This window comes from Emydura macquarii, unplaced genomic scaffold (assembly GCF_026122565.2).
Source record: "Emydura macquarii macquarii isolate MOO-44397 ecotype Brisbane River unplaced genomic scaffold, CSIRO-AGI_Emac_v2 contig_587, whole genome shotgun sequence".
NCBI classification, from domain to species: domain Eukaryota; kingdom Metazoa; phylum Chordata; order Testudines; family Chelidae; genus Emydura; species Emydura macquarii.
Window position 1 is genome coordinate 6156139 of NW_027130724.1, and position 71861 is coordinate 6227999.

The 71861-nt window shown below is 46.9% G+C and overlaps 1 protein-coding gene across 1 annotated transcript; it reads right to left on the reverse strand.

Annotated features, from left to right (window-relative positions):
* Window positions 1-1533: 1533 nt before the first annotated feature.
* CTSD (cathepsin D) lies at window positions 1534-37922 on the reverse strand. The gene is made up of 9 exons (XM_067540579.1): window positions 37729-37922; window positions 33962-34118; window positions 22160-22283; window positions 19165-19283; window positions 12988-13187; window positions 10804-10926; window positions 9027-9171; window positions 6670-6768; window positions 1534-5866 (listed from the first exon to the last, which is right to left on the reverse strand). Exons 1-9 carry the CDS (start codon window positions 37788-37790, stop codon window positions 5705-5707), a joined length of 1191 nt encoding a protein of 396 aa, XP_067396680.1. The 5' UTR covers window positions 37791-37922; the 3' UTR covers window positions 1534-5704.
* Between the last annotated feature and the right edge of the window lie 33939 nt (window positions 37923-71861).

Consider the following 71861-nt stretch of genomic DNA (forward strand, 5'->3'; position numbering starts at 1 on the left):
GTTGCAGTGCAGGACACAGGTTGTGAATGGGGTTAGGCAGTGAGCCATCTCGGCAGCAGGGGGAGAGAGCCTTGCCACAGGTGTAAATGAGGGCCCCCGGTGCAGCGGATTAGAGAATCAGGCCGTGTATGAATTGTGGTGAATTTCAGGGTGTTTTGATTTGAGTATGGGAACAATCAGGGCCTCACAGTAAGGGTCTGCAGCTGTTGTTAATGGTTGACTCCTCTACATGACCAAACCTGTACTAAATTCCACCCCCCCCCCCACACACAACTTGGTGCTGTGGCGCACTGTAATATGCCTTGGTGTTTAGTCACAATGCTAGTTGCACAAGTTTTAAAGCATGAGCTCAGCATGCCACTAGCGCAACATCAGGCCGCCAGGGAGCATCCCAAAGAGGTGTGGAAGCATCCAAAAGCTTTGCTGGGCAGGAGAGGGCGGGAGCACCAGGCTGCACAATCATCTCTTATCCTCCCCCAGTGGGCTCCATCTCCTTCTTACCTCTTGTCTCCTGGTTAGGCTGGTATGCAAGTGTAGGACTGGCAGCAGGCCTGCTTGCCTCTTCCAAGGTGATCCAAGGCCAGGTCTGTTCTCCTCTCCCACAGCTTTGTGAACCCTCCCCTCTGCTCTCCCCTTCCTGTCACTTTAGTGGCCTGATTTTCAGAGGGGCTGAAAATGGGATTTCAGTGGGAGCTCAGCCCCCTTTGAAAATCAGACCAATGTTGTGACTCTCCTTCAGGCAGCTATGTCCCGCTTTTCCTTTCCTGGCTTGGGTCTCTCTTCCCCTTCCTTCTCTGCCCTTTCCTAGCTCCGTGATGGGATGGAAGCCACTCTGGCTGCTGGGGTGGAGACTGTAACTGTGAAGCAGAGAGAGCAATACAGACAGAAAGGGAGCAGTAATTACTGCCCGCCTCTGGTGGCCACAGCAGTGGAAACAGCATCTCCTAGGGGCAAGATAAACTAACTGCGAGTGGGGAAAATCTGTGTTTTAAGCCCTAGCTGACTGGAATAAACAGCGTGATCTGGGGACAGATGGAAAAACCCAGTGGCCACCAAATGGAGACTGTTAGCCTGTATGCACTAGGGGATCTAGGGGCAAAGATGAGCTGGTAGGAAAAGGGAGAAGTTGTGCTGCTTGGCCAGCTTGTTTTTTACTGGCTCATCCTTTTTATCAGTTGTTATTTGTGTTGTGGGAGGGCCTTAGAGCCCCAGTCCTAGATCAGGACTGCATTTGGCTAGGAACGGTACAAACAGACAGTCTCGATCTCAAAGAGTTCACAATCTCTTTTCTTTCAAAGGGCTCTGCCAGTTTGACAATCCCATTTCAAAAGTCAAATATCACTCCCCTTTGTCACTAATTACACCAGAGATTATAAAAACCAGCTACCCAGCCAATCAAAACAAAAAAACATAAAATAAATCTAATTTACTATTTCCTTTCCTTGTGTTTTATTTATTTCTTTATTTTTCTGCATTTCTCTCCTCTTGGACACTAAAATGAATTTAGACCCAGATCCACACAGGCAGGCTCAGGTGCCTGTACTAATCCCTAATGGATTAGGGCTTTAGGCAGTCCAACCCTTGCTTATAACCAGCTTTGTAATTTAGTTCTCATGCACTAGCCCAGTACAGCAGAGTTTGGGTTGCAAACACCATGGCGAATATCTGAATCCAAACAAGAAATTGGGTTCATCACAGGTTAAAAAGATCAAAAAACCATTTCTATTAGCGTTAGGTTTTGTTTACAATTTTTTTTCCAATCTCAATTTTGGGCCTAAGGAACCTGCCAGACAGTCCCCTTTTAGGACAGGTATTTTCTTGAGCAAGGCCTAGAAATCCTAGCTCTCTCCTTAATGTTAACTAAACAGAGGGTGACCAACAGGAGAAAGATCAAACCGAAAAAATGGAACCAATAAGGCATGTTAAGGTCACTTCTCTGTAACTTGCTTCCATCTTTCCTCCAAAATGCTTTGGCCCCAATTCTGCAATGAGTTCTGCATGGGTGCATGTGAGGAGCTGACTGCAGGGTCACGGACATAGGTTAGACGTTCTTTGAGGCAGGCACCTTGCCCTCAGATTTATATGAATAAACATTTGGCAATTGATATCTTTTTTCTTGGGCTCAGCATTGGATAGTTGCGTTATTTATGGGGTGTCCTTTCATATTACAGATGTTAATTTAGGGAAAAAGTTGATTTTGTGGTTAAGGCACACAGCCTTGATGAGCAAAGCTCAGGCAGGTCTTGGAGTGCCATTAACCGGGAGCCATTTTTGGAGAGCCCAGTGGGACATTCAAACCCCACTGAGAGGGGGAGCCTAGCCTGAGCAGCCCACGTGAGCGTATTTTGAACATATGCACAATCTACTGGGAGCTTGTCTTGTGGGTGGAGCTTAGGTGAATACCTATTTTCCCCCAACTTCAGCCCTAAGTGATTTTAAATTCTCCAGCTCCTCCACCCTTCCTGCTCTAGATGCTCTTCCCCAGCCTCTTAGCATAATTCCTGACCTAGATGATGTAATCATTTCCTTGGCAATTCCAAACCACTCAAAAGAAAACGGCCACAAGGTAAGGGGGGGGGAAATATATTTTCATTCCAATTTTCTATAATAAAATATGAGACAGTAATTTTGACAGCAAATCAGAGTTCCCAAAAAAGAAAGTCAAGCAGCATTTCAAGCACTGTTTGAAAAATGCAAATAAAACAACAAGAGGAAGAGACTGATTCAGAAGCTCCATGATCTTTGCATTGCAAAACGTTACGGCAAATAAACCACTTCCCCAGCCTATCTTAAGATATGTCTTTTAGGGAATCACTACGGACCAATTTCTTCCCTCAGATAGATACCTCTTGCATGTCTGATGGCAGAAATTGGCCCACTGTTAACAGTTACCACTGAGATGCTATAGCATGTACAAAACAGTGTATTACATGTTCAACAGCAACTACTATATGATGGGTCCTTCATTTAATGCCCTGCCTGTTTTGCAAGGGGTTAAAACTAGATCCTTTAACAAAATCTAAATTGCAGTCAATTCCATGCTAAGGGTTTTTACCTTCCACCAAATCTGATTAATGGGCATCTGAGAAAAGTTCTTTGTTTAAGTCACCCAATGGAATAAATTCTTCTGCTGAGAAAGGATTTAGCAAAAAACTTTAAAGAGCTCTGGGCACTTGATCAATTTGAAACTGGAACTCTCTGGAGGGCAGCTGAATATTTGTGCTTGATGGTTTGGGAACACACTATTGTTCCCTAGTTAGGTCTTTAGGCTGTAACAGATGCCTTCAGGTTCTAATCTCAGGCTGCAGCTGACGAGTGGCCACAGACAGTAGGAGATGGTGGGAACAGCCTATTTAATCACTCCTGGGAGTGTGCAGACCGAAACACATATTAGAGCTACTACATTCACACCAGTCACCGCTTCCTCAGGCAGCCCCTTCCAGGTGTATGAGTAAGTGTTATGATTGTAAGCATTCAGTACACAAATAAAACCCATCCTAGTCTGAGTAGCAGAGGTTGTTATTAAAGCCTGAGTCACCCTTAGCAAACTCATAACAGCTGCAAGGGACTAGGCTGATGTGATGCAATTCATTTTAGATCATTTCCATGCCATCTCCCCTCAAAATCCCCTGATGAACCAGCAGCCCTTTTCTCTCCCCAAACAACAGGCTCCATGTTGCATCGGTCCTGGGGAGAAGAGTGTATGCACCCTAGTGCGACTAGCCTCCTACATGCCCCCATGCACATTACTGCTCTCACTGCCTGCTGCTCCCTGGGTGAAATCCTGGCTCCTTTAAAGTTAATGGCAAATTTTCCACTGACTTCAGTGGGGTTCAGGATTTCACTTCTGACGTTATTCCCAAGCCTCTCACCTTACTGCTACCATTGGTGTTACACTGGTTCACACCAGGGGAGGATCTGGGTCTTTCACTCTTCTTTTTCACCCTCAGCCTTGTGCTATTTCTCCTGCTGCGTTCTACGCTTGGGGCCAGATCGAAAGCCCACTGAAGTCAATGGGAGTCTCTCCATTCATTTCAGTGGGCTTTGGATATAAGCCTTAATAACTCTACCAAACTCACTCTCCCCCCACTTCCAACCCACTTTATCCTCCTTCCATCCACCACTCTCTACTTGCTCTCCTTCCCTGGACTGATGCCCCATGTTGGTCTTGTCTAAGGGCCTAACTGTGTGAACAGCTTTGTACACGTAGATGCTATTGCCTTGGCGGGTGCGGGTCTGTGTGCCTGAGTGGGCCCTTTGCCTGTAAGCTCTCCAGAGTAGGGAATGTGCCTCACTCTGTATTTATATAGCACGGGGCACTTTTATAGTGGTCTCTACATGGTTTTTAATAAGAAAAGTAAGCTCCAGTTCTGAATGGGGAGTGTAGAGTAGAGATGAGTTGGCTTCAAAAGATTCAGCGGTTTGGCAAAGAGAAGCACCTGGCACTTCAGATGCTTCCCCAAACCTCTTTGATCTGGTAGTCTTGCAAGTCTCTCCTATGACTGCTAATAGTCTCTGGTTTTGATCAGAGCAAAACATTTTCAAAAGCATCTAAGTGACTTAAAAAGCACCTAATTCCCATTGACTGTCAATGGGACCTAAGGCTTCTAGGTAACTAAAATGCTTTTGAAAATGTTACCTCCCAAAGCAATAGCTCTGGACGAAAGCCAGTGAGCCCTGAGGTTTGGGAAAAATTTAAGGCAGGGGGGGAGGGGAGAGAAGAGAAATATCTCCCCAACGTATTTCAAAGCTCAAGAAAAGTTTGGGTCATCTTTGATTTTATCTGAATGGCTTTGCTCAGCCCTAAGCATACAGATGGGCTGTTATGGACATGAACTCAAAGACTGCTATCAAGTCCTACCATGGTCCCCTTCTAATTTCTACTTTCTGAGGGTTCTTCTGGCTGGATTCCCTATTGTCATCCCTGCCCAGTGAGACACTTCAACTGGAATGGTTACACCATGCCACATGCTCTCATTGTGCTGCCATAACACGAGAAACACGGCTAATGTGTTTTGATTCTAAACCTTCCTTTGTGCATTTTAAGGGATGGCTCATGTGGGCATCTCTCTACCACCCTCCTCAGCTCAGAAGAGAAATCAGTCTCACAAGGAAACTTGTCAAAGCAGCACACACTTATTGAGAGCCATCAGTCTATTTATTTTCTTCCTCAGGTGACTCGCATCACCCATAAGATAAATCCAGCTCCCCCTCCCTGTTGTTGGTTAGAGAAGAATAATAATTTTTTTGGATGTTTATATATATATAAATCTTAAGCCCATCCCACTGCATCCAATAGAACAGTGAATCAGAAGACCATTACCAATGTGGTTTCTCTGCAAGAGGAGTGGAATCAGTGCATGGATCTCATGAACTGGCTCTCCTATTTGTGAGACTGGTGCCTGACGACAGGCGTAGGCACTGTGCAGTTTCAACGGTTAGTATTTAAAATGGAACTGGAAGATCTAACAAGGCAGGGGCTACTCTAGATTGACTGATCAGCTAGAGCTCTCTGATTATCCCTTGTTCAAGAGATGGCAAAGGGTCATTGAGAGGACACTATTTTTTTCATTTTTAATTTTAAATCTATTTCCATTTCTTTTACTTCCTCATTTACTTCCTAATCCTGGCACTCACTCTCTATCGTGTGTGTGTGCGCGCGCGTGTGTGTATGTACGTGTGGCAAGGGTTGGAGGGCGGGCGCTCAGACACACTTGGCAAAGCCAACAGAGTCATTATCACGGTCGAACACGGTGTAGTAGGGGCCAATGAACACGTCTCCCAGGATCCACAGTGGGCCCCCGGGAGGTGGGACGTCCAGGGCTGAAAATCCACTCAGGCAGATGGTCTCTCCTTGTACAGAAATCTACAGGGAAGAGTGAGGAGGTTAATAGAAGTCATTCATCCCTTTCCCCACGCTCCCACAAGCGCCGCGCTAGGGCACCAATGGGTGGAACAGACTCTAGGTGGCTGGTGTGAGGTATTAAAAGTGATAATCCTCGTTACCTATCATGACAAGGACTGGCCCTGAGCTCTCCAAACCCAATGGCAGATGGACTACAACAGTAGATGATGTATTTAAGGAGTCACATGATGCCCTGTCCATTACTGCTCACCCTTCCTCCCTCGTTTCCTCCATTTCAGGAGTTGATGGTTTTGCTCCACAGTCTCCTACTACTGGAACAAAACCAGCAGCTGACATTTGCATGATACCATCCCGATTCTTCAGGCTCATGCTTCTCCCTGAGTCTGGCACATAGGGGTCTCAACAGGAACCATAGTGCCTGGAACCAATTCTGACCATACACACACTGCTCTAATTCTCTGTGGAGTTACTCCTGATTTAGCCCAGAGAGAGAGAGGTGAGTCAGACCCTGTGACGGAAGCTCTGCCGATCCCACTCTGCAGCTCCTGCTTTGGAGTCTCGTCTGCTCTCTTGAGGAGCAGAGGTTGCGAAGTGGACACAGAGATAGGACTGGCAAGCAGCTAACCTTGCAGCAGTGAACAGGCCCCATCACGGCAGGCCTCACGTGGGCCTTGAAGTCAGCGGCAAGACTATCCCTAACTTTGGTGGAGCCAGGATTTTGCCACTGCAACCCTGCCTCCTACGTCAAGGAGGGAATGGCTCGTGTAAAAAAGGGGGGTGGGTAGCCGCCGCTCTGGACTCACCTTGAAGATGTACTGCTCTCCGGTGAGCTCATAGGGCTTTCCTCCTAGCATGAGAGTGACGACGGGAAGGGACGTCACCTTATCACAGGGGATCACGTACTGAAAAGGAAACAACAGCAGCACACTGAAGAGTGAGAGCGCATGGGCACAGAAAAGCTTCTGGCTGGCAGGCTTAAGGGAAAGGGGATCCCTATGGGAGATGGCCGTGTCTCTCCTTCTGTGCTCAGACAACAGCCTTCTGCAGGGCAAGAAAAGAAAAAAGGAAAGGAGGCCGCCTATGGTAAATAGCACCCGCTATCCTTAAATCGAGCCCTAACAAGTGCCGTGCTGAGGCATGCGCCCCTTAAGATCAGAAGGGCTCAGCGCAGGTCAGTGCACACTGTTTCAGACAGCCAGTGTGAGGAGTAGATCAAGCAGCGGTGTAGTCCTAGCGATAGCGCACTGGGGAGAGTCAGGAGACCTCAGTTCCACGTCCAGCTCTGCCACTGATTTGCTGAGACTTCTGGCAAGTCACTTCAGCCCCGCCTGTCATGTCTATGTAATTCAGATTCAATGGGAAATGGGAATTCAATGCCCTTGGGCTCCCTGAAAAGCCCTCGACTCAGAGCTCTTTGGGGCACAGACTGTTTTACTAGGTGCACATGCAGCGCCTCGCTCAAGGGGGCCCCTAGCAGCTGCTGAACTATAGTGAATAACAAAGCATGAAACACTGGATGAGCAAAGCAGGAGCAGGGGCACAAATACAGGGGTTCAAGTCCCTCACTTCCTGGGCCGGCATGCCTCAAATTGCTCTCCACAGACCCAGTTTTATCAATAGGGCTTGTTAGGGGCTGTACTGGAGCACGTATGGGGCAAGTGTTTGTTTCACTGTATATCTGGGGAGATATCTGAAGGGTGTGCGCTAGTTGTATTGTAACAGTGTTCTTACATCCTGCCTGGAACAGCTGGGCTCATGGGGGGGTTGACTCTGTTCTAGCGCTGGGGGACCCCTCAGATGGAGCCTTTCAATTGCTTTTTGGTATGTCATATTGCTTAGACTGTAAATGCTTTGGGGACAGAGGGTGTCTCTTCATTAGGCATTTGTACAGCATCTAGCAGGGTTGATGCCTTCTAGCTGCTACTGCAATACAAATAGATGGGGTTAAACAAAAAGCCCTAGTGGTTATGGATAGGTGCAATCGATCTACTTATAAATACATTTTCTGAGTGGTGTTGATGGTTCCTGGAGGGAGCCAGGTCCAGAAAGAATGTTACTACATTGCAGGCACCCTCATCCCATGGAAAAGCTCTGCAGAGGTTAATTAGGCTGAACCCAATAGTGCTCTATATAAATTATTCTAAAACCCTATAAAATTTAGTAGAGAACAAGATCCTTCCTAGACATTTTTAACCATCCTACAGAATTCTAGACTAGGAATGTGATTCTCTATTAAGTTCTATTGGATGGTGAAATAACCCCATGGAAAGATTCTCATTGTCTATTAAATCTTGTAGGACTTTTGTGTAAGTGCTCTCAAATGTGAATCTGCTCCTGCCCCTTCCCCCACTGCTACAGGGAGAGGATACAAGGTCTGAGCCAAAGCCTATTGAAGTCAATAGGATAGGGCCTTAATTCTTGTCCCAGCTGGCCAAGAAACAGTGTTGGAGACTGTTAAACTTCAGGTCATTTCATCAATGGCTGCTTTGGTCTTCATTTACCCAGAAGAGGGTGATCATGGTTCAAGGGACTGTGATTTCCCCATAGCAACTTGCTCTTCCCACACCCAGAAGCAGGTCAGTTTCCAAAGCAGGACAGGGAATCTGAGCTCATAAGCTGCTGTTCAAGAGAGGCAGGACCAGCCTGTGTCCCTCCCTTTCCCATGCTCTTGCCCTTAATTCTGTGTACAGTGCTGTGAAGCATCCAGCACCTAGCTCACCATGCCAAAGAAACAGCAGGCCTCTGCCCCAAGCAGCTCACAGTCTAGAGGCTCAAGCAGATGGGATGCAAGACAGATAAGGACTGAAGTGCTGATGGAACACTACAATGGGTATCAGGGGCTTCGGGCAAGGAGAGGGAGGGGACTTGGGTCATATTAATCAGGAGGCTTGTCATGAGTGGGGAAGAGGATAAAAGGAATCAGTCAGGAGAGGCCTGGGCAGAGCACAGAGTGGGAAGGGGGTGTAGGAGTAAAAACAGGCAGAGATGCAGGGAGGGACAGAAACAGGAGATCTGCAAAGTAAGGAGAAGCTTGATGTTAACCTGTCTGAAGAGGGGAAGCCAGTGTTGAGATTCCACAGGGTGGGGACACCAGCTTTTTGGAATATTCTCCCCTCCTCAAGTTTCCAATTCACCATCCCGTTTCTCTGCTGTGGTTTACCTGTCCTTTGATGAGCGGTTTAGCCCCAATGGCAGCCTGCAGTGCCTTCACCTCTTTCGTTGGCCCTGTAATGAGCGAGGTTCCTGTGTCCACAATGGCTTCACAGCCCCCTTTGCACAGGGTCAGGCTGTTGGCAACATCCAGTCTATGTGAAGAAGAAGATTTTCAGATCATAAAAGTCCTTTGTATGCTGGAGTTCAGGTTGCAAATACACATCAGTTACTTCACAGGGAAAATACCTTAACAGAACAATGTAAAAATACCAGCAAACGTGTGAAGGGGAATTAAGAGTTAAAACTCCCAGAACATGGTGAAGTATGGAAACATCTAGGACCTGATCCAGCAAAGCACTTGGGCAAATACCTAACCTGAAGTGAGTAGTCCCATGGACTTCAATGACAGCACTTGTGCTTGAAGCTAAACATGCTCTGCTGGGGCAGAGCCAGAGTTGCATTTGCTCAAACACCTTTAACTTCTGCCTGGTATCCCACAGCTAGTTGACATGCTGAACCTGTTCCCATGGTGGCTTCACCAGGAGCCCTGGTGGCTGACACATAAAAATCGGTGTTCTTCGGCATTTCTCCGGCAGGTGTCTGAATCCGTTTCCACAGTGGTTTATGTAGCAGTATGTACCGCCATGGATGGCAAAGGGTTAAAAGGGCTGTGTAACATTTCCCACTTCAAAGTGGAAGGAAGTATGTGTATTAGGCAGGCAAGATGGGGGGTCCGGTTTGGCTTTTGCAGATGTTAAGTATCACAAAACTTTCCAGCCAAAAGCCTTCCAGCCATAAAACCTTCCAGGCAAAGGTCTCAATGCACTTTGCAAACTTGAAATAACCTGGGGACAATGATACTTAACACGTGTGCCATGGAGGGAGACACTTGGAGATCCTTAGAAAAAGGATGCTTTGCCAGTGTAGCTATACCAGCAGACTCCCCTCCTGTAGACATAGCATATGTCAGCTGGAGTTTTTCTGTTGGCATAGCAACAGCACTACCCCTAAGGACATTAACTATGCTGAAAGATGCCCTCTTCTGCTACCATCACTGTGTCTATACTGGGGTTTTTGCAGGCATAGCTAAGTGAGCTGTGGGGTGGATCTTTCCACACCCCTGACTGATGAAGCTATGCCAACAAAACTTCGTAGTGTAGACTTGGCCTATCTGTGCCTATTAAGTCCTCAACACATGGCAGAGCTTGGAATAGAAGTCAGAGCTTCCTGGCTAACAACCCTTTGCTCAGACCACGCAATCAGGCTCATTCCCTCTCTCTTTTACCTGAGCAATGCAGAGTGATTACTACTGTGTGCCTACAATAAGAGCCCTTCTATCAAATGCTGAATTCTTTGAGCCTCATTCAGCCCTTATGTACAAACAACCCCCACTGAAAAAGACAGCAATCAGTGTAGCAAGGCCCTGAGGGAGACAGGCAAAGCTACCAGAAGGTGTGATTTGGTGGGTTTACTTCTGCTTGAAGCTAGAGTAAGCTGCAGCTTATAGCAGTTTTGCTTGTGCATACCAGGCATTTGCACTAGTGGTTTGTGCCCAGCACAGACCAAGCCTTAATGAAGACAGCAAGACTTACACCCATGTATCTGAGGGTAGAAGTTATCCCATTGTCTTCTGCCTCTCGCTGCTTCCCAGGGACTAATTGGCTAGGTGCACTATGGAATTTTGAAGGGTCCAGTCCAGATGTGTGTGTGGGCACATGCGTGTGTGTTTGTGAGAGAGAGAGAGAGAGAGAGACAAAGCATGCACAAAGGGAGGTGGAACTCACTGATCCATGTGGACCTGCCAGTATGCCTTGCGTGAGACATTCACCCAGTTGAAGTCTCCGCTGTAATACTTGGGATCGGTCCCGCCCAGCAGCAGCTCCCCTCCAGGCTGAGCGTGTGGGTCCCTGAAAGAGAAGAGACAGAAAATCAATTCAACTGAAGTGAGAGGGAGGAAAACACTGCTTCCTCAAGCATGCTCATTCCATGAGGGATCCCCATGCACATATTCCAGGAGAGAGAGGGCAGGGCACCCACATATGAATGGTATAAAAATATTAAACCACCAACACTGTGGCTTAGGCTGTGGGGAGACTGGAGTTATAAGGGGACTCTAGTATGTCTTAGGCTAGCTGAGGGCCGAGCCATCCTATAATAGCCATGCATGTTTTTTGTGTTGAGACTTGGAAAAACTCACTGCACGCACGGAAAGAGCAACGGAAGAAAGATAATTGCTTACTGACAGCTCAAGATTGGCCAACCTCTCTTACCACTAGCTCCAGGACTAAAAGACAGACACAGTCTATTTCTTTATCTCCCCTGCGTTTGGGGGTAGGGCAGGAGCAGAATAAGCTCTGTCACACAGTGCACTAGGATAATATCCTTTGTTCAACCAACGTGTGTTTATGCGGGCAGGGATACAGCTGATCAAATGATATGTTATCAGTGCCTGACGCTATCATGGCCACCAGCCCACAGAACTAAATTCTCAAGGTTATTTCAACACACACATTGCAGCTGAGTGGGTGTGAGGAAGTGTGGTTACAGGGGAGAGCTAGATTTTAAGCTGTAACTGAATCAGAAAGCTCTCCAGTAAGACATTTTTCAGTCAGAGGAGTCTCGTCTCTCCCAAGTAAATAGAAAACCACGCTCAGGTCTGTAGGGGTGGTGACGGGTATGACAGAGCCAGCCAATGTCATGGCATCAGTGCCTCCTGCTGCCATGATCACAGTCCTCCCTCTGTATCATCTTCTCCCATTCATCCTCCCCTCACAACTCACTGTCTCTCCTTGTCCTTCAAGCAACCTGTCTTTTTAGAAACAAAGGGCCTGATTCTCCCCTCCCTTGCACTAGTTTCATACCAGTGTAGCTCCATGGAGTTACTCCCAACTGACACTGGTGCAGGTGAGAGGTGAATCAGGCTCAAACTCCTTCAGCAAGGAGTATCAGTGATTCCCATCAAGTGCTACATGTGTAAGGCTTCTGTGAACAAACCCAGAAGGAACCCACCAACTCCTTCCCAGTCCAGGGCTTGACTTTCAGCCGATATATAAACAGTGCGTAGAGTTCACTCTCTAAGGCCCCATTCCACATTGCTCTCTACACCTTGGATAGGCATCCTGGTATACTTGATCCTGCCTCAGTGCCCGGGATATGAGTGTTTCTCAATGATCGGTCCGTGGACCGGTGCCAGTCCCTGAGATCCCCCTGACACAGTTTAGAAAGGCAGTCCCTGGTATCCAAAAGGTTGAGAAACACTGGACTAGATGACTTCTGGAGGCCCCTTTCCAGCCCTACATTTCCGTGATACTGTACTATTCACTGTACTGTGAGCAAAGTGGGTGTGAAAAGCTACCATTCTTATAACGAACACGCCCACTTTGCACAGGTGGAAATGACTGGCTAAGGGGCCAGACAGGGAAGAAGCTTCGGGATGAACAGAGGGAGCATCAGTCTTTTTGGGGATGCTCTGCTCCTCAAAGGATCAGGCCAATCGATTGTAAGCTCCTCGGGGGAAGGAGTGCATTGACTTACACAGTGACAAACACTGTCAGCATTCAGTAAAGGGAAAGCTCTGCAGCCGTTGTAAATTAGCAGAGCTCCGGAGAACTGAAATATCAGTTTATTGTAAAAAAAAAACAACCAACTATGTTGTGGAGCTCTTCAGTCAGTTGCCCACTGCCAAGCAACCTGAGGGCAGTGTCTACAGCAAGAGCTGAAAGCCCAGTTGCCCTACAAGAGTAAAGGTATCAGAAAACAGACCCTATTGCAGAAATGGATTCTGTGGCCAGGTCCTCCTCTGGTGTAAAGGGATGCAGCTCCGCTGATTTCAATACAGCTGCACCCATTTACACTAGCTGAGGATCTGGCCCTTGGAATTAGGGTGGGAGGACAGGAGGTGGGCCCCAGGTTGGAGAGAGCCAGGCTCACATATCTCAGGAACGAACTCCATGCCCTCACAGCATCACCTGTTGAGGTAGAAGGAAAAGATGTTCTTCTCCACCAGCTTCTGCTGCATGACATTATCGAAGAAGGGTGTGACTTTGTCCACGGAGATCTTCGGGAAGGCCATGCCCAGAATGCCATCGAACTTGGCAGCGATGAATGTTATGCCAGGCTGTTTGGTTGCTTCACCAAAGATCTGGTCCTTGACGACTAAGTCACCAATCTGGGGACAGGGGGGAAAAAAATTCACCAGAAACAATATGGTTAAAAAGAAAGAGTGTCAGAGTTCCAGGGTGGGAGAAAGCACTTTCCTGGAAACAGGATGGAGTGAACACACAAGAGCTTTTCTCTGGTCTAGCATTGGCTCGAGAGATCCTGCCTGATAGAGGAACTATGGGTGGGTCTCAGGCCAGGATGCTATGCTACAAGCAAAGGCCATAGAAGATACAATTCCCGCCTAGTGCAGGCAAACCAGCATTGGGCCCTTGTCATGCCTCGTGACTGTAGTGACAGGAAATGCTTATTCTACCTTCCCTGGATCAGACTAGCTGCCCTCTTATCTCTTTTGGCTCACTCTCCTCTCCCCTTGCTGTCTTTGAACCCCATCAGCTCAATCTGTGCCATCTGCACTGAGCCGAAACAGCCCTCCTGGAGGTCACTGATAGTTTAACTCCTTGGGGCAGGGAGTGTCTTTTTGTTCAGCATTTATACAGTGGCTAGCACAATGGGTTCCTGGTCCATGACTGGGGTTGCTAGGCGCTACGGTAAGGCACATAATAGTATAATAATAAATCCAGTGGGACACATCTCTATCATCATCCTTATCACCCTCTCCTTAGCTTTTACCTCTAGGCTTCCATGACCCTGTGCTCTCCTGATTCTCCTCATGCCCTCAGCATGTTCTTTAGTGACTTCTTGCCTCCCCCTCTGCGCCATACCATCCTGTATGCTGTCCTTTCTTTGTATTCCCTCTAGTTAGGGGATGTCATCTCCCACCCATTCCCTCACCTACCACAGCGACCACCACACCTACTGCCCTTCTCCCCACTTCCGTCCTTCTGGAGAGTCTCTCATTTTAGCTTCCTCTCTAACCTGTGCACTTGTGTGTCCAACTCCAGTTCAAACTCACTCTGATCGTCACCGGCAGCTCCAGGATCCTTCCCGTCTCTGCTCCCTCTCACCCCACCTCTCATCCCACACACATCTGGGCAGTTGCTGGGTCCTGCAGCTTCTACCTGCCCTTTCCTCAATAATCCCTTGTTGAGGTCATCCCTCCCCCCAACAATAGTCTCTGGTCTGGCTTGACTATCTCATGGCTGTCCCCCTCAAAGGCGTGTCCGAAGCAAACACAACCAATGGGAGCTCCCTCCACTCCTATTCTGACCACATCACTGTGCTCTTTCAGTCCCTCCACCGGTTTCTGGTCACATATTGCCTGGATTCAAAGTTCCTGATCCTTACCCTCAAAGCCCTACACATTCTTGCCCCCACCTACAACTCCCCCTTTCATTCCTGACTCTTCTCCTCACCTTTACCGTTCCCCGACTCTCAGCAGTCATCACACTGCCCCCTACTTCTGAAACAACCTCCCTTTTCCCGACCCCCATTGCTATCTTCAAAACCCAATCCTATCTACCTTATTCTCCTATCTAAAATCTGCACCCTCCCCTCATGAACTGTTAGTCTGTGCCACACGTTTGTCTGTCTTGTGTGATTTGGACTGCAAGTCCCTCAGGGTAGGGAACGTTTCCCCATCTACATTTATGGCCCCAATTATGCCCTTTGAATTAGGAGATCCCAAATATTCAGCATGCAGACACCATAGATGCTGGCTCCCAGAGCGCTTAGGAAAGCAGTCATGAAATTGAGGTGGGAACTGAAGTGCTGCGTTGGGGTGGCGGGAGGGCCAAAATGGTAATCAGATGGATGTGAATTTACGGTCAGATATCTTGCCAGACACTAGGGCTAGAAGGACTGACATGGTGTTCAGCACGAGGGCCAGAGCCCCAGCTCATGGAAATCGGTGTGGCCCCACTAAAGTCAATGGAGTTATGACAATTTACACCTAATGGGGATCTGACCTTTGGCTTCTATCTTTAGCAGTTCAAGAGATCTCAGGGCTTAAAATGATCACAGGCAATTTTACCAATTGGACCAGGATGCTTACAGAGTCCTAACCATCCTTCATCAGTCCACCCTGCTTGTGCCTGAAACACCCATTGGCAGCATTACAGTGAGACGTAGTGTACTGAGATGAAAAGCTCAGTCTCTCTGACTTGACATCAGAAAACGATCCCTTGTAAATGACTAAAATCCCCTTTGGGTTAGATAGCATCTCGCTCTGTGCAAGTGTGTAAGGAGATGTGTGCAGGCATGGTATGTGTGCAGAGAGTTCTTATTTTAATTGTACTGAGAAGACATTTTGTTTCAAAGTGTAATTTGCTTCACAAGAGATAAAAGCCACAGAGCAGGATGTGGGGGAGAAAGGATCTGAGCGACACATGGGGTAACGCACACTCCAGCAGAGCATGCACTGAAGAGGAAGGCGTTTTCAGACGTGCTAAATGCACCGCTACACCACAGCTTCATTTTTTAAACAGTAGCAGTAAAATATGTGAAGGGCCAGATGCCCAGCTCGCCTGGGTCACCTGGAACAACGCTGATTGACGCCAGCTGGGGAGCTGTCAAAAAATGTCTTAACGTTTTAATTTTTCAAATCAAGTTCCTATTTTAAAGGAGTTACGTGGTTACATCCCTGATCAAATGTTTACACACACAAGCAACTGCATGGCCCTGAGCAGCCTCATTGAGCTTGATAGGCCTAGCCATGCATGCAGGCATTTGCAGGATCGAAGCCTGAAAGCATCTTTAGCAGAGCAAAGGCATTGGGTTACAGAACTTTTCATCTCTAAGTCACTTGTTTGGCTCCCATCCAGGTACATAATGGCCAAAAATCATTGCGAGCTGATGGCCTCCCTCCAGTTCCTTGCAGAGAGGTGATATGCATCACACACTGCAACTGGCACCCAAGTTAGCAGCCTCAGCAGAAAGACCAAAAATTGAAAGGGGCCTAGAGACTGAAGGCCAAATCCTGAGCTGGTGTAGGGCAGGATAGCTCCAATCAGTTTAGTGGAGTGGCACAAATTTACACCAGCTGGGAATCCGGCCTTGAATTCTCCCTTCCTGAGAGACATCAGGGAAGCACGCCTGGCTACCCTGCATCCCATATCTGCTGTAAGGTTAAATGAGGACCTCACTGTCCAGGACCATCAGCTCAGCACTCACATGTCTATGCTTTCTGTACTGTACTTGTAAAGCACCCCCCTAAGCTCAAGCTCCTGTGAAGCTAGAGTCCCCTTGGCAGGACTCTGGATCACTCTGGGAGGCCCCTGCTACAGCTGCATCCCCCAGTTGTTACTTGCAGTGTGATTCCCACTTCCATCAGGAAGCTCCATGATGTAGAAAAGCTTTCTGACTACAAGGACAGTGACGCTCTGGAATAGGCTTCCAAGGAAGGTTGCAGAGTCCTCCTCACTGGAGGTTTTTGAAAACAGGCTGGAAAAACACCCGCCAAGGATGGCCTAGGCTTTCTTGGTCCTGCCTCAGCGTGCGGACGTGGACTAGAGAACCTCTTGAAATCCCCTTCAGCCCTACATTTCTGTGATTCTGTTACCTCCCTGGGGTGTGTTTCTCTAGGTGTTCAATAAAGGTTCAGACCCCAGAATTACTGTTGAGGGGTAGGGGTTGGGTGAAAGCAGAGAAGGGAAAGACACAGTTTTCCATTCCCTCTCAACTATTTAGCTGTTCCAGCCAAAATACCTTCCAGGCCAGCCCCACAGCTGGCAAATATTGACTTTGATGGAGCTATGCTAGTATCAACCAGCTGAGAATCTGGCCCGGCCTGATGTTTTTATTTTAGGTCTGGGCTCAGACATTGACAACGTCCCCCCTTTCACAACTCTTGTGCAGCCAAGCCTCCCTTTAACTTCAGTGGGAGTTTGGGGTGTGCAATGAATGCAGGATTAGGCCCAGGACGGGAAGCCACTGAGGTTCCCAGCATTTAGCACCCCACTTCTGTGAGTGCCAAAAACCCAGTTCCCTTGGATAGTAAACTCAGCTCATCATGGGATCATTTTGATCACTTCTGCACACATGGAAGTTGAACACTGCAAGTTGCACTGGTGGCAGAGAGCCCTTTTATCCCCCAGGCAGGCTCAGGAAAAAACTAATTAAAAAGAAGGCATTAGAGTGATAATTAAAAAAAGCTGTAATTTTCCTTCTGACTCATTTCACTCCCTCTAATAAACTGGAGAGCACTGAAACCTACCAACTCAATCCCATAAAGCCAGCTGCTTTGGATCACTGCCCCACTCCATCATTGGATCAGCGCCTTTCAAATTACCTCTTCATCCCTCCTTCCCTCCTGTCACCTACGCCCAGCTCCCCTCGCTGCTCTCTCCCTGCAGTTCTCCAATCCTATTAGCAGCAATCGACAGCACAGGGCGAAAGCAAACGTCTCTATTGGCTCTCGCCATATTTTTTTTTAACCTAACTGAAGTGGAACATTTATTGCTAATTGCAAAATTGCTTAATTCAGCAACAGCAATAAAATTCTTGGAAGGGGCTTTTAGTGAATTCCAGAAGCTACAAGGTTGAAATGGAAGGACTAGAATCTTGATCATCCCCTGGAACTCAACACTGCAATGCCATGCAACTAGGTATGGGAAGCAGGCATAGCACTAGGCTCTGCAGATCTCCCAAGACCAGTGCAGAACACAGGAATGGGAATTGGGGGAGAAAAGATCGACTGGTTTTGGGGGTCAATCCCTGCTCATTGTGGGGTGGCAAATCCTTTCACCCCCTCGAGGCAATACTGACAGTGAATCTTAGCAAAGGCAAACACACAAATGGCTTCATATGAACCCAGTGAAGTCCATGAGAGTCTGCCCATTGACTTTGATTCATTTTGAATCGGTCCCAGAGTCTCCTGTCACTTACAGGGATAACACCTACAAGAGGATGTGCTGGCTGTAAGTCGAGTATTTCTGCACTGGTCTAAAATAGACTCTGGCAGAGAGGAGCCAGAGTCTACTCCAAGCCAGATGACAAATTCAGTTCAGGTTGTTCTGCTCAGTGAGGTGGAGAGATGGAGGGATCCCTTTCTTTTGACATCCGCAGACTTTCTTAGCCAATGCTTTTCAACTGGGACAGACATAGAAAAAAACCCCAATGGATTTCTGGGCCTACCTAAAATAGGTTTATAGCTATATCTATTTCACTAAGCAAGTATCAGGCTCAGCACTGAAGATTAAAGCTCAGATCCTCAGAGGTATTTAGGCTCCTTTCACTGATTTAAACATCTTTGAGAATCTGGGTCTAAGTCATTTGGAAGCCCAAGTCCCAAAGACTTTCAAGAGGACTTGAGCTTCTACGTCATAGTTGAAAGCCCTAAGCCTGCATTTTCAAGAGTGAAGAGTGATTTGGGGCATCTAATTTTCTGGGTGCCTAACTTACACACTGAACAAGCCTGGTTTTCAGAGGGTGGGTGCTCCGCACTCCCTGGGAATCAGTCCCCTTTAAGTTGTCTCAGGTTGGACACTGAAAAAAAAATGACGCACCCCCAAAAATTACAGGTCACTTGAAAACATAGGCCCCAAGTTTCTACACAGATTCAAGACCAATGGCATACAGGCAATGGCAGTGCAAGCTTATCCCTAACTGCCTCAAGTCTGATATAATGGAACCACCTTTAATGGTGATAGGGTAGCTTAATCTTCATTAGCACTCAGGGCTTGGCCTGACTAATGAGATCTGCCAATTGTAATGTGGGCATGTGTCCTGAGGGAGCTGGATCGAGATCCCCCCAACTAAGGCCTTGACTCAGCAAAGCACTTCAGCATCTGTTTACCTTTAAGGAGTAGTGGGAGGCTGTCTTTCCTAGTGGCTATAGCAGTTGACTGGGAGTCAAGAGACCTGGGTTCTAGTCCCAACTACCACTGGCCTGCTGGCAAGTTGATTCCCCCTCTCCGTGCCTCAGTTTCCCCACCCTATGATACTGACCTCCTGTGTAAAATGCTCTAAGATCTGATGAGAAGTGCTAGGTATTACTAAGCCCCACTGAAATCAAAAGCACATGCCTCAATTCCTGGCTCAACAAGGGCCTAAATGGGTTGCAGAAGTGAAGCAGAGTCATTACTAACCGCCACAACATCCTGGCTGAGGAATCCAGACAGGCTCCCGGTTCCATAATGTATGGCGAAAGCTGTGCCATTCTCCGCGTACGTACTGGATTTGGAGGAGTCGTATTTGTGATGTATCACTGCAGTCAAGAATAGGAATACAGGAGGCATACAATATTAATGCTGCTCAACAATTTATATAGCACGTTGCCTGTGTGAAACACTGGATAGGCATTATCTAATCAACTGAGCTGATAAAAAAGGTTGAGAAAATTTCCCCAATTTTTCTGTTAAAATTTCAACAAAAATTTGAAATTTTAAATAAAAAAAGCTGTCAGGCAGTCCTACTGATGAAGCTTCACAACCCTCCTGAGAGAGGTGCGATAGGGGATTATTATCCTCATTTAACACATGGGGGCGGAAGGGGGAAGAAGTCAAGAAATAAAGGTCACGCAAAAGTCAGTGGCAGAGAGATCAAGAAACTCAGGACTTCCAGACTCCTAACTCATGACTCCAGAATCATGCTGCCTCCCCTGCTCTTAAAAGAAAATGCATGTTGAAGGAGAGGGGTAGGCAGAGTCCTGATTCTTACATATGCCAAATCCAGAATGCTTTATAAAGCATTTCTAACATCCGAGGAATTCAATTACGAGATCCAATTTGGCAGCTGAATAGGATTTGGCTACTGTATTTAGAGACTAGACTACACATGGCTAATATGTCAGGGGACATTATAATCCAGGAGGGTGATGCTCAAGTCACCGTAACCACCCAAAGAGGAAGATATTTTGTGGTATGGAAAGTTTGGGTGAGTTTACATATATACCAGTGTTAACACAAACATTAATTTTTGTATTCACTCATTTATATCACGTAGTGTTTCTTTCTTAAAAGCGACCTGGAAAAGATTTTTTAAAATGTAAGTTTTCTGTCCTTCTTTTGCTTTTTTATAAAGATGGCCCAAAAGGTTTTAATTAAAAAGAAGAAAGAAAAAAAAAAAAGAGGGAGTGGGAAGGAAGAAGGGAGTCTCTCTCTACACCTATTTGTTTTATACCTCAAAAAGATCAGGAACTTGAATTCTTCCTCAATTTTGTCTCAGCAGATATGGATTGTTTTTTAATTAAAAGGCTGGAGACAACAAGTCATTAGCAATGACATTCTTGCTACCAAATGTTTATTCATCCCTGGAGTTAAATAGGTCAAAAGACAAACAAGCCAAAAAGAGAGACCCGATACACCTCTGCCTGGCACCTTGTGTATAATCACTTACATCTGTGCAAACTGAATTCTAGTTTGGGAGCATTTTACATTCGCTCTGCACTGAAGTAAAATGAGCTATGTAAGGTGCAAGCTGAAAATCAGGACTGCAGATGCTTTAAAAAGTCTGTCTAAAGCCTCTTTCCTTCTCAAATGCTCAGCTTTCATATTCTTGGCTCGAGTTGTCAATATTTTCCTGGCTCTCTAGTTGTATTGAGTCTCCGAGACAGACCAATCATGAATCAGAGAGAGTCTTCAGCCTAGACAGGGCCCAAATCTCTGATATATAAAAACAAGTGGGAAACAAATCCACTGCAAACAAACAAACATATCCACCTACCAAACCATTATGCATTATAAAAGGCACAAGACCAATATTTCCCATTCCCCAGCTTTGCAGGTCACCTTTCAGGTTTGTATATTTGTTGGCTCCACCTTCTCCATTCTGCTTAAGTAGCATATCTGGTGGCTTTTAAAAGGCATTTTACACAGTTGGGTTTGACATCTTCTTCTTGGGAGATTTATTATACTGTAACATCACATGGTGAAAAGCTTATAATTTATAAGCCTTTGTTTTTAACCACATTTTTAACCATGGTTATTATTAATTATCGATCCATAAACATGTGAATGCACATTCTGTGCAGTAATAAACAGAAATCAGGACACTTTGTATCACATCTAATTAGACAGGCTTTTTTGACAGCATTGAGCAATAGGACAACATAGCTATAATTTGGGGAGAAACAGAGCAATGAATGGAATGGCTGGTTAACCCAATCAAGGTCATTCTAGAAAGAATTAATGTGAATGTGTATGAGAGACCGAACAAGGAGAGATGGAAAAAGAAAAGAAAGGGCCATTCAATTTGAGAGCACATTGAACTACTCATGAGTACTACTCCCAGATGCGCTGGTGACCTTGGACAAGTTGCCTCACCTTTTGTGTCCCATCTGTAAAATGGGGATAATGATACTGACCTCCTTTGTAAAGGGTTTGAGAGCTACAGATGAAAACTGTTGTAAGAGTTAGATATTAGATTACTGTTGTATTCTATTTCACTCACCAGCCCCCACCCAACATCACTCCCCCATTTTAAGTGGGCCATTGAAAAATAGCACCATAGATTTTCCTTATCCCTTTCATATTCAGCCAAAAGAAACAAGGGTGCCAATGCCCAGATATCAGCACCAGGTTCCACTAATGCAGTGAAACTATCATTACAGGAGGACAAGGAAAGGACTTGCTCTGGCGAGCCTGAAAAGTGCAAAATATAAAAGACTGCATCCTCCAAACTGCTGGGGGAGGACAAAACCAAGAGAGAAAGAGAAAGGGGAGAGGGGACTTTTCTTTTGAAGTACTAGCGGCTGTAGGTGCCAAAGGCAGCCAAGGTCTCCATGTGTTCCCAGAGCTGTGTCTAGCTTAGCCATGCTGCAGCTGCCTAAGCCGGAGGAGGCATTCTGGGGAGTGGCGTGCAAACAAGAACACTGAGGGCCCTAAAAGCATTCAATGTTTCACTTGGGATATTCTCCCCAAGACTGCTCCAGCTGGTCTATCCATGGGTCAAGACGTCCGCAGGACAGACTTGTTTGGAGGCTTCTGGTTGCCTTCTGCAGGCCAGGGATTTCCATATGCTCCCTTGGGTAATCTGCCTTTGGTCCCTGCTTTACAGGACGGTGCCTTTACTGGATACTCAAGGAACAAGGAGGCTGTTAGAGGTCATGAGACTAGGAAGTTACATAGTGCAAGAGATACTTACAGCAGGCGATGTCCAGGAGGTGGCAGTGGACAGAGGGCACCCAGAGGTTGGATGATCCAGTGTCAAAGACCACAGTGAACTTCTGCAGTGGGGTCCCAATGCCAATCTCTCCATAGTACTGAGCCTGCAGGAGAAGAGGAGCGGGAAGGGAGGCAAGAGGAGTGTTAATACAGATGAAAGTTTCTAGAGATAAGGAGAGTACTCCCATGCTGTCGCTCAAAATTGCATTGAACCAGAAACACCCCTAGGCTGTTTATGCATCATCGCTAGAGGGGTTAAGACAGCAACTGCAATCTCCACTTCCCCCAACAAGAGTATGAAACAGTGCAGAGAGCTGGTGGTAGAGAGTTCATGATCACTCCAGTACCAGCCTCTTCCAGCCGAAGTCGCTGGTAGGGAAGGGTATAGTAGTATTCACTGTGATGAGCTCACAGCCACTTCGATCCCAGCCTCTCCCAGAAGGAATTAGTATAGAAACTAGAGAAGACACATTCCCTATGGTAAGATCCCAGGCCCAGATCCTTAAAGGTAGCTAGGAGCCTAACTCCCATTGATTTCAGTCCTCCGGCAGTCTGAGCCTCACACAGCAAGCATCACTGAAAGGAACAGCATAGAATACAAGAGATACAGACTCGGTTACAGAGTTGCAGGTTAGTCTGGAGTCTCTCTCTCCCCCACACAGTGCTGAGCTACAAAGTGCCGAACGGAAGGATGGATGATGTGATGAAAACCTTACAGTATCATTCATAAGATCTGAGTTCGGTTGCCAGCTCTGCTACAGACTTCCTGTGTGACCTTAGCCAAGTCACTTAATCTTGTGGTGCCTCCGTTTCCCTTCTGAAAAACGGTGGGAATACTATTCCCTTTGCCTGTCTTGTTAATTTAGAATGTAGAAGAGTCTGTTCCTCGCTAGATGTTTGTGCAGCACCTAGCACAAGGGGGTCAAGGCCTCTAGGTGCCACCGGAGCACAAACAACAGAGGGAAATTCCTCAGAGAATACCTGGAAGTTATCACACTTAGAGACTCAGTGGGGTTACTTGCAGTTGCGAATTTTCTTTATTAAAGTGACTCTGTCATCAACCAAGTCATCAACCAAGCACTGCTGTCAGTGCTTAATATATAGTAACTAACAATATCAGAAAAAATCATGTGTGAAACAGAACAGAAATCAGTATGAAATCAGAAACCCTGCCTTCTGTGCTCTCCCAGGTGCCTCAGAAGGATGAGGGGCTGTCACCTCTCCGCTCCTCCCAAGCATAGCAAAAGTGTACACAGATCACTTCATTTGGCAGATGTACGTGTGCCTGTGTGGCTGTTTTATCCTGCCCAGATCAGCCTGACGTCCCCTTAGTTTCTTAACAGCTCACTCCACTCATTCTTCAAAACATATTTACATTTTTAAAAAATGTAAAATAAAGTGTCAGACACAAAAAATTTGCTGCCAGCAGAGAGTGCTTTGGGCATCCATCTCCCTGAGCTTTTGTTCTGACCCCAATATGCAAGTGTAAGCAGGGCTAGATTACATTTGCTTGCTCCCATGATTTCCCAGGTTAAGGCCATTAGCTTCTGCTCATTTGAAGCTTTCATTAAAATAATAAGTTTCTAATCCTTATGACAGTGAAGAGAACCTTCCAGAAGCGAACCAAGTGTGTACTGTTGCAGTGCTGTCTGAGTCTGCAGATAGCCAGCTCCGGTGCCTCTGCTGCTGCTCTGTACTCTGCCAAGCTGCAGCAGAGTGAAACTGGACCAGAGTTTTGCCAGTCTGCATTGTTGATATGCCAAGCTCAGTGGATGGCTGTGAAACAGACAAGCAGCAGGTGAGTTTCAGGCCTGCTGCCACTGGGAAAAGTCTAAACATCAGCAACTGTGGAAGCATATATGGAGCTGTTCATGGGGCTGTGGGGAGGAGTCAGGACTCAAAAACAGGCTGGGACAGAGGTAGAGTAGCAGGGAACTTCCAAGCTAAAAACTTCCTGGCAGCTAAAAAAAAGATTTGTGTGTAAGAGAGAGAAATGCTCAGCTTCCCTTCCAGGAGCAAAAGGACAGGTATAGTAGCAGGTACACATTGATTTAAGCAGGGATCAAAGACAGAGATCACAAGTAGGACTCCCAGCAGCTAGACACGGGACTGGCTTCTCACATAGCTAGTGCCTTCCCATCGTGTTTATCAGTCTTTGGCTGGACAAGGTGGGTGAGGTAATACCTTCTATTGGACCAACTTCTGTTGGTGAGAGAGACAAGCTTTCCAGCTTCCACAGAGCTCTTCTTTGGGTCCTAGTTTTATTCCACTGGCACACAGGAGTTTGGAAAGTTTTTCAACCCTTCTTTGTGAGTGAGTGGGAGGGAAAAGAAATTAGGAAACTAAGGGCTTGTCTACACTTACTGCCAAGATTCAGCGGCAGTCGACCGGAGTTACGCAAGCTACGCAAAAACCTGCGTAACTCCCATTGACTTCTGTGGTTCTGTTCTGCGCGCCATCTTCACTACACTGCGTTGACGGGAACAGCGCTACGCCACTTGAGAAGGTGGTCTTAATATGTCGATTTCTGGATCGACTGAGTGGGTGTTCACTGACTGCTCAGTCGATCCAGAGAAATCGATCTGACAGCAGCGAATTTGCCACCGTCAGTGAAGACGTAGCCTGAGAGAGATAAGATGGTTATTTATTTATTTATTTAAGAGAGATGAGGAGGAAGGAGAGGGAAAGCAAAGACAAAAAATACAGGAGAAGAGGTCGAGAAGCAGTGGAGGGAGGGGGAAAAAAAAAAAAAAAAAAAGGAAGAACAGAGGTAGATGCTGAAGACATATAATAGAGCAAGTTAGGTAAGAAACAAAAAAGTAGAGTGAAGCCAGAAAGGAAACTGAATTATTACAAAACCAAGAGATATGGAGTAAGGTGAAAAATTATTAATTAGAAAGCCAACTGGCAACGTAACAATTAATTACAGTGTACAAGAGTCCTGTTCCCGCAAACTGCAAGGAGGGTGGGAGGGAGGAGCAACAGCACAAATATTTCCCACCCTGGCTGGCAGGCTTAGTTCTCAGGCTATTAGGGATCAGAAACTTTTCAAGTGGCAGGTATAAGAGAGGAAGGAAGAGATTGCACACGTTGTGCTTGCAGTTGTTTAAGAAAGGGGGTGTGAGAAGTGGTGTTTGTCTGGTGGGGAAGAGCTGGAACAGTAGTTCAGAAGCTACCTTGGAGTCTAGTTTATCAGCCAGTTAAGTGTGTGGGTTGCTGGATGCACTGGACTGCAGTGCTACTGAACACAGAGGTGGTGGTAGGAAGTACAACCAGTTAGGCTGGACTGCACCCCTGTTCAGGCCTCCCATGGCAGCAGTAAAATGCTTATTAGAAGGGAGTGACTGTGGGCGGGAGGGAGGGCAAAGAGCATGGCAGAGGGGAGGAAGGGCAGGGCAGCCCCCTTCCAGTTACTTTAACACAGAAGAAAGCAGGGTACGGGGGCAGCAATTAGGCACATAGCTGCTCTGGGTTTGCTTACTGCGACTCTCACAGGATAGGGAACATCTCCCCACTCTCCTAAAGTTTATTTTTGGCACCAGGAATTATTGGGATTGGGGGAGTGGGGGCTAAGGAAAGCCACACACAATGAAAGCCACCAAAGCAGGGACTGCTGCACTGGGAGAAGAGGGTAAAATGGGGCCCAGCTGGAGCTACTCCTCCCCCAGCACCTCCCTCTACCCAGCATCAGGCCCATCCCACACACACTCTAGGGGAATAGACCCCGATGTTGACTTCCCCTGCCCCTTCCTCCCCCATTTGGACTTGGGGAAAACTACAGAAAGGAATCAGTCACAGACTCTTGAGTCCAGCTGGTAGGAGCAGCTGAGGAAGCACCCAAAGCATGGACCCTTCAGATATGCTGAGAACTTCTTGCAGTTTTGACCAAATGTCCTCTGCCCTGTGATGACTGGCTGCTTGCTCCCACCCTCTCTCGCCTCCCAATCTTTTCACCCCCCAGTTCCCTTCACTCCTGTCCCTCTTAGCCTCTTGCCCTGTCCCCTCACTCTTCTTCCCTTTAATGTTCTCTCTCCCCTCACTTTTCTTTCGTCTGAATTTATCCTCACTTAACTAAACCCCCTTAAAGGTCATGGAACAAGCAGGCCATTTGCTGCCCCCACATTGTTCACTCCGCTTGCATGTTCTGCCCCTTCTCCCACCCGTCTTGACTAGTTAGATTGTAGACTCAGTGGGGGCAGAGACCATCTGTTACTGTGTGTTTCTACAGTGCCTAGCACAGTGGGGCCCCATTTTTGGTTGGTCCTTAGGTACTACTGTAATAAACATGGTTAACAGCAATAATGGAAGGCTGGGCAACTTAAAATAAAAATCTCAGGCCCTGATCCAATGACAACCTGCAGAGCAGTTTGAAGGATCAGGGCCTTAGAAGGGATATTATGAGTAAGGGAGGTCAATTTTTGCCCTATACCCCCCCCCCACCCCCCAAACTCTTCTGTCCTGAATAAAATCCTATTGTATAGCACTTGCAGTGAGGCAGTGTATTAAATATTTAGCAACTTTGTAAGTCAGCTCTGATCACTAAGCAGTTAGTGAATCATTATAATAAACTGTCAAGGGAAGGCAGTGTTGCTCTCTGATTATTGCTAGAACTAAAAAAAAAAAAAAATAAACCATTGTGCGCAGACAAGGAGGGATTAGCCTGGGACTAACTGCATCAGTTGAAGGAATCCTGAGATGATTCTTTACTGCCTTGCCCCTGGTGTGGGCATTTATAATGCCACCACGTGCTATTTAATTAGAACACCCCACTGGCTTCCATTGGGTAGGGTTTTTACATGCACTGTGCAGGGGTGTAAATGGCCACACAAGAGGCAAGGTAGCAGTGGACCAGCCTCCCCTTCAACAGCAGTTCTGGAAGAATGACCAGGAGTAACCAATTACTAGCAGCATGGCATCTGGCTGAATGGCACTGTAGCCAGAGCACAGTCGTGAAGCTGAATAAAATGAAACACACATGGAGCTATGTTGGGTTTTTTGTTTTTTAATTGCCCTAAATGAAGAGGCTTCACACATAAGAACTCATCTGATCCAATTAGCCCTTGACCAGCTTTGCACTGGCTTGCCAGCAACATGCTGACTTGCAGTCACAAGGGAAAGCAGCATAGATGGGCCAGTGATTCAGCACATTTTCTATGTTGTTTTTTTTTTTAAACACTATTTTTTGTTTTGCACTGTCACCACTGTTTGTGCAAACCCAGCCCCGCTTGAAGGCCACACAACAGCTGTGCTAAGTATTTTCACATCTCTGCATTCTTCCAGCAAGGAGAAGGCGCCATTAAACAATGACTCAAAGATCAGGTTACTTTAAGACACTTCCTTAATACCAGAGAATTACCATGATGAATGCTAAGGCCTCATCTACACCTTAACTAGGACGAAATCAGGGGACCCAGTTTTGTCCCGTGACCAGATTACAACACCGACAGAAGTCGGGGTAATCAACATGTAACCATGTTGTAATCAGGTCAGGTGACAGAAGTGTTCTAATGGGCACCTGAATTGGTTAGAACATAGATGTGGTCAGTCTTGAGAAGAGGCCCTCAGTCCTTTCTCCTTCATTTCATGATCCTCTGAATCATCCTTCCATAACCTACAAATACCCCTCAGTAATTTCCATCTTGTCACGGACAGTTACAGTCATGGTCAAATCCCTCCATGTAATGGGCTATTTAAGCTCTCTCACGTTGCCAGCCAGAGCATTGTAAAAGCCTAATCTGTCTAGTAAGACGACAAGGAGAGTAAAGTGATTTCTTTTATTGGACCCAACTTCTGCTGGGGAGAGAGACAAGCTTTTGAGCTACATAGAACTTTTCTACAGGTCTCTTTCATCAACAGAAATTGGTCCAACAAAAGATAGGACCTCACCCACCTGATCTCTAATATTCTGGAACCAACACAGCTACCACAACACAGCAAATAGTAAAAAGACAGACAAGACAAGCTTTGCAGATTTCCCAACTTCTGAGGGGAGCTTGAACTTTGGGAATGGAGCTGAACTTTTAACACATGTTAGTCCTTTAAGGTTGTCTTTGTACTCAATTTGCAGCAAATACAGCAGAGTATTTAAACGTGGGATTGGGACTGCTTCCATGATTAAAATTAAGCACCTACTTAAGTGCTTTGCTGAGTCAGGGTCTGTCAGAGGACAAGATGGACCTACATGGACCAGTGCCTTCAGTCACATGACCCCAACCCCAGATCAAAGCATAGGCTAGAACTGGGGGGTCTGAATCTTTAACAGGCTCAGTTCACCCTATGACAGGACCACAGAATTTAGACTCAGAATTTCTTTAAATTTTGCTGGCTTCAATGAAACCCCATGGTCTGTTCTGGTACCTGGGAATTGCAGGAATGCAGCAGTACTCTAGCCACGCCCCATGCTGGAAGTGGGATGGGTGGCCCACAGCTGGCTATGCCAGTTCTATGCCATCTGGAGATTCCTAAGAGGAAATTCTTAGGCAGCTGGTTAAGCCAGCTTTAAGACTGCTTTGCGCTGCCAGATTGGTGCAAAACATCCTCCATGCGAGCCATAATCTGGCAAATATTCACTGGTCAAGGAACTAGACAGCTAAATGGACAGACCAGAACCAAATATATGCTAGGAAACTCAAAGGAAGGGCTATGTGCTTTAATACGGAAGAGGCACTTTAAGATCTGAACGAAGAGAGATACTGCTTCCCTCAGCCAGGGACAGCATCCTAGGTGTAGGGATGCAGGGAGACAATGTCAATAGAGTTAAGAAACCCAGGGAGATGGCACCTGTCACGTCAGTCTCATGACACCACATATAGCTCCCTGGCTTTGCACTGCAGGCTGTGCAATCCCCATTGGACATCATGCCCAAATGGCTACTTCCGGTGACTGGGTTTAGAGGCTCCCCCAGTCTCTTAGCACTCCGGGTGGGGTTCTGGCACGCCACCAGGGTCTCCCTACCTGACTGCCCTCCATGCCCCCCCCAGTTTCCCGAATCAGAAAGGGAAAAAAAAAGAAAATGAAAACAAGTCCATTGGAAACCCACAAAGCTGACTTCAAGCCATGCTGTGTCCACTAAGAGGAAGAGATGCAGAGCATCCCCCTGAGGGTCGATACCAGATGCCATTCTGTGCCATCTGTGAGCCACAAGCTCGGGCGAGGGGACCACAATGAGTCACTGGTATCCTGGTCAGTGGGGACCAAGACTCTGAGAGGGGCCTCTCTTGGGAGAGGCTTGGGCAGGATCTTCTGTCCATCTATCCAGGGGACATGGGTCTGGGTGACAAGCGGCAATGCGTGGTAGGAGGGCTTGTTCCAGGGGAAGGGAGATGAAACTGTCATTTTTAACTCCTCAGGCACAGGGCATGCTGAGGTGGGTGGGAAGGAGAGGGGGTATTGCCTGGAAGGAAAAAACAGTTGGGATGGGGTAAGAAAGACCCAGCCTATATCATGCATGAGGACTACAAAGATCCCTGGGGATTCGCAGACTTTCTCCTACCCAGCAGTTGTGCCCATGCTACATGCCCTTTAGTACATGAAGGGACAGTGAGGTCTGAGCAACATCACTGCCCATAATGCTGTCTAGTATTGTCTCATTATTTCCTTTAACCACCCCACCCTGGCCTGTCTCCACCTGTTGTCTTAAGAGCATAAGCTCTTTAGGGCAGGGACTGTTTTTGCTGTGTTTGTACAGCGCCTCACACATCAGGGTCCTGGTCCATGACTAGGGTGGCAAGGCATTATGGTAATACAAATAAGTCTGCTGTGCTGCAGCAAGCCCCCGAGTGTCGGCCAGCTCCTGGGGTCCAGCCCGGTGTCACAAGAGGAGCACACCTCAAATTCTTCTGACTTTCTTGTGACTCGAAAATAAACCAAAAAGAGGGCTTCTCACAACAATATTTTCAGATGGAAAAACAGCACCTGAGAGGTGACTTTGTGTCAACTCCAAACAAGCAAGAGTTGAAAAGGAGCAAAAGGTCTTTCAAGAAGAAGCCAAAAGTGTTTCAGAATCACAGCCCCACCATTGTGTAAGCCCCACCTCACTCTGTTTCAACACTGCTGATTAAACAGTCACAATCCCTCCTTGCTGATCCCAAGGGAGTTCTACGAACAAAGACAGGTGCCTAGTCGAGGGAAGAAGAAATTGGACATCTGACAAGAGCCCAGGGGGCTGGGAAGTGCAAGTGAAGAGCTGCCAAGATATTCCCGTTCCCAGGAGAGCACATGCAGGACATGGCATGTATGGCTGTTTGTAAGTCTGATGCCTTCAGTTCTGGGAATGTTAAAATTCTACCTGTCCTGCAGGAGCCCAGGCTGAATGCCACTGAAATTTAGAGGCCTCAATTTTTGGGTGCCCAACCGGAGGCTAATTTTCCACAAGTGCTGAGCACCCACCAATTCATTTGAAGTCAAAAAGAGCTCAGCAACTCTGAAGAAAAAAAGAAATCAGGCCACTTATTCAGATGACTAACGATGGAGTTGAGTGTTTAACTTTCGACACCCAAGTTTATGAAGTTTGGCATAACTGAACAGACTAAATAGCCTGCTCTCCAGACATAAGGTCAGGGGGGTTTGAAGACGTGAGAGTGGGAGGAAGAAACAGGCAGTGGTGAGGATAGCAGAGCTGTGGGGGAAGAGGTGTGATGTGATAGAAACCAAGAGCAGAAACCTGGGCAAGTCCTTTTTTGGGTGGGGGCGGGGGGAAGGGGGGGCGCGGCGGCGGCAGAACAGAAACCTGAAGCTTCACTGCAATGTCAGCTGCGCTGAGCCCTGTTCTGGTTACACGAAGCAACAAATAGTTAACTTTCCAGAAGACATCAGCAAGACTAGCAGGTAGGAGCAAGAACCTGCTTGAACAGTGGGCTTTTCTGGAAGGCTTTGCCTGCAGGGTGAAAACCGAGTCGTTTACCAAGGGTAGATAAAGTCCTCATATGGGGGGTCTCTCTCAATGAGGCCCTGTTTGAAGACACGGGTCATAGAGGGCCTGATCCAAAGCCCATTGAAGTCAATGGGAGTCTTACATTTTTAATGAACAGGGATGATGCTGGCAGGGTTGATTCAGCAGGATCCAGGCTGCGGAGATGGGAAAGGACCTCAATTCCAGGCAGAGGGTTGCCTCTCCTATCTTCCCTTTCCATTCACACACCCATTGCCTCCCAGACGTTTGCCAGGCATTAATTGTCCATCTGCAGGGAAAACACTTGTCTAGACTCCGGCTGACAATGTCAACCCAAGCTCTAATCACATTGCTGACTCCTCATCAGATGACCTAGGCTCACACCACCCTTTTGTAATCGGTTTCCTGTCATGTGCCAAGAGGAGACTTCAATAAGCAATTGGTGCTTTGAATGCTTGGGGTTTTTCCTCATTCTAGTGTCAGCACCACTTGTATCCAGGGGTTAATATTATAATGAGCGTATACGTGGCACTGCCCCCTACTGAATGGAAGAGGACTATAACCATGTTTCATGGGCCCTATGCTGCTAAGAGCTAATGCAAGTTACCTGTTAGTCCGAGAAGGGGCATTTCCTTTTGAAGCAGGAAAAGTGCGTTCTATAGATTACAACCATCAAGGCGTGCAGCACAGCAGGATTCCCAGACAGTTTGTTGCAACATGACACTGCCATTAACCAGCCAGTTCTTGGGCTACCAAGTCCCACAGCCTGATGCTCAACACAGAAGAGAACTGATCCGCTGCTAACTCCTACCAACTGACATGTGTCTCTAGCCGTGAGTTTGACTGAACCTCCCTCCAGCATTCAGGTTACACAAAAACTCCCTAAAGAGGCTAAAAAGATAGGCAGCTCTCCTCACTATCCAATATCTAATTTGTTCCATTAATGAACTAAAAGGGGTCTGCGTCCAATGCAAACCCAGCTAATGTGTTTCGATGAGAGGAACCCTGCACTCTCAAAACATATACCACGTTTTACCAAAGCAAAATGGCACATTTTCTGAACTCCTTTTACTTGACCGACCCTCATCATTACTGCTTCCAATATACAGGGTTGTAACATCTATCTGTCTTGTGGTTTTCTTGAGTGCCCAATTTCAAATGCACTCTACAAGTCAGACTTTCCAAAGAGCTCATGGCCACATTGTCAAGCGCTCAGCACCCCCACCTGGGGCCAGACTTTCAGAACAACTCAGCACCCAGCAGCTCACATTATGATCTGTACGGGCTTGGCCTTGGTTCCAGCAAATCATTTAAACATGTTCTTAACTTAACTTGAAGCTGTTGAGTAGCGCTCCATTAAAGCCCGTGCTTAAATGCTTTGCTGAATCTAAGCAAACAAACATCTAGTTCTTTTCATCCACAGATCTCAAGGCACTTTACAAAAGGAGGTCAGCATCATTACCTCCATTTTATAGATGGGCAAATCACTTCCCACCTTCGTTTCCCCATTACCCAGCAGCTCAGTGATAGAGCGGGGTTCTATTCTTGGCTCCTCCAAATTCCAGTCTAGGGCCCTGACCACTGGGCCCCCAAGGACTAGTAATACTACCAGTTACCTCTCCCTCCTGCTTGATGCATTCAGTAAAAGCTACAATTTGTTACACCCTTGCATCACAGGCAGTAGATTGTGGCATCACAAGATCAGACAAGAAGATGAGAAGTCTGATTACAAAGGAGAAAGCTTCTACTGACAGTCATAAAGCTTGGATAATTAGCATTAGGGGAAAGGAAATAGGTTACTGAAGCTGTGAAGACTGTTTTATAGCTCCCTTGGGTGTGGCAGTGGGTTTATTAAAACGAAGAATGTTGAATAGCTGTAAAATAAGAGGTGCTCACCTTCCAAGCCAGGGTTCCTCCATTCCCTGCCAGTCTACACCACACCTGCGTACTAACACAGTGCTACACTTAAAGGCCTTCTCCTCCCCTTGAAGTCAACTGAGGTGTTGCCATTGACTTCTGTGGCATCAGGACTGGGCTCTAACGCTCTTATCCTCAAAGGGAGTTAGGCAATCTGGATGCAAGGGGCTAAACCTTGCAACAGCTCTGTACAGTAAGTATTAATTATCACCCTTTTATCTATGGGTAACCTGAGAAGGGTAAGAGTAACAGAGCCAGGATAAGACCACCAGCATCCTAGCTGCTAAGATCTCACACTTGCTGCACTAGACCATATTATCTGAACAGCAGCAGAGACCCACCCTCACGACATTTATTTCTGCTGTTGAGCAGACGCAAGTGTAAGATGTCTTTAAAAAGAAATAATAGTTAGTGGCCACAATCTCAATGCGAAAGAGTAAATCAGCCCCATCAACTCTTACTTCTCTGCTGTCATCTCTCACTCACCCTTAGCGCCACTCTTTACAATCCCCCCCCTCCAGCCCCCGTTTGGTTTCATTGGATTACACGGCTATAAAGAAGAAAAGGCCATTGCCAGCCTGCCGTGACTTCTCAGGAATCAATTAGGGTGCCTCAAAATTGAGGCCCTGCCCTTGGCTGGGTGAGTTTTCTTGGGAATGGATTTCCACAGCGCTGGATGAGAGTATAATGTGTCTGCCAACAAATATTGCCCATGTGCAGTGGCTGCCAAGGGGACAAGGCCTGAGTGCGATTCAATATGCAGAGCAAAGTGCCAAGCATTTGCAGCATGATGAGTCAGCTATCACTGTGGGCAGGCAACAGCCTCTTGTCCTGTCCTTGTGTGCTGTGAAAAGGTGAAGATGACAACAAGTTTCCAGGTTAATAGGAGACCCTAAGCATCAGCACATGGAGACCCCTGCAATACCCTACTGCCACACAGAGCAGCAAGCCTGCGGAATCAGCTGCTGTACTTACATCCATGTAGTTCTTTAGGGTCTCCGGGGTGGGGTCTGCTACACCAGGAACGCCCAGCTTGTATTTCAGGAATTCACCCATGGCATTCAGATCAGGGATTTCACTTCCAGCTTCATTTAGGATGCGGCGCATTGAGGGGAACTTGGTCAGTGGGATTCTGTTTGGGAAGCCAAAAAAAAAAAAGCACATTACTAATTGGAGGGAGTAACTCTGCCAATGCCACACAATAGCATCCACCACCCCCGCAGACAGGACTGAAACCTGTGCAAAGCAAGTGATCGTCTGGAGCACAAGGAACACTTAAAGGTTCAGCAGCAGTTTTGCAAAAATCCAGAACATGCTGCTATTTAATGTTCTGGGGGACAGAATTTCCCTCCTCCCCTCTCCCCCGGGTGACAGCACCTGTTGTTGGTGATCTGTGCATAAAAATAAAAGCACACCAGGGCCTTTAGGGTTCTCAGGAACACATTCTCCCCTGGTACAAAATGGCACAGCTCCATGGAAGTTAACAGATCCGCTAGTTTACATCAGCAGAGAATTTGGTTCCTAATGACAGCAATGTTTGCAGTGCAACTCTTAGCTGGGGCAAGCGTTGAAAAAGTTTATATTTTTCTGAAAGCTATTGTCAGGTCCTCCTTCTGGAGGCTTAATTTGAATACCTAGCTTCTGGTGCTTGTCACGTGTTGATCTCAAAGTGCTTTACAAAGGAGATAATTGCAGTTATCCCCACAGATGGGGAAACTGAGGTACAGAGACTGACTCGCCCACAGTCACACAGCAGGTAGGTGGAAGAGTCAGGAAGAGCATCTGGGTCTCCCAAGTTGAAGCCCAATGCTGTGACCAGAGAGCCATGCTGTCTGTCCCTCTCAGTTCCCAAGGTGGGCATGAAGGGAAGCACTCACTGCTTTCTATCTGGGTGGGCGTATATCTACACTTCCAGCTGGGGCTGCAATTCGCAGCTCGAGGAGATGTACCTGCGCTAGCTCTCATCAAGTTAGTGCACTAAAATTAGAGCGTAGTTGTAGCAGCGCATGTGGCAGGAAGGGCTAGCTGCCCCCAAGCACGTGTCTGTGATCTCAGATGGTACCTACTTGGGTTGGAGAGCTGCTCCTGCTGGCTCTGCTGCTGTGGCTACGCTCTATTTTTAGTGCACTTGCTCAGTGAGAGCTAGTGCAAGGATGTGTCCTCGAGCTGGGAATCGCACCCTCAGCTCCTAGTGTAGGCAGACCCCAAGTTTGGCTCTCAGTCAGGGATGTGACAATCCAGGATTTCTAGCATGAACCGCTTCTAAGATTTGGAAGCTCACCTCAACTTCAATGACCCACATGAGTTTGTATGTGTGTGGAGGGGAGGTGAGCTACCAGGGCCCGAAGAAAAATAAAATGTCAGGAAGTTTGGGTATCACCACTATTCCCTTCCCCTCCATCTTTGGGGCACTTCCCTTATTCTTTAAGGCCCTCTTCTTACCAGAAGCAGAGTCATGCTAGCTTTAGCTATGTGCCAACATACAGTTCCCAGGATCACTGTACACAAAGGCCTGATCCAAAGTTCACGTATGCCCATTGGAGTCTTTCCACTGACTTCAGTGGGCTTTGGATCAGGCCTCACATTAGCAAGGTGCTAAACAAAGAGAGAAAACAGACCATTCTTGCTCTGAAGGGCTGGTAAGACCCGGCTTTGGAAGGTGGGAGGAGCAGAACATTGCACTGTTTAGTTTGGAGAAAGGAATGGCTGTTCATCTGAATCAGGGAACCATGCTAACAAGAGTTACTGATCCAGCCACCGCTTCCCACCACAGGCAACACCTTAAGACTCAGACTAGCAATGGCAAAAGAGCTGAACTAACTGGCAGGGGTCTTCCAGCGCCCCTGAACTCATCGCCCTCAGCAATTTCACTCAAATGGGGAAAGCACTCTGATGCTCAGGGCCCTTCGCTGCTAATGATCTTCTACAACTTCTGAAGCCAGTGGTTTTGCAGACAACTGCTCAAGGAAATTGCCTGCTTGTCAAGGTGTGGTAACCAGCCTGCTCAAAACCATCCATTCCCCTCCCCCAGTGGAGCCATTCATTTGGACAATGTTGTTTATAAGGACTCTGCCAACTTCTTTCTGAAATTTCTGTATTTAAGGCCCCATCCACACTGGCAAATTGACAATTTTCTTGCAAACTGTCAGGTACCATGGCTGTATTGGTTACTGTTGGCCAGCAATGAGAGGGTAATTTTGTTAAAACAGTTGCTGAAAACTGCTCAGAGTTCAGAAACAACTGATGTATAGGAGGGGCTTTAAGCTACAGATTAGAGCTCCAGGATCAGTCCATTTACCCTCGATCAAAAGAGTGGTGAAGTCAATACTTATCTAAAGGAAATTCCTTTGTCAGTTATGGTCCAAAGCAGATAAAGAAAATTAGTACATTCGCAAAAAGCTGACCATAGGTAACGAAGAATGAAAAAAAATGGGGGAAAAAACCCAACCCAACTTACAGCTATTTTGCTTATCATGATTTAGAGCTTTGTAAATATGTCACTGAGATTCCTCAGTAGAGGACAAATGCCCCAGCTAGGCACTCCCCAGAACAGACTCCTGAGTCCCAGGGCTTGATCCACCACTGTCCAGCACCTAGCATAACCATTTTCACCAGTGAGAGCACAACTCTTGGTGAGAGAACATTCTGATCTCAAATCATTTTACACCCACTCTGCACTGGTGAAAACATGCGAAGTGCAGGGCCACAAAGATCAGGCTCCTCATGTGTCCAGCTACTCCCCCACCTAGAGCGCTTCGGTATTACAGATCAAACCACAGACATCACAAGGCAGCACATCCTTTTAACCCGAATTCTCTGGTCTCTCTGAAACTGACTGTAAATATGTTAACTTCAAACCAAATATGTTTACTTCAGAACTATGTAGCAATGGATTTGGGGGATTTGTTGATAGCAAGCAGCTATCTGAGCCTGTCTGGTTTGTTTTCTTAGGGCCACACTCTGCTACATGCTGTGCATCCTCAACTCTACCCAGCTTCAATGGGAGTTGAGAGTGCTCAGCACATTGCCGAACTCAGCCCTAAGGAAAGGTGACCAGGGAAACAGCTGCAACACATCCAGGGTGGCACACTACCTGCACTTTAAAGACTCTTGCTACTGCTAAGCAGAAGTAAGACACTTTAAAACATCCCTGATGCCTCTTCAGAGAAACTTCATGAGCCAAATCATGCCCTGGTAGAGGCAGGTGCATCACCGGGCAGAAGCCAATGGAAATGGCACATGCATAGCCAAGGACCAAGTTTTAGCTCATGATGGACTGGATTTTTGTTGTTGTTGCTTGTTTAATTCTCCCATTTCCAGTCCTTGCTGAGGGCCCGGTGCAGGGAGACTGACCAGAAGTTTACCTGTGTCTGCAGCTAATTCCTCACGTCGAGTCCTAACCTCCCCCCACCCCCATGAGCTCATGCTGGCACAGAGCAACCACAGCCTCGGACGAGCAAGGGAGAGACACATTCTTAAGCAAAGCAGACCCTGCTTTCCTACAGACCTCCCCACTTACTACACGAAGCCCTGGCAATGCACCAGGAGAGCTTCAGCTTCTAAGAGGGAAGAGGAGAAGTATGTTTCCCAGGAGGCATCAGCAGCTTTCTGGAGCAAGAGGGGAGCGGCTTTTTGCCGCGATTGGCTCCCAGCACCTTTGTTTACAAGGCTTCTTTCAGGGCCCGCTCCCCCGGCAGCGCCGAGGGCTGTCTAGACGTGCCCAGCCGCGGCCCTTCCCCCACCTGATCAGCGCCGAGCACGAGACCACCAGGGACAGGAGCAGGACAAAGGCGCGGAGTCCCATGGCTGCTGCGGAGCTGGCTCCCGGAGTGACCCGCTGCTTCTGCTGCGCAAAGCGATCCGTGCACCTCTGCCTCCCCGCCCCGCCTTGCCGTGCACCCTCTGTGCCGTACCGATCCTGTGACTTTCGGATCAGCTGACAGGCTAAAATTGCAGGTCGGTGTCACGTGATCAGAGCGCCAGCTGGGGGAGGAGGCAGGGATTTAACCCTGTAAACGCCTCTGTCAGTCGAGGAGGAGGAGGAGTTGGCTGGGTGCTGTATTCCTAACCCAAGCCTTCCGGCATCACCGTGAGTCAGCTCCCCCCAGATAGTCACGAGGCTGCCTTTGCCCTCTGGCTTTTTGGATCTTTAGGTTACAGGCGGATCACGGGTTTCAGGCTTTTCTCCGCCACTGGGAAGGCTCAAAACTTAAAAAAAAAATTTTTTTAAAGTGAAGAGTAAGATACTGGTATGCTCAGGCGGGTTGCGAAAAACACCAAACGTGACAAGACTTGCACTATGATTGCAAGCGTTTGCAACACTAATGGAGAGACTGTGTCACGTCTACATCCCCTCCCACTCACAAGCATATAACCTCCCTGGGGCAATCAGGGCACGAGGGAGGCCCGCTCATGGTGAATACGGGGTGGTGCTATGCTATTAGATATTGGCAGCCGTGGCAACAGAGTTGCAGGTAAAGTTCCGGTAACAATGTGCATAGCTTTTGTTAAGCTGTCCATCGACCAGCCTCATGGGAGACGAGCGACAGCAGACAGGAGCACAGTGCTCTGCTGTTGAATAGCAGACAGCAAGGGCTGGTGTTCTAGGCATCTGGACGTTTAGAACTAACAATTGTTAGTGCAATTTAGCAGCTGCAGATAAGGAGAAGGAGACAGCCCCATGTGAGGAGTCAGCTCTTTGCAGATCACTAGGAAGGGCTTTGTGAACCACTGAGGGTGTATGGACTACAATTTGGGAACCCTGCCTAGGGACCTTAGCACTTGGATCCCCTGGTCCTGTAGATTTGAGTTTTTGTAGGACAGATGCCCTATTTCAAGGGAGATGAACCAGATTCCCTGGATCTTTTAGAGAAGACCCTAACAAGCAAGGTGCTGTCTGGTTTGCATGGATGTTAAAGGTCTTGGGACACTTTTTATGAAGCAAGGGGCCCTTGGTCAAACATTTACCCACTCCACAGCCTGCAGTGCTTTGTGTGTGTGTGTGTGTGTGTGTGTGTGTGTGTGTGTGTGTGTGTGTGTGTGTGTGTGTGTGTGCGTGCGTGCATGCTGCCTTCCAATCTAAAGATAGGGATTTTCACAACCTGAACACTCCCTGAAAGTATGGCTGCCTCCCCTCAGTCTTCACCTTGCTATTATTATATTTTCCTTGGAAGAGCAGAGGAGAAGCCATTGTAATGATTCTTTTTTCTGCACATTTGCATTTGGAGTTACTTTGGGGTCAATGAGAAAAGCTAGACTCACGGCTGGAATAAGAAATTGGCAGGAGATGCTGCATTAAGCAGCACTAACACGGCAAGGGAGTTTTCAGGGAGGTGGATGTCCAAAAGCTGGGAGGGCACTTCTGGTAAGAAGATTAACCATCACTAAATTCACAGGCAATGGTACCAGACTGAAAGCCAGGGCCCTTTTTTATCCACAGCACAGGTACATCAGGGACTTCTCCACACTTGAGAATTTCCAAGCCCATTCAGTTTCCGGCCTCCACTGAGGCTGCTAACAGTGGTCTCTCTTAATAACAATGGAGGTGGATGTACTCGGTGTTGTAGATACCCCATTCCCTGAATCCCTTTATCAGCCTCCAACACATTCAAGCACCTCAGGCTGGAAGGCCCTACATAATATCACCCCCACCTACAGCTCTGATCTCCTTTCTTCCTACTCTCCTGTGTTCCTCTCCTTCCTTTACCCTTTCTCAGCTTCATGTCCTCCTTTGTGCTCCCCGCACTCAGAAAGTCAGCTAAGTGCCCTCCCTCCTCCTTCAGACCTACTGCTTCAAAGAATCCATCCTGCCTCACTCTCTCTCTGATCTCTTCACACCCTCTCCTGTATGAACTTCTATGCTACCTCTTGCCTAGGACCACCTTGTTCCCATGTGGATTGTAATCTCTTCAGCAGAGACAACATGGCTCCTGGATATTTGTAAAATGCTGGGGGCCATCACAGTTCTATAAAAACAATAAAGCAGATAGGTCAGGATTTTCAGACCTGATTAATGATTTTGGGTGCTCACTTTGGGATTAGAGCTGGGCACAACCGATGTGCAATATTCTAGATAAACCATGTTGAATTAGGTTTAATACTAGTGGGGGCCACCTCTATTAAATATGCAGTTTGTGTTATTTTGAGATCTGGTCTACTCTCCAGATTTACATGGATATAATACCAGCACTTAGGCATGTGAAAAATCTCTAGAGACTAGCAGCCTAAGAAAGGATAAATAACATGGTGGTAAACTGATTCAGGGCCTTCTTTCTGATCCAGCAAATAGACATGACCTCTGGTCCACTGAAGGCCCCTAGCCTTAGGGAAGCGTTGGAAGGACACTACCCTTCTGAGGTCCTATAAGCCTCTGCTCTTGTTCTGAGCCAAGGGTATGATAAACTTGAAACCAGCAGAAAATCCCTGGTTAGGTGTTGAAGGACTGCTCCTGCCACAGCCCTTGTTGGAGGCAGGGGATGATCTCAGGTAAGCTTATTAGGATGCATGTTGGTTCTTTTATTGTTTTTAATATGTTTCCTCCGTAGTGCTTTTACCTTAAGAATAAAATAGGCTTGCTTAGAAAGAGCTGTGTGCTTACTTACAGCTATAGCAATTACAGGGTGTATTGTCTCTGAGGAAAGAAGAGAAGCAAGTGTACTCAGGGAACCTCTCTTTTACTGGTAAGAACATGGGGAAGGCAGGAAACTGTTCAATATATCCCAATCAGGAGGGAGAGAGAAGTGGGTCTCCCCTTGGAATGGCTGGGGAGCCAGAAGCTTCAGAATCAGTCCCTTGCTGGGCCACACAGAAAACACAAGTGGCCAGAACTGTGACACAGGGCACATTCCTCCCCCCCCCCCCCAATTAGAAATTGGTTATTTCAGATCAATTTTTTAAAAATTTCTTAGCAAAATGAAAAAGTAAAAAAAATGCAATTGGGGTTGAAAGAAATATTTTGTTGGGGTTTTTTTAGATATTTTTTTTTTAAAAAAATTAGCAACATTCCAAAACAAAACATCTTTCAGAAGCATTTAATTTCAGAAACATAGAACACTTCAGCATTTCCAATTTCTGCCCCCTTTATTTTTTGACCCAAAACTATTTTCTAAAAATCAAGCCAAATTCACATATAATTTCAGTCAAGCCAAATCTGGAGACCCAAATTTGAATCCCCACCTAGAGCAGGTGAGTGCACCAACCACTAGGCTGTAGAGTCATTTTCTCTGTGCCAATGACTAAGTATTTTATACTAAGTGGAACAGATTCAACCGGAGAGATTAAGAGCTACCAAGCTCAGAATAGCCTACACCCTGGAGGTTCGGTTGTTGCACTACCATGGGGAGACATGGGTTTAAATCATTGTGTGGGGATTCAAGCCTCAGTCTGCCCTCTCCCTGGTGAATGCCTGAACCATTAGGCTAAGAGTTATCAGGGGTAGGGAGGACCCTCCCTCCAGCTGTTTTGTGAATCTAGCCTCCAAAGTTTTTTTCTGGCCAAACCTATTTAGCCATTTTGTGTCCAATTTGCAAACAGTTTCAGTCAATCAAAACTGCATTTTTCAATGAATAAACTATTGGCCTGAAAATTTTTGCCCAGCTCCAGGCAAGTGCTCAGCACCTCCAAAAATTTAGGCCCTTTCCAAGTGTTTCAGCTTGGACACTCAAAAAAATCACTGGTCACTTTTAGAAAAAAATCTTGGCCCTCAATCCACATTGAGCCCCCAGACTATAATTTGGCTGATTTTCACAGCTATTCAGTCCCTGCTGCTCTTTGACATTAATAGGAGCTGCAGGTTTCAGCCCCTCTGAATGTCTCACTGCTGGTTTAAAGGCCTGGAAGCAGGGTCGGCACTAGACCACATGGCGCTCCAGGAGGGAAGCCCTCCTTCCATTTGTTAAACTTTTGAATACATTCTTTTTTATTGCCTTTGTAGCCCATTTCACAACTGATGCATGCCCTATCCCTTATATACCCGCGAGGGCATGGCTGGCATTCTAGGAGGCACGAGGAAAATGTAGTACAGGAAGTCTGGAAAGTTCCACAAGATTCTACAAAGGTCCAGAACATTCTAGGAGGTTAGTGAAAAATGAATCCACATACCGAATACCTGAAACATTTTACTTCAAACATTCTCTTTTCCCTTTTGTCGCTAACAAAAACAAACACCCTGAGCCCAGCGGTCACCTGGGTCGCCTGTCTGGAAGCGAGTGGCTTCCCAGACCCCAGCACAGAACTGCACATGTGTACAGTCAGAAGTCACCCAGCTGAGATCAGGCTTATTAACAAAAAGAGTGGCTGCCAAATTAGTCCTGCATGAAACTCCAGTCTTGGCTGCCTCTAGAAGTTGCTCAGCCTCAGGCTTCTCCCCCACCTTGATGCCCTTAGCATTCCTTCCCTCCCTCAGGATGGAAGTGTGCCAAACTCCAGCTTGAGGGCTATGACCCCATCCCTTCTACTCTGGGAGCGCCTGGTAATATGCCAGTGCTACCTTCGAGTCAGCAAAACTGCCAGGAGGAAGTAGTCTCAAATCCCAGCTCACACTGTTTGAGAGGAACTCCCACCTCCCTTGTATGCCTTGAGCATGTCACCACGTGCCTGCTCTACCAGTGACTCAGCAACTGTCCTAAACTCTAGTGCTCTCTCTCTAGTCCCACTTCTCTTGTCTGCTGTAGGAATGTCAGCAAAACCCACTTAAATCTTTCCCAGAAGGCTCAAGACCTGCTACCAGCTTGGGATGTCTCAGGCAGACACTGCCAGCCTGCTACATTCCTCCCTGCTTGAGCAAAGCCCAGGCCATGCTCTTTAGTTTCCTCTCTGCTGTGGTCAGATGCAAGCACCCCACAATTGACCCCTGGAATTGCCAAAGAGCCTAGCCACCCTTCCACCAATGGCACTTGCCAGTTTGAGGCCCTCAGTCCAGCCCCTGATACTTAGGCTATCATCTGACACTCACGACAGAAAAAAGATTTCCAGGCACAGCCCACAATGACAGCAAAGGGCAACATAAGGGCCATATCTCCTGAATCAGGCTCCTTCTCCGTGCAGGCGTAAGGGAATTACAGCCAAAGGGTATGAGTGGGGAACTCCAAGGATGCAGCGGACACAAGGGGCTCCTCAAGCTGAAGGAGCTCAGGGCAGACCACCTCTTATCTCTGTATGTGGCTGCACCCCAAGGCCAGCAGGCTATTTACTCTTTCTCTGTCTACCTGCATGGGCACACTGCCCTCCCTGAGGCCCCAGTGAACCCTCGGACTCCCATATTAGTCAATTGTCTATCCTGAGCACATGCAGGCTCTTTACCCACTAAGCATTCCTTATGTGGAACCAAAGCCTTCCCACAGACTGCAGCGCCTCTCCAGACAGCATGCAGCTCCTTGCAGACTAGGCCTCCTACAGCTCTTTGGAAGGCCTCTCCCTACATTGCATTGCTTGAAAGTTTTCTAGCTTTAGCCCTTGGGAGCTTCTCCGTCTACAAGCACCTCCCTCTAACTAGCCTGTGGTAGTCCTTTAACAGGTTCAGGTGCTCCTTAGCCAATTAGCTGCTAACCAGCCACCTAGGCTTACAGGTGGGTGGAGATGGGCCTCTTCTCTTTAAAGAAGTCTGTCAAAGTTAGACTGGGCTCTGACTCCCCTTAAAGGGATTAACCACCCTGTGACTGCCGTTCAATGCATAACTGTATATAACAGGGTGTGAGAATCAGGGTCCAGACACCCCAAGGGGAGAACAGGTGGGGAGATCCCATGGGGAGAGCTGCCCAAAATAAGCAGTTAAACCAACTGATTGCATACTGTATTATTGTACTATAAAAATATATTGAGTAAGGTCTTTTATGAAAGCTTGCAATGTTCTGAACTTGATGGTCATTATAAAATATATATGCAGACTGTGGTTATGAATGTATGTATTTGTGTACATAGAAAACTATGCTCACGATTTGTGATGCAACTTCAACTCCACCTCACAGCAAAGCGGTGAACAGACAAGCAGGGAAAGGCACATCCTGAACATGAAACAGGCATCAAGTAACTATCCATTGTCCAGCCTAGGAAAAGACAATGATGGACCATTAAAGTCAACAGAAAGACATTGAGACAACTCAAAATTGTGAAGAAAATCCCAGCTCTCAAACATCAAGTCTGGAGGGAGTTACCCTGCTCTGACTAACCATGAATCATTAAGAACTAAAAGGGAAAAGTCCTTTAAAAACAGGCTTGGAAGGGAGGTTTTATATCTAAAATGTGTGGGACAGTCTTGAGGCAGGAGGTTGTCTGTGAATCCTGGATCCCTTCTATAGCTCGGGGGTAAACTGGGAAATTGTCATAAGCAATCAGAATTCTTATTAAAAGAGGGATTTTATCTAATATGAAAGTGTAAAGCCTGAGGTTGTGTCGTCATGTGTATTTTCTATGTAGCTGGCATGTATTTGTTTCCCCTTACTATTTCATCTTTGAATTTGTGGGTTTTTTATTAAATAAACTTTAATTTTTTATCCCAAGCAGGTGTCTGGTGTGCAAACTGTGTGGAGTGTGTGCACCAAAGGGAGCTGATAACTGGGGGCTGATTGCATACCTTTGGGGGTGATGACGAACCAGACGGGAATGGTGTGAGTATCTGGTCGTTAAGAACTCGGGGAGGAGCGTTTGGGGAGATGCAGGACTGGAAGGGCTGTTGGTGTCACTCTGAAAAGAGTAACTGGGTTGGTGGGAGCCAGGGTGAAACCTTGTGCTTGTGGGCTGGCTATTGGCATTGGATTGGAACCATTGCTTCACAGCACAAAGACCCCCCAAGGTGACAGACCAGGAAGTGACAGAACCCATCACTGGTCTGGATGGTACCCAAAATGTTGCATCTGGTGTCTTATGCCTCCTACTGAAGCATTGGGCGCTGGCCACTGTTGGTCAGGATACTGGGTCTGATCTGGTATGGCCGTTCCTGTGCCAACAAAGTGCAGCATTTCAAGCTCATTGCAAACCTATCATAGTACTTAGAAATTATGGAGTTGGCTTCCCAAGTGTGAAAACATCGGCCTACAGCTCCGTTTGATAGAGGATCTTTGTACTGTTGTTAGAGTATTGGAAAGCAAACCAAATAACAGATGCAATCAAACAACATGACAAACCAAACACAGTACAGGAGACATTAAAACAAGGGAGTAACGATTTATCCCTTGTATACAAAACAAAGGTGCCAGGGTGAAACAGTAATCTCTGCAAAAAAAAGGAGGAGGAAGAGGAAAAGAAAAAGATGGAGAATATTATTGTATAGGAGGACCTGGATCAATGCTGCTAGTTAGCTGTGGCTCTCAAAGCTGTCACTCTTGTGCACAATAAAAATAGTTGCTTAAGTCAAAAGAGAAAACCTAATATGTATGATGCCTATTGTATGATCCCAGGTGTAATCCAGAGCTGGCTTGTGGGCAGGTTTTTAGATTTCCAAGGAACTTCAGTAGCATGTTTTACTCTCAGGAAAGCTACATGAATGACTTTGTGTTGTGTCAGCCTTATGTTATGATAGCTGGAAAGCTGGGATATTTCAGGGGCTGGTGGGATTATAACTTTAGCCATAGCTGATATTTGGAAGGTGACTTCTAGGTAGAAACACCTGTGCAATTCAATGCTCACCTACCCTCTTTCTCAGCTGAGTCCATGTGGTTGTGCTGCCCTGGAAAGAGATGTGCCTCCTGCGCCCTGCAGATCCCAGCTTCACAGGACGCTTCGTCCACTAGCATTTGGGTCAGGTTTGTGAGGCAGGAAACCTACCACTGCATGTTTCCAAGTGCAGGGATCACAGAGCCCACTCCATCTCCTAGACTGAATTGTTGTCCATAAAGAAGACCTACTACTGCTCTGCAGAGGGCAGGGATGGTGGAAGCAAGAAGGATTCCCTCTGCCCTGCCCCCATAGAAATATCCAGTGCTTATCCTAGTTACTTAGGGCTTTCATGAGAAAATGGACAACATTAAGCTAATTCTCTTCTTGGTGCCCACTACAGAGAGAGAAGGCAGGTTTCTCTAGCCCAAGGAGCCAGCTGCAGAGCAGTATTAGAGACCCTGTGAAGAAATTCATCACCTGGTGACTAACATGGCACGTCACAGAACAGGCCTGCTGGAACTCATCTTCTCAGCCAACTCAATGGCATCAAAGTTCAGATCATTTGTCTAAATGCAGCATCTCTTAATTTATGAGTACAAGGAACTCAATTTATGAGTTCTTCTTAGTTTATGAGAATGTGCTGATCCTAGTGGCTGGACAAGGCAGTGACTCGTACCGCATCCTCCATATAAACGCTATCCCAAAATACGTTACAGAGTTTAACAACACAGTTAAAACATTAACACGAGAGAGGGATTTTTAATAGTATTCAGACATGCACCTCCAAATGTCAGAAACCTCTTCGCTGAAGGTCAGACAGCTGTCATACGGGATAGATTGAGTTATGACCCCCTGCCATTACCTGGTCTGGGTATTGCAGGGATGGATACTGTAAAAACACATATATTAACAATAATATTTAGAACTGTAACTAAAGGTGGTTGAATAAGGAATCACAGGCTCCATGGGCCAAACTGTTACGTTCTTACTTCACTGTTATTCATTAGATACTCAGGATAAACTCCCCCTGACTTCAATGGGAATTTGCTTGAGTAAGGACTAAATGAACATCCTAGGAGCTGGCCCAAAGCTAGAAGATGCAGACTCTGATTGTTCTTGGGTTACACAGGACTGTGAGTCACTTTATTACCCCTGTCTCCAGTGTGACGAAGACTTGGTTGTGCTTAACTGGGGGTTAGCTCCCTGGCACCACCAGCCTGTGCGCCACTCGCATACTCTCATCTGGGCTAAGCCAGCCCTTACTTTGCCTTGCAGGTTAACAATAGGTGCACCCAAATCCCCAACTTTGAGGCATTCCTCTGTAGTGTTTAGCTGCTTATCCGCTGAACACTCACGCAAATACCAACTCTGCTGTCCCCAAGGGAACAGCATACACACCAGCTTGAATGATTCAACTCAGGATCAGCACCTTGCTTAATATCACAGCACTGACATATATTTATAATGAAAAAAGGATAAGTTTATTACCAAAGATTCAAGAGATATTGAGGATGGATAATAGGGGGAAAAAAAGTTACAGATAAAACAAAATCACAACATGCTTTCTAGAGACTAAGTTTAACTATTAGAATAACTATTAACCTCCTGTTTAATGACATTTGTCTCACTCAAAGCCTGCGACCCCGGCTGGTTGTGATCCCATTTTCATGAATACTGCTGTTTTGCTTCCTAGGTGCAGGACAACAGGGTGACTTTGTTTCCCAAGTATAGTCCAGAAAACTTTTGAAGTGTATCTCCAGATAAGGTTCTCTTCCCTTAATGTGTTTCTATATCTGTTAGCTCCTTTCTGAAATTCTTACAGTCCTTCATCTACATTCAGCTTAAATGGGTAATGTGAGACCCTCTGTGAATGAGACAATATTTAATGTACAAGCTGACAGAAAGACAGGCAAATAAACATCTTTTGTCTGACAGGTGACCTGTTTCTCCACTTCTGCTGTGACAGAATTTAAGAACTATTTTCAATATGCATACAGACTTCCTTACATAGCATCTGTACATACATTTCACAATTCTATTAATTACCAGCATGACCCTGGCTTTTGGTTAAGAACTCACATGACAGTCTTTGGTGACCCAGAATGTACCTACCAGAATCAGGATATTCTTGTAACCCGCTTGATAGCTGCATCGAGGGGTTCTTGGGTCACACAGACACACCAAAGTTCGGAAATGTTTGAATCTGGGATGTGCAGGAGATCAGCCGAGATGATTGTTTTCTAGGCAGGGTTTATAGATCTCTAAAAATATTCACTGGGCCAAATTCAGAGGTGATGTTTAAGGCAGTGTGAGCAAGACTCCCTACCACTAAGGGTATGTTAGACTTGGAGCTGGGGGAAACTCACATAGACATATTTGCACTAGCTGTCATTGAGCTGGCATGCTAAAAATAGTAGTGTAGCCACAGGAGTATGGGCAGGACTGAGCAGCAGCACTGAGTGCAAACCTGCCTAGACCCTATGGGCATGTACTCAGCACTCAGCTGCAGCTTCTGCCCTGGTTCTGCTACTATTTTTAGTGCATTACCTCAATGAGAGCTAGCATGAGTACATCTACATGAGTCGGGAAATGGGAATCACCCCTCTAGCTCCAAGTATAGACATAACCTAAGACCTGACACTCCGATTCCCTTAGGCCTCCTTTCTCCTGCTTCCCAGTGTGTAAGTGATACTCTGGGAATATGCACAGGTGCCAGAAGGAACTGTAAGGAGTGGCCTCCTTTAACTACTCACATTTTATTCACTTCGGTTCTTTGCTGTCTTTGCTACATGATCTCTCCTGTGGGTGGGGATGGAAATTACAGGTTGGAAAGTTGGTGTGTGTCTAAACCAAATGATCTTAGATGGAGTCTAACTTGATATAAAATGAGCATTGAGGGGGCTGGAAGAAGGTGTGACTCACACAACCCTCGACTTCCTCTAGTCAGATTTGACTCACTCAGCCTGAGTTTGGTCCATTGCTTTAGGCTTGGTCTGCACTCCAGCATGAGGTTGACATAAGGCAGCTTACATCAACCTAATTATGTCAGCGTCTACACTACAGTCTTGCTCCCGCCAGTGTAAGTGCCCTCCTACACCAACTTCATAACTCCACCACCTCCCACGAGAGGCGGAGGGCTTATGTCGGTGTAGTCAGAGGGACGCAGTGTCTATATTGAGAGACACCATGCTAGAGCCATGAAATTGACAAGAAAGCCGGGTGGGTGGGATTTGGGAGTTGGGACCCTTGGGGCAGTCCCCAGGCTGCTAGCTGGCGCTGGAAGCTGTGAGGGCTGCCGGCAGAGAGCAGGGAGCCTTGGGGGCTGCTGGTGGGAGCCTCAGGGTAACCTGGACTGCCAGTGAGGAGCAGCATGTCCCTAAGAGCCCAGGCTCTCAGCTCCCCCACTAGCCCCAACTGTCCCTCTTAAGTCAGTGGAAACGCTCCTGGTGAGGACACGCACCATTGACAGAAGAAGGGCAATGTGGACATGAACCACCGCAGTAATTACTGAGGGGGCTGTAAGTCAACCTAGCATAGGTTGATTAAGTTTTTAGGGTAGACATGCCCTTAGCTGAGATGCCTTTTAAAAGAAATCCTTTCTATTGAAGGAGGTGCAGGCACAAAGGCCCAGATCCCCAAAGGTATTTAGGTACCTAAAAGAATCCATGGGAGTTAGGCACCTAAATACCTTTGAGGATCTGGACCAAAGTGAATGCAATCCATGACTAGCCATTGTGAATTCCTGATTAGGGGAGACTTCAGGAAATACCTGGGAAGACTCAACTCTTTCAATTTAAGTAGCAACATTTCTTGAATAATTAGATCTGCAACAAGTTGTGGTGTCTTTAGTAATGGTGACCACAGCAATGAGCATGGGATAAGGGCTTATATAACAACCACTATCTTGGTCATGACCAGGAACCTCTGGAGCAAAAAGAATGAATCTCTATAGCTCAATAATCTGGTGCCATAGGTAGGAACTGTAACAGACTCATATCCTCCATGGATCGGGCATAGAAGGGGACACAAAATACATACCAAATAGTGGGTTACACTTACACAGGCTCCAGTCCTGCAAGCAGATCCCTGCACGTTGACTTCATTGGGAGCCTGCACAGATCTGCAGGCATGTTGCAGCGTGCAGGTTCAGGCCCACATGCAGATAAAGAGCTCATAAGAGAGAAAGGATTGAGACGGCTGTGATTCTGGCACATGCCTGGGTGTCGGAGGATGTGGATTTTCTCCTGACTCTACCATAGACTTTCTTTCTGAGCTTGAGCATGTCACTAAGGGTACAATTTTCAGAAGTACCTCAGTCCCATTTCCAAACGTACCCAGGTCACTTAGGAATCCAAGTCCCACTGAAATCACATTGATTTTGGTACCTAATTCCCATCTGCAAAAGCACTTAATTGACTTGAGTACTTTTGAAAATGGGTCTTTGAAACAAAGAGGTTTAGAGTAAAATTTTCAGAAATGTCAATATTTCCATCTGTGAATTTCAGATTAAAAATACCAACATGCCCTCAAAGGATGCTGTGTGTCTTCATTCATGAATAGTTGCAAAATGCCTGGAGATTTTGGGGTAGAAAGTGGCACATTCTTATTGGATTAACAGCTAGACGTAAATGATTTTCTTCCCAAAGCCTTAGCAAATATCTTTACAGATAGATAATTACACAACTACATGTGGCAGAAAGTTCCATCTAACAAGGCATGAATATTAATACAAAGACAATGCACTGTTCTGAAACGAATAGATTTCTCTGAGAGGTGGAACCCAAGCAGAGATACAGTCAGGAAAAGTTTTCCTCAAAGGATGCTTAAAAGCAGAAATCAAAATCCAAGGGAAAAAGAGGAATAAAAACATTCCCCCCACTCTCGAGTTCAGCATGGGCTTATAACACGGAGTGCAGAACCCAGCTTCCCCATAGGCATTATCTTCTGCCTCTCTCTCCAGTTTATAGACCTTCTCTTGAGCAACTGTGCAAAGGGGTGGGTGGGTAAAGCTGAGCTGATATTAATTCTTTGTTCACATGGCCCTGCACCCTGCCACAATTCCCTTCTGCCTGGGAGAGCTGCAACTGGGATTGTTTTAAAACATATCTGATCATTTAGCTTTTTTTTTTTTTTTTTTGGCTGAGCTTCAAAAGAGATTTAGAAACTGGAATATTCCTGCTCTGGCAAACCTTACACAATAAGACTTAGATCACCACCCTTTGATCAATTAAATTTGATTCAAATTACTCTCACTCAAAGAAAGATGACAGAAACACCCCCCCTCCCTAAGTTTACACTCTGATTTCTGCAATTATTCTAAGGCGGTCATGAGAAATTCCAAATCTTCCTTCCTGTTTATCCACAGCTGTAGGTGCAAAAATGATGCAATCTCTGTGTTCTGGAATCCGGCCAATGGTTTTGCAAACTCTTCATCACAAGCATTGAATCCCAAGTGATGCTTTCATCCATTAAAGGCTACCTTGACTAGTGTTTGGGGCGGGAGGGCCAAATCCTCAGCTGGTATCAACTGGCACAACTCATGTCCAGTTACACCAGCTGAAGATTTGACCCTGTACAGTCAGAACTGCCTCTCTTCTCAGTTCCATAGACTGTAATTAGAGTGGTGTAGATAATGGATTTTTTAGTTTGTTGGCAATTCTGAAAAAAATTGGGTCAAACTGAAAACAAAATTTTTCAAGATCTTCAGCAAATTGAAAAGTACGAAAAATGTTGACACAAAACAAAACAGAGAGACAAGGTGGGTGAGGTAATATCTTTGATTTTGGACCAACTTCTGTTGGTGAGAGAGAGAGACAAGCTTTCGAGCTTACTCACAGAGCTCTTCAGGTCTGGGAAAGGAAGGTACTGTGTTACAGCTAAATATAAGGTGGAGCAGATTGTTTAGCATAAGTAGTTAACACGTATTTCAAAGATCATTCAAGGTGAAGTGGCCTGTTGGCACGCCTCCAGTCACAGGGAAGAAAGGAAGTGGGGAGCAGTGATGGGGGAAAGGTTGTTAGTGGGTTACAGCTTGTTGTAATAAACCATAAATCCAGTGTCTCTGTTCAGTCCATGATTTTTAGTGTCTAGCAAAATTATAGATTTAAGCTCCCAGGCTCATCTTTTGAAAGTGTTGTGCAGGATTCCATTGAGCATGAGGACCTGATAAAGTCCTCCCCCTCTGTATTTAGCTGTGCCATGCTGAGTACGCTTCCCAGAACTGAAGAAGGGCTCTGCGTCAGCACAAGAGCTTGTCTCTCTCACCAGCAGAAGTTGGTTCAATCAAAAAGATATTACCTCACCTACCTTGTCTCTCTAAGGCTATGTCTACACTGCCGTTGCAGCTGTGCACAGGTCTCCTGTGTAGCCGCTCTTTGCAGATGGGAGAGAGCTCTCCTGTCAGCATAAAGGCAGCCTGCCCATGGGGTTGGCATGGTGGTGGCTGCATGCTCCGCACCTGCCGACCGCCACTACCTCACTGTGCTGCGGGGGAGTGAAAGGCTCTGCGACTCATTGGCGCACTTACTCTGCAGTGCGCACACAGAGGAGTGAGATGGTGGCGGCTGACAGGAGTGGGGCATGTAAGTGTTGCCAGGCTGACCCCATGGTAGGCGGAGGTGATCAGAGAAGACCCAATCTGAACCTGAGCGGGTTGGGTTGTTTTCAGCCCCAGTCCAAATCTGACACTTGTAGTCAGGTCCCATTGGGATCAGGTCAGCTTGCAAGGCTCTACTCCTGCCAGCCTCAGCAAAGGATGAACTCTTTCCAAGTGGGTGACAGCATGTAATAAGGTTTGTGTGTCTGAGTGAATGATGTTGTTTTCTAGTGGCTGGGAAAGAACCTACTGCTACACGCCATTAAAGAAAGTTCATAGCTCATGTGGTAGCGGCCTGTGTTTCTAGAACTAAAGAATGAAGGTTCTAGTGCCGACGCTGCATCTGTGTACTTTCCACAGCAATGTGTCTATTTGTGTTTGCTGAACAAACATTTGTTACAATAAATTATTAAAGAAGCAGCAGTCCCTAAAAAAAAAAAAAAAAAATCCCCAATAAGTGGCGGTAGCTATGTTGGCGAGAGAGTATCTCCCCTGTGCTTCTGTCAGAAAAACTTATGTTGGTCAGGAGGGTGTTTTTTCACACCCTTGAGCGACATAAGGTTTACCAACAAAAGTGCTAGGGTAGACATAGTCTAATATCCTGGGACCGGCACAGCTACAACACTGCAGAAAACCAAAACATGGAGTTTCGATTGCAAGCATTTTAAAACTTTTAAAAATTTCCTTTTATAAAAGAAATTTCTAAACAAAAAATCTTTTTGAATGAAAAAATCAAAATGTTTCATTTTGAAAGTGTCCGATTTTTTTCAGTTTTTTTCCTTCCAGGCAAAACAATTTAGTGAAATCAACACGAATTTGCAAAATGTCTCAGCATCACAGAATCTGCCTTTTTTGCCGAAAAAAATGTTGGTTGAAAAATTTTGCCCACCTCTAATTGTAATTGGGATGTTTCACATGCTACCCATAGAAAAGCCAATGACTTGAAAATGTTTTGCTTCCAACAAATGAACCCTTCTTTAGTTCTAAAACAACTCTCCTGTGAAAGATTCCCACCCCTGAGTGCCATAGCTATGCCCACCAAACTCCCTGGTATAGACGCAGCTAGGCCAATGGAAGAATACTTGTGTCAAGTCAGCTACCTTCACTTGGGGAGGTGGAGTTATTACAATAATGGAAAAACCCCTTCCATCACTGTAGTCTGTGTCTACACTATGAGGTTACAGTGGTTTAGCTATGGTGCCATAGCTATGCCTCCGTAGTGCCTGTAGTATAGACATAACCTAAGAACTAGTCTACACTAGAAGCACTACAGTGACACAGCTGCACTGATGCCAACAGGAGAGCTCTTCTGTCGGCATAATAAACCCACCTCTGCGAGAGGCGGTAGCTGTGTCAGCAGGAGAAGCCCTCCCGCCAACATTGCGCCATCCACACCAGTGCTTAAGTGGGTTTAACTTACATCGTTATTCACACCCCTGTTCCCCCATTGCCTACCCCACCCCCTGCCGCAGCCGCCTTCATTTTAATCTGATGCAAAATGGGAGCCTCCCTTTGTGAGTTCCTTTACAGACTGCTGCTGGGGTGACCTGCTTCTTTTGTTCACGCGATCCCCCCCAAGGTCAGCGAAGGGAAGGGGAAGATAGTGACGGACATTGCAGCTAGGATGTGTTTTTGTTTTGTCTGATCTGTGCTCTCCTGTGCTTTACATGATTAAATATAAAGAGCATCCGTTTGATAGACTGAACAAAGCGTGGCGACTGCTTCACAGCTACTGCGTGCCCCTGAGGGCGTTACACTGTAACGCAGAAGTTTCACACCTTTTGGCAGGGAGTTTAGGGAGCGGGGTGTGTTTGAGTACTGAGGAGTCAGCAGAGTCACTGCTGCACCCAGAGGGCCTCAGAAGCTGGACAGCAGGTTCCAGTACTTGGAGGGGGTGCCAGATAGAAGGTCTGCACGCTGAGAGTGCACCTAGGAGTCCTGAGATTGGGGCAGTGGCTCATTCAGGCTTCAGGAGCTTAATACACCCCTAGGAATTCAGAACACAGAGGCTTGGATTCCCTTTGCAGCAATCCTAGAGGATGGCCAGGAAGGGAGGCTTACTAAGATCTGTGACAACAAGTACAAACAAGTGAGATTGGACTGATACGGGGAAAAAAAATTGGTAGCTAGATTATGAACTGAATGCTGGCTCTGGGCACCGGGGATCATAAAGAGCTCTCCTACTTCACCATGCCGGTGAAGGTCAATGGATTTTACCAAACACTACTCCAACTGAGTGATGGAAATATCATAGGCTCAGATCCTGTGATGCAGACAAAGAATGTTCAGTGCAGCTCAGAGAGGCTGTGTGGGTATAAAGGTGGCTAAAAGATATAGCTCTATGACCCCTTCTGGTTGCCAGTCCTGTCCAGTCCCCAGCATAAATTGGAGCAGACTCAAGACTGCTCTCACACCAGCTGGCAAGGATCCTGGGGGTATAGTAACATTCCAGCCATGACTCCTTCCTCCTGGGCTGGGGCAATGGGGGTCCTCAAAGAACCTGTTAACCTGGCTATATGGCTGCTTTGTACTGCCGGAATAGTGCAAAGCGTCTGGAATTGGGATGTGGATCTGGCCAAATGTGCCTTGACTATTTACTTTTCTGATGAGCAAACTACCTAATTCAAAGTTTGGGCCAAGTGTTGCCTCCCCTGACTCATATGAGCATCCCAATGTGCTTAATCCCATGAGTAGGGGAGCATGATTTGGTCTTTTATGTATTCTGCTAGGCAAAACAAATCCAGGAGGAGAGCGTATCTTCCCTATCACACACGTGTAGGACAGTGAGCTGTGACATGCAGCTTCATGGGTGTCAGCATGGGGGATAAGGACAGAGAGAAGAAAAGTGATAGACAACACACAGTGCAGCAATTGGGGAAGTGTGTGACAGGTATGGTAATTTCCTGCAATCCTGCACAAACTGTATTGAATTAAGGATTAAGTACTTTAGGAGCAAACTGTATTAAAAATGCAAATGTTTATGTGTTATTGTGAGACCGTATGTAACGTTTCCAGGAGATGTGACTAATGTAAACCTTGGCAAGTGTCCTGAGCTTCAAAGGACTCTGAAAGCCGTGCTAGATAAAGTCAAGTGGGACTCCTTAGAAATACCTGGGGAAGTGGATTATACAAAACCCCAGCCTTTTGAAGCTTTGCTCTGAGGAGGGGACCTTTGTCTACAAATTATGTACTCCCAGATCAAAGGCCCAAACTATTATAAATGAGTGACTCACAGATTGATGGGTGTTCTTGTTTGGAGTAAAAGGAATTATGAATTTGTAACCACAGAAAAACTTCTTGGTGGAGTCTGAAGGACTGTTCAGAGCCCTTGGTGGGATCAGGGGTGATCTCTGGTCAGCTTATTAGCATGCGCATAGGTTTGGTTAGTTTTTAATATGTTTTCTCTGTAACCTTTTTACTTGAAGGATAAATGTGCTCGCTTAGAAAGAGCTGTGTGGTAATTTATACCTGTAGGCAGTTACACTGTTTATAGCTTCTGAAGAGAAAAAAAGACTGACGCTGTCTGTTTTGCTGGGGAATTCACAGTGTAGGCAGGGGACTGTGCAGCCTGGTCAGGAGGGAGAGAGATGTGGATCTCCACCCAAGAGAGATGATGGCTGGGAAGCCGGAAGCCTAAGGGCGGGTGCACTTGCTGGACCACAGAGGGGGAACACAGGTGCAGTTGTCATGATCTGTGATGGGGTAGCCTCATCCAGGGGGTAAGCCAGAGGCCAGTTTCCTGATGGAATAAGTGGGCACAACTCCAGGGTAGACAATGAAACTATACTTGCTTCTACTGGGGGTCAGTCTGGGCCAGAATGTTCCACCTCTTGGGAAGAATATCAAACCAGCAAAACAAAATATCTTGGGGGCAAAGCCTCAGCTGGTGTGAACGGGCACAGCTGCATTGATTTCACAGCTCTCTGCACTTCACTGCAGATTTACGCCAGCTGAGGATGTGGCCCGTGTTATTTTGCAGCCTCTTATATAGATCTAAGGGGAAAAGTAAAATACTACTAAACACAAGGCAAAGCATCGCCTACACATTAGCAAAGTATGCAGAGGATGAGTTGGAACAAGCCCGGGTGCCATGTGTGTGTGGGAATGCCAGGATCATTCACACTCCAAACAGGGGAGCACTGACTATCCACATTGTAAGGAGAATTTGGCAGTGGCATACCGAGGAGGGGGTGGGGGAACCACGCCCCTGGACAGCGGTCTGGGGGTGGAGTGCCATCTGGGCCCTCCTTGGAGGAGTTACCCTCCCCCATGCTGTCGCAGGCGGCCAGAGGCCACAGGGCTTTGACATCCCTGCCTGGCTGCCGAGGGCTCCCGCTGTGGGGGGAGCAAGAGCCATCCCGGCCCCTCTGCCCCTGTGCTAGGACACCAGGGAGTCGCGGGGACCCCAGCCATGTAGGGGCCAGGCAGCCAACCCAACGGCAAGGCTCTGGGGCAGAACCCGTCACGTGTCTCCCCTCTTGCGGCCAGGTGGCCCGGGTACATTTGCCTCTGTCATTCCTGCTCCCAGCCATCCCCGCCACCCCCACAGAGTGGGGGTGTGTGTGGAGTGGGGGAGAGTGGGAAACAGGCCCCCAGACCTCCTCCCCTCTGGGGTGCTGCTGCTGCTGCCGCCGACAAGAAGGTGGGGGTGCAAATGCAAGCATTGGCCCCTGGGCGCCGTAGACCCATGGCACGCCACTGGAAAAAGGCTAAAAATGACATAATCCCATGGCAGATTCTGGTGCTGGTACATAGGCAATAGACACAAGGATCACCTGAGCCTTCTTCCCCAGCTCAAAAATCAGAGTAAAATTGTAGTGATCTTTCCAGGCAGGTCTCAGGAGCCACACCCGCTTCCAGGCACTGTTCGCGTCAGGCCAAAGATCAATAAGGGGGAGGAACACTTTGAGTCAGCTGCTGTAAAGTGACTAGCTGTTTTATACCAGCTGAGGCTCTTGTTCTTTGTTGTGTTATTGTTATTTGCATTAAGTAATGCCCAGAGGTCCCAGCTTGCTAGGCCCTGTACTCAGACGTAGCGAGAGATAGTCTCTGATCTGAAGTATAAATAGGAAAGAGCGACAAAGAGCAGGAGAGGAAAGAGAAACAAAGGGCGTGGGAGAGACTTATCCATGTCACCCAGCAGGCCAGTGGCAGAGCCAGGAATAGAATCCAGAGCTCTTGAGTCCGCATCTGGCACCTTGCTCACTGGACCACACTGCCTCTAAAAGGTAATGAGTTTGCATAGACCATCAGAACGGAAACTTCAGCTTCTGTTTTCGTGGACTGTGATGACTTAGGTGGGGAATATGATTTGGCAAACTCAGACATTTTCAAATTAAACTTCATAGAGCTCCTTCATGCAGCAAGATCCTCCCACAGAAACAGAAGTTCTAGCAGCAGTTTGGACAAGTGGGCAGTTCTATATCAATGGATGTCAGAGGCCATTTATAGCTTAATCAGTTTGCAAGTCACTGTTTTTCCGATCTAAATAATCTGACGTCCGAACCACCAGCTAAAGGTGAGAGGTGGACATCTCGGCATAAGGTCATCATAATTTACAGGGCAGGTACCAAAACGTTAATTAGCCCCCTTCTCAGTCTGTCTTCACCCTTTCTGGGCAAGTGTGGGGTGAACACCTCATCACGCTCCCCGGTATTTCCTGTGCATCTGATCCAAAGTCTCTACTGATTTCAGTGGGCACTGGATCTGACCCTAGGAACTGATACAGCACCAATGGAAGTCATTGACAAAATTCCCATTGACTCCCAAGGGTGCAGGGCTAGACCCATTGAGGAGCATAGCCATTGGTTGGTCTACACACACGTTAGCACTAACAGATTTAATAAAACAGGTTACCAAATCCACTCTCCGGACCCTGAAAACATCTGACGCGACCCAGGCTATTTTAATTATGCGTTCAACCCCTCTGAGGCAACAGATGGAAGCTTCGAGAAGCATGGGAACGTTGTTAAGTTCTGTGCCCTAGCCATAGTAACTTATCCTGTTCTAGCAGCATTAGCAAACAGACGGGTCAGGGGAGTGTCACCCAAGATAAAGCTACTTTTATTGCTGTAGTGCAAAGAGGCTCCAGCTGAGATCAGGGGGCTTCAGGAAACTGGTACAGATAGGTAGCAAAGGATATTCCCAAAGAGCTGACAGTCTTAGCTGAAGACAAAATATACGGTGTGAGAGACAAACCTATGGGGGGGGGGGAGGGAATGGAGAAAGAATTAACAGCAGAACAAGGGCATTTTTTCCTAGACTAGCGGTGAGCAGATGACTGGCAGTGGTCTCCGCTCCCTACCTGTCCGATCTTTTTCATCTGGCAGCATTCCATCACATGTAGCGGTGAGTCCCACAGAGGGAGCTGATGGCGGGCAGTGTGATGGATGTATGGATCTTATCAAGGAGGAAGTTCAATACATATGGGATGATAAGGAAGGAAAGGCAAAGGTGCTTGCGAGAAGTAAAACAGCCAATGGAGGCTGTTGTCCAATGTGGCAGGAAGAGCAGTTGAGGGTGTGATAGGTGGGGTGGGCTACATTGTGAAGGAGAGGACGAGAAGCTCGTGATTGGTATGGTGCAGGAGTGGGAAGGACTCAGGGAGGGAGGTGATGTGGTCAGAGCGATGGATTGGGGGGAGAAGTGGAGTTAGCAGTGGAGTTTGGAACTGTCTGGAGGGGGACAAAGCCGCAGGCATGAGGGCCAGAGGGGAGGGGTTGCAGTAGCTGAGATGGGAGGTGAAGGGCCTGCATGAGGGTGTTGGTGTTGCAGACAGAGAGGAATTGCAGGATCTCTGAAGTGATGAAGGAAAAGCAGCAAGATTTAGAATGAAGGTGCGCGCGCTAGGCAGAGCTGAGCAGGCAGGGAGGTGACACAGTCAGCACAATGGCAGCTCAGAGCGGGATGCTGGCCCAGCACCTGCTCATTTCATGCCTGATGCCTGTGCTCTCACCTTTCCATAAGCCTTAAAGTCACCCAATCTTTAAGGGGACAAATGAGTTTGAAATAGAAGTGCCTTTGCAGGGGTGATCTGTTTGCTTCGCTTGTACATTTGATATCACATGGAGGGGCAACATGATGATTCTGCTTGAGATGAGCTAACTTAGACAGTTGTGCCAGACGCTTAGTAGCTATGTGGGTGTCAATAGGTCTGCAAAGATAGACTCCACCTGGGGATGAGCTCCTAGGGTCAAATTGGACTCCCCATGTGACCCTGTTGAAGTTAGTGAGAGTGCACAGGATGTCATTCAGAGCACTATTTGACCCTTAGCTGGACATCTAACTCTTTCAATGCCCTCTCAGTTCTCTAGGTCTCAATGGCACTATCAGCTCCCCAGCCTTCCATGGGTCAGCCCCAGAATCCATCAGTCCAACAGAGACCTCCGTGAGTAGGGAGGGGGATGGCATTATACTTCATCTTCTCTAGGCTGGCCCAGCCCAGCATGTCATTTAGCATGACACCTGGTTTTTTCAGTGGCTGCCTAGTTCTCCTCACTGTCTCCCTAGCAGGGATGACCTGCTTTTCTGAGAATGGGAGCTGGCCATCTACACAGAGAGCTTCGAAGCAGGTTTGGCCCTTGTCCTGTATTTTGGAGATGAAAGCATTTGACCAGACTCTAGTTCTTTGAAGACTTGTTCCTGTTAGGTAACTGGCTGGTTGCATCCAGTTCTGAGACAGGCGTGAGCAAATATTTACACTGAGCAGGGACTGCAATGGCCTTGGATAGTTACAAAGTGTATCTGCCAAAGGCTTGTGCTGGAACTTAATTGTCCCTTCTGCGTCCCTCTGAGGGCCTGGATGTTGCCAGTGGCTCCTGGTGCTGAATGCTCTTCATTCCCACTGACGTCTTGGGGGTGGAATTTGCCCCTGAGCAAAGGACCAGCAACAAGCCTATGTATCACTTAGATCCCACGTAAGCCCTAAGGGTGCAGAGAAGCCTTCTGAACAGGAGTGAATTTCACCTTGGGAGTCAAAGGCTTTCAACACCTCGTGGGGTTGGGCTGTATAACACAACTGACATACCTGCTCCTTTGACATGTGCTGCTGTGCCTCAGTTTCCCCTCCTCGTGCACACTTCAAATACACACCACACAGCTGGCATTTTAACTGAGATCTCCCCTTTTGGATTCTGGCTTATTAGGGTTACTAACAATAACTATTCACCCTTCACCCTTGTGTTTGGTCTCCCCAAGATGCTTCTAGCCTTTTCTCCAAGTCACCTATTTATCAGAGCTCGGGCTAGTCTTGCTTCTGTTCTGGGCTTACAGCCCTGCCCAGGACACAATCCCAGACCTTCTGACTGGCCCTGACCCTGGCCTCTGTGTCCCAAGCTCCCTCTTATATAGTCCCCACAGGCAGTCACGTGATTCCCTGGTCATTTTACTCTTCCGGTAACGTGACCCTGCCAGTCAGATGCTTCACCTGGGAAGCTACCATAGCTAGAACTCGATCTTTTAAAGAGTCCCTTGTAATAGGTGTGCTGGCCACACATGTGTTAAAGGACCAGTGCCTGGACTAGCATCAGGAGTTTGGTCTTCAGTGTCAGATGAGTGGCATTGAGGACAAGACCTGCTTTTGGCAATGGCTGGCCTTGCCTTAGTGTGTGTCGATGGGAGGGAGGAATCTAGCCTCAATGACAGAAGCTTTTCCTGAGATTGCGCATCCCCTGCTATTAACTATGCCAGTGCCTTTTGGATGTGAAATGTAACCAGCAAGCTGACCTATATAGGCCCCTTGGACGTATGGCTGTATCAAGAGCCTCTTCAAGTCCTTTTGGGGTTTAGCCCTGAATATTACACATATAAGCTCCAGATAACTCCATGCTATCTCCTTTCCCCTTCTCTGTTTGTGGGGTGAAAGGGTCTTCTCCCACGCCTTCTCCATGATAGCAAACACCTCTTTGACCCTACTTGATGCCCTGATTATCTCTCCTTCCCATCACCAAATTGCTGCTTCTCATCAGCCTGTGGTTTCCAACACTCTAATTATATACTAAGTTAACTCTAATTAAATCTACTCATATCCTCCTCGCCCTGAACCTTCCAGGGACTTCCCTCTTCTCCCTGAAACTTGGCCACTCTGCCCATCTTGGCCCCAAGAGCTGCCAGGGATACAGAAACTGCCCGCAGGACATATTGTCTTCTGGATAGCTCCCTTGTCTCCACCCAAAACGAAGCTGCCAGAGAGCTCAGAGACTATGGTGATGTGATTACACATAAGCACATAGCTACCTACTCTTCCTTCCCCCTACTCAGGCCATGTCTACCTACTACTCCAATCCCTGCACTGATTGCCCCTGCTCTGCTGCATTAAGGCCTCAATCCAGCAAAACACTTAAGATCATGCTTAACTTTAAGTACATAAGTAATCCCAGTGATTTCAGCTGGACTACCCATGTGCTTATGTGCTTTGCTGAGTTGGCAGCAAAGTTCCAGGTTCTCCTCCTTGCTTTAAATCTCTGCCTCAGTCCCCTCAGCTCCTACTACACTTACTTCTCTTCCCTCTGTTCTGCCGGGGCATCCTCACTGCTCCGTCTTTCTTCTGGGCCACTGACGTAAGTTCAGAACAGCCCCCACCCAATGGAGGCTTTGCTGGCTGCCCATCCTTACTTCCAAAAGAATGCATCTGAAGATGCAACCCCCCACGCCCGCAGTGAGCATTCAGGCTATAATGCAGACCTGTCTATGAGTTGACAACATCCTGTGTTTGTTCTGTACTGTGCTTTACGATTCATCCGCTCCACAGAGCAGGATTTGTTTGTCTTACTGTATCTATTTCAGTGCTAGATAAAATGATGGGGTTGTGTAGCAGTTAATAATAATATCATCATGTTATTGGCATGTCCAGGATGTGACTGGGCAAAAAAAGCTACTTGGTGATCATAATGAGTGAACAATGTTACAGGGTTATAAAGGGGAATGATTGTTTAGCTTGTCTTCTCCTCCCGTGCTGGTAGGACGTGAGAGCAAACAGCAGAAGGCTAAGGAAGCTCTAAACCCCATGCCACGCCACCATGTCCATGTCACGCTCCTTTAGAAAGCATTGTCAGATTGCACTGTGAAACATGGCACAGCCGATAGTTGAGTCGATGTTGCCAGTCTCATGTGTGATGTCCAGCAACCTGTCCACTAATGGAGAAGATGGATGGACATTTGTATTCAGGCATGTTCCACAACTTCCAGCATGTACCCCATATTCCTGACATGTTCCTCTATTCCTATTGTGCACCCCTCTTCCCAGCATGTCTCTCGCCATTCCTGGTAAGTTCCCCATAACCAGTGTGTTTCCCCATTCCTGACAGGTACCCCCTATTTCCCATATGTACCCTCCATTCCCTGCACATACCCCCTATTCTCTCATGTACCCCCTCTTCCTCAGATGTACCCCCACACCCACTGTATTTCCCCATTGCCATCATGTTCCTGTTGCTATGGAACAGCTATCTCCCAACTCTCACAACAGAGTGCAGCAGGATCTGAAGAGTACTGAGAATCATCACCATGTCTACCTCCTCCCTCACATGGACTAGGGATGTACAAATCAATAAAAACTGGCTTGAACTTCTCCCTAGAACTTCAGCCAAATGCGAACCAAACCTTTTGGCAGATTGAAGGACATTTGGCTAATTCCTCTCTGAGTATTTTTCATTCTCACATGTCCATTGTTCCATCTGGGACAAGAAGCAGACATGTAAGTGTATAATCCATGCAGATTACATGGAGCCTGGTATAGATTAGCCTGGCAAAATACAGCTTCTGGGTGGGGCAACCATTACTGGCACTGGAGAGTGAAGTAGGTTCATCTGATGTCTTAATCTCTGGACTCTGAAATAAGGGACAGCGGCCCTCAAACAAGAGACAACATACCTTGAAATGAGGAACACAACGAGAGACATACATTTTGTTTTTGAATATTGTTTTATTAAAAAAAAAAAAAAAAGAGTCCCAGCGTGCAAAAAGCTTGGAATGTATTATAATCAGATTAAATGCTGATTCTGTGCTCTAGAAGCATACTTTACACAGAAAGCCACTATTTACAATAAAAGAAAAAGTTTATTTGCTCTAATGCTCACTGTTAATGTATTTTTTTTTTTTTTGCCGACTCCAACACTTCCTTTAGCTGCTGTGCCTCAAAGCACTCACAAGTTTTGTTCATTTTAATAGATATTAGCGGGTTAAGTGTCTTTATGTTGAACCTTTGTCTCAGTCGGTACATTGAAAACTGATCCATTAGCTGACTGGCTTCTTCAGCACTACTTGTAATCCCCAACATGGCTGCCAGATCAGACACAGCTTTGGCTGACACCTGCAGCTTTGATGTGGGATCAAGAACTGAGTCTTAATTTTTAAAAACAGTTGATCCCTTAAGGGGAATTTTAAAATCATTCTACCCAATACTGTACCATAAAATAATGCAACCTTTTAACATCTGTTCTTTTCACCCACAGTTCCATGGAGGGCACCTTCACGTTGATCGATAGAGTTCTTAACTTCTGGATTGACGCGTACTTGGTTCAGAGGTAGAACATTTCCTTGGCTGTCCTAGACTTTGCAGTCATCCTGCTTTTCAAGCTTTAGAGCAGCCTCTGGCTTCAGTATTCTTCCAGAAAATGGCTGGACAATCCTGTAGAGGTCATTATGCTGGGTTGACATTTGCGTTTCTTGAGCTTGCACCCTCACACTGAATTGGCGTTGAATAAAGAGAACAAGATAGATGCAGTAGGACTCCAGCAATGCTAGTAATCTTGTAATTTGCATATGGCCTTTATGCCTCTATTACCAGTCATGGTACTCATAAGATGCTAAGTTGAAAATTATGCAAACTCTTGACATGTTAGAGACTGGCACTCAGCTGCTGACCGTCATGTGATGTTGTGGCTGACTTTGCTCCACTTGCTTGCAATGCAGCAGTGACTGGTTGCAAGCGTGAGATGTGAGGACATCATGCACCCAAGATGTGTGGCTCGCAACCAGGAACGCTTGCTGAGCAGCGGTATAGGGACTTGGCAATGGGAATGCGGGACTGTGGGACAACTTTAAAAACTAAGACCAGATGTGGGCTGTTGCACACAATGTGAGACTCTTGAGAGGTATGCTGTGGCCATGCAGCAGTGGGAAAGGCGGATTATGGGCGAATGGACTCACCCAGCAGGGTGCAGTTGCAGGACAAGGAGATCCTCCCTTTCAGGAACAGTAGAGAAACAGGACAACTGAACTCTCACCCCCAGAGCAGACATGTCCAGAATAATGCAGTGGCAGTAGACCCTTGCTGGCAGAGTTAGAGGAGTGGACTTGTCCAGTACAGCAGTGGGATATCTGGACCCTCACTGACATGAGCTGCAGAACAGATTCATCTAGCAGACTACTGCCCAGCTCATTCTTTGTTAGTAGAGTCTAAACTGATCTCAGAAATGATAACAGTTCCTCCTAGTGCTTCTCAAGTTCACCTCTGACCCACACAGATGTGGAGCTGAACCAACAAACTTTGACTGCGGAAATGCTGAATCATGAAACAGAGGAGATAGGAAATGCTGTCTCTGTTGCAGAAATGAAGCCCACAGCATTTCCAGCTTCCTCCTCATCATGTTGGCTTTTTTGCTGTGTCATTTGATTGCAAAGGGCTGGCATCCCAAATTTCTGCCTTTGGAGCCCGAAAGCAAATGCTCAAGGCATTTTGTTTGAACTCCATCACATTTTGAAAACATTTAAATTTAGGGAGGGATTGAATGGTGCAGCCACTAAAGTTACGGAGGAGCTGAAGTGAAAATGCATGGTCATTCTCACAAGGCAGCCATACGCTGAATGAACCCAGAGAGAGAACTACCTTCTCACACTTAGTGGTAGCCCTGCTAGGGAAGTGTGGGGAATCTTGTACGGCTAATGTCTGTTCTGTGGAACGCTTGGCTCCAGCCTCCACGGTTGTCAAGCCATTGCTATTTGCCAGCATTAAATTCCCTTTAACATTTTCCTTTACTTTGCAGTTAAAACTGCCCTGATAAAGACCACAATTTATGCCTCCAAGACTTCTCCATAGAGTGGCACCAACTACACAGGGTATGTCTACACTGCAGCTGGAAGCAAACCTCCCAGACTGGGGACTTGCATTAGTGGGGTGAGAACTAGTGCCCTAAAAATAGCCATGTGGATGTTGCCACTCAGACTAGAGCTCAGGCTCGCAAGCCGAGGGGGTCAGGTGGGCTTCAGAGCTGGATAGCTGCAATATCCACAAGGCTATTTTTAGTGCACTAGCTTGAGCCCCACTAGCATGAGTCTGCCTACCTGTCTGGGAGGCTCGCGCCCAGTCATACTGTAGACATCCCCATTGAGCCTTCTTCTCCAGGGTGAAAACTAGGGTTGTAAAATGAAACCACTCAGATTTCAAAGCAGATGATCAGGATAGGGGACAAATCACAGCTAGACTCAGATGGTCCCAGGACCCATTACTTACTGATCACTGCAATTCATCCTGGTGCAGAGGCCCAGAACAAGGCCCACCAATGACTTAAGCAGCCTTTCCACTGCGGTGAATTTCACGGGAATAAAAGCAACAGTCTAATAATCTAGATCTTGAGTTATGACTCTTCTCTGAATTGATCCCAGCCTTCAGGGGACCCAGGCGTATTATGGGAATCGCCACAAGCTCATACTTGACAGCTGGGGCCAAGATTTTCAAAAAGTGATCTCTAATTTTGTGTGCCTTCGTTTGTGGGTGGCCAGTTTTCAAAATTTGGGCTTCTGTCCCTTGATTCTGTGTCATTATCTGAATATTCCCATGAATCACCTCAACTAGGGTATGTACTGGTCTTCCTCAGCATATGATTGATTGTATACCGTGGCCTAGATTTTCAATCCTGGATGCCTAAAGTTGGCCTTTTAAATTCATATTTAAGCACCTAAATAGAAATCAGAGTTGCTTTTCCCATTACTTCAAAGGGATTTATGGGTAACTCAGCCCTTGCTGAAAATCAGGCCACCTATATTTAGGGGCCTAAACATGGTTTGATTATTAATGTTACAATCATGCCTGGAATCTCAGCTGAGATTGGGACCCTGTTGTATAAATACATATAGTAAGAGACAGGTGCTGCCCCACAGAGTTTACAATCTAAATAGACACAGGGGGAGGGAGAAACAAAGAGGGGAAGTGATTTGTCTATAGTTGCACAGCAGAACTGGGAATAGAATCTGAAGCTCAGGACTCCTAGTCCAGTCCCTAGCCACTTGATCACCCTCCCTATCCTTCATGGGCCCTCTCTGATGACCGTAATGTTAGGCACCCAAGTTTGAACATCTTGGCCTGTGCAGGCCTGTAAATAACCATTTGAAACGTGAACTACTATTCTGTTTCTTTTGTTGCAAACAACCCCTTCTTTGATTATTCAATATCAAAGGAGTCTAAAAATCACCTTTAATTGTCACTGCGCAGGCTCTGATTTTACTTTCCGCTTCCATTTTCAGACAGAGGTGACGTCTTCTGCTGCCATGGATACTGGGGCATCCTCTATCACAGAGGAGTCTGAACACATTCCCTTGCTGTGGACTGACTTCAGCCGAAGGCAAATGCCTTTGATAATGGAGGAGGTTGGTTCCAGAGTTCCCTTCTTTTTACCAGCAACACCTCCAGGAATGGCCAGGGTTGGGATGAATTGTTGTGGTTTGGTCCACATCAAAAGACAAGGTCTCAATTTCCCAGACAGGGATACAGGATAATGAGAATTCCTGGCCACGGCTGCTCTCCAAGTCTCTGGAAGCAGCTGAGAATCCAGTAAGACCAGTGCGGCAGGGCGTGAAGCTGATTATTAAAAGGTGGGAGTTGTTATTGCTATCATCTCCATTTCCAGTTGTTTACACAGCCAGCCGGCATAATCTCAGTCTTAACTGGGACATGTCAGTCATCTTGTCCTCCTCCAACCCCCTATCCAGGTAAAACACTGGGAGACTTGATCAGCAACTCCAGCCTGCTCTGATGAAATGGAGACTCAACTACGTGTCATCTGCAGATTGAAGGCACCACATCCCACACCACCAGATTCTCTTTCTGAACAGCTTGACAGAGACACTGGACGGGAAGCGGTTGACTGTGGTACCAGCCAAAGTTCTCAGGAAACAAATGATTACTTAGTATCACCTCCAGGGTCTTATCGGAAAGGAAAAAACAGCCAATTAAAAATGACTGGCTCTGCCACTGGCAGGGTCTGCAGCCATCTCAGTGAGACCTCCTGGACAATGTGATCAAAGGCTGCCAACAGATCTTAAAGAATCAGAATGGATGTTTGCAACTAGATCCTTGGCTGGTGTAAATCAGCACAGCTCCATTGACATCAGTGGAACTATTCTGATGTATACCAGCTGAGAATCTGGACCGTGATTTCTGTCCATTGCCAGGAAAAGGCTACCGACCAGTGAGATGAGTGCAGGCTCCATGCTATATCCAGACCCAACAACCGGATTGACCAAGGCCAAGGGAAGCTGGGGACTCCAGGTATTGCCAGAGTTCCTTCTTTGCTTACGTCCCCCCAAAAAGGGAGAGAAGAAACAGGGAGATAATCAGCAAGACTAACAACGTCAACCAATTGTTTATTGTTGAGCAATGGCCGATGTAATAGGATTACAAGCCCCACATTGAGCACAGGCAGAAGGGAGAGGAGAGTCTTCCCTATTCACAGGCAATCAGGCTGATCACACTCCCCCAAACAGCTGCCAGAATTGCCCGGGGTGAAGACATGCACCCACAGCTGAGACCAATAAAGAAAACAAGCCTAGCTATAAAGGAGGGAGAACAGGGGGAGAGTAAAAAGGCCTGAAATAGTAGAAGGTCAACAGTTCTAGGCTAGGGTGCCTGTAAGAAACCAACCAACCAACAGAAAAGAAAAGAAAAGAAAAGAGATTAGTCCTGAAGATTAAGGGCTGATAGACTCAATTTACATGAAGAGTTTACAGCCTGGTCTAATTGCAGATGAATTGAGAGGGAACCACTTAGGGAAAAGCTGGGACCCCAGGAACATTCCATCATGTGCAGTTGACAGCCTAGCAGTAGCTTCTTTAGGAGATGCTGGTACTCTGCTCTCTTAAAGGGAAGTACTGACAATCTCCACCAAGAATGGACCCCCTGGCTGCCTGTTAGGCTCTAGCAGCCCAGAGGGATAAAGCCTGGGACTCCCAGCAATACAACCCTTTAGTCAGATGGGTGTGAAAACCAACTACTCATGTAACTAAACCTCTAACATATGCCACACACAGTGCTAGCTAAATTAAATAAAGCCTGATGAGAAATGCTATGAGAGTTGAAGAGGCCAGGAGCAAGAGGGCAGATAATGGGGTTGTAGAGAGAGAATAGACAAGCAATGGGGTAATGCCTGATACTTTAACTTATGTAGAGGATCTCCAATTTAGATCAAATACAAAACAGCTTTGGAAGCTCTGCTTTGTTTCCTAGGGAACATGTGTCCAAGCTGCAAAAAGCCCTGCCTAAAATGGCATATATGGGCAGTCTTTGAGCCACAGAGACCCGAGCCTAGGTGATTCAGATGAAGGCAAAATATCCATAATACACCTAGCAATATTGCTCATGGGGGACAAAGCTCCTTCCTGTCTCCTGCAGGTGGTCACCTGACGTCCAGAACTACAAGATTTCTGCCTGTTTAATATTTCGGGTACGGCATCCACAGGGAGCTCATATTTTGGCTCTAGCATTCCAAATAGTTAAACTTCATGTGATCGCTCAGCCCGAGCAGCCAGGCTTCTTGGCAGAAAGATACGGCTATTTGCTTTTGACCGGGCCTTTTCATGCAGTCAGTGATACAACACACATAAGAGGGCTTCAGATGCACTGTGCCTGAGGAATAAACAGGGCTTGCTACTTTAAGAGCCCACGACTTAGCCTCCATGACCCTGATCTTGGCAGCTGCTTTTTGTTGTAATGGGAGATGAATAAGAACTGGTGGCTGGGGCCAGCAACATTTCCCTTCTCTCCTTTGTAAGGTGCAGACTGACTCACCAGGGGATGACTGTCACGTCAGTATTTTACACTTTGCGCTGAGCTGTGTGCTTGCACCCCTTATTAACAGGCTGTCCTGTTACTTATCCCTGGGGATTGCTGGGAAAAAAATCTTTGTTTGAGAAAACGCTGAAGAGCATGTGGCCTAAACATGGAACCCAGCTGTGGCCTTAGCATGATGCCCAGCAGCAGTTGCACAGAGTATGGTGGGTACAGGTTTGCTGCAGGTTCACTACGGGGCTGCTCCGTTCGCTTCAAAGAGCTGCAGTGTTGGATAATCATTTCAGCTCAGAAGCGGGTTACAAATGGATTTTCCATTATTACTCTAGGCACTGTAGAGTTTTACAAAGGATGGTATTTCACTGGCTGTAGTATTTTACTGACTCAAGCTCTTTTTTTTGTCTTTTATCTAGCAAGTCAGGAGGGGCTCAATGAAAGCTACTTTTAAATGCTTTCTCTAATGAATTCAAAGGACGATCTTGTATGTGAAAAACATAAAACCACACATGCATGCATGAGCACACTCCCACCCAGAGACACACACACAGTGTACGCACGCAGGCACACACAGAGTACACATGTACATGCACAAACACACAGTCTGTCTCTCACAGAGCACATATGTACACTCAGTCTCTCCTCATACACAGAGTACACATGTACATACAATCTCTCACACAGTATACACATATATGCACACAAACACCCAGTATTTCATACACACGCATCTAGTGACACACACAGTGTGCAGACACAGAAATACACACACAGGGTACACACCTACAGACAAACATAAAGGACACCCACAGCGTACACACATGCAGAGCGCACACACACTTGTGCATACTCACACACATATACACGCAGAGTACACACACACACACGTGTCTACTTGCCTTTTGCCTTGTCATTTTACAGTTTCCAAAATAGTCTCAAGTTTCAGCCAAAAGTTAATAAAGCTGAAATTTCTTGGACACCATCAATGCAGCTGTCAGTTAGCATCTAAACACCTGGTGTGCTGCCAGCCCCCTCCACAGCACCACCATTTAATAAAGAAGTGCCAGTTTTTCTTTTTCCTTTCAAGCTGCAATCCCATTATTGCAATAAGCCCAGGATAACGTGCTGACAGGGCGCTGCGGTGGGGAAGTGCATACCGTAGAGAAGCCCTAAGTGGTGCTGCTGCTGTGAGGAAGCGCACACCATTGGAGCGCCATTTATACAATTGATATGATGTGTGTGTGTGTGTGTGAGAGAGAGAGAGACAGACTTTAGGAACACTCATCTGATGTGCCAAAGTAGCGGGGTAGCTGCCACTTCCCCCTGGCATCTGGATGGACAGCACAGTAAATGTTTTCCTCCAGTCTTATGGTGAGCCGGACATTGTGACTGGGAATAAGGGGCAGAGAAAGGGGATTGGGGACATGCCTTGGGCAAGGATCCTCTGTAAACTTCTCTAACCCAGCAGAAACAATATCCCATTGAAGTAGGTTTCTGCTAATCTCTCAATGAGCACGTCACAGGCTTCCACAGAACAAGGCTGGCTTGTCTGCCTTTGGTTGAGGAGATCAACTCAGCCAGATAGTAGCCGTGAGGTGGAGCCTATCTAGGGAGCTAGGCTTTCAAATACCAGCCCATGGCACACTTCTCACAGGCACCATGGGTGAGGGCAATGGATGCAAGGTTGAGCTCACTGCAGGTTGTGGAGTGTAAACACACAACTTGCCAAAATGGAGTTGTTTTGTGGTCCCAGGGAGAGCTGGGGCAGAACACTCCTCTTTATAGGCTGGGGGTAGGGGTACGGTGTGAACGTGTGAGGGGAGAAATGAGCATTCTTAATGAGAGAAATGAACTCACCCATTCAATGCTCCCTAGAGGTCCTGGTGCCCCCAGCAGGCTGGGCACAATACTTGGGTGTGCGCTGTTTGCCCTGGCTTCCTCCTAAGTCACTGCTCTGTGCAACCATGAGAGCCCGGGGTATGGTGCAAGTCTAACCAACGGGTGCTAAAGCAAGGGGGGATGCAGGGCAGTGCAGCTTCCCTTCCTCTGCTAAGCAGAGGGACTGTATTCCCTGCTCTCCTTCCCGCTGGCCTCAGGCAGTGCTGCTGTCCCAGAGCTGCTGCTCCACGCTGCCCCTGCAGACCCTCTATCCAATGGTGTGAGGGGCCTGTATCAGCCCAGGGCAAGGAGAAGCGACCCCGAGTCCCTCTGCTCTCTGTCTGGCGTGTGTGAGCAGGAGCAGAGAGCACTTACTGAGAACTCTGCTGAGGTTCCCGTCTTGATGCTAAACCACAGCTCTGCAATCAAAATTGGAGACCTCTCCTCCTCTGCGGACTCGCATCTACTGCAGCACCACATCAGAGGATCCAATGGGATAGCAGAGATGCACACGTGTGGGGCACTGCTGGAGGCAGGAGACTAACTTACCTATTGAACCCTTTCAATATGGCAAGCGTAGAGTTCCTCCAAGTTATCTAGTGCTGGTGAACTAGTGGCTACATAAGGCACTTTACAGCAACAATCGCCACTGGGCTACAACATCCCCGTGGCCTGGGATTTACAAAATACATTGGTTCATGGAATGGAAAAGTGGCCTGTTTGAATTTTGAGAGGATGAGGGTTAGCCCTAACTCCTTCTTCCCCAACATAGCTTCATTCCCCCCAGAGGGGGGAATTTTGATAGACCTGATCAG

Bases quoted from the DNA above. Each gene is read 5' to 3' on its own strand.
- CTSD (XM_067540579.1), bottom strand. From the start codon at position 37,790: ATGGGACTCCGCGCCTTTGTCCTGCTCCTGTCCCTGGTGGTCTCGTGC. The intron at 22,284-33,961 runs GTAAGTACAGCA...CTTCTCCTGCAG, and splicing joins CCCTAAAGAACTACATGGAT to GCTCAGTACTATGGAGAGAT. The intron at 10,927-12,987 runs GTGATGCTGTGA...CTTCTCTTTCAG, and splicing joins TTTTCCTTCTACCTCAACAG to GGACCCACACGCTCAGCCTG.